Genomic DNA, 72,089 nt, shown 5'->3' on the forward strand with positions numbered 1-72,089 from the left:
CATTCCGAGACTCCAGCTGAAAGGAAGCTTATGCAAAATGAACATGTGCACCATTAGCCCAAACGTGAGCGCAGGTGTGTACATTTACAGCCATTAGCAGGTTCACAGAACGACTCTGGAGAGCTGAGGGAGTAGCAAGTCACCAAAGAGCTTCCTAGAAAATTGAACCTTGCAAGCTGAGAAATGTTATTGACCATTTGCAATAAACATAACAGCCTTAATTAGGAATGGGGACTGACTGTAAAAAGAAAAAGAAAGGAAAATGGCAGTTTTATTCTTCTCTGAGTGAACTAAAGAGTTTTAAAAAGTGCAAAACCACTGGGAAAATCTCAAATGCAAAGTGCAAGACAACCATGGGATTACAACTGATGTTCCACTCAGCAGTTTGGCATGTCTGGTTCACCTGATTGTTTCGAAGGGGCTTTCTAAGGGGCCCTGGTGCAGAGCCGTGCGGGGACACGCATTCCGGAGAACACTCGGCCCGAAGCCCAAAGCCCCCGCGGCACAAGCGGGGGACACGGCGTGCCCCAAAGCGCCGACACGAGCGCCAGCTAGAGGCGGCTGGGGGAAAATAGCACACGGCTCGCACATTCCCCAACGGGACTTGCTGATCCTGTTCATCCTGCAGTAGAAGATGTTGATTGCCCAGACAAAGCCAGTCACCTGGAAGATGTTTAGTTGAATAATCTGCCCAAATGGGTTTAGGCTGGCTGTCAGACTCATTTACATGTATACAGGGCAAATTCAACAAGGACACGGATAGTTCTACTCAGGTACAACTGGTGTCTTTGTTTCTTCTCAGGATTGTTTTATGAGCCAAAAGAGCTACAGATTAGTTTTCCAATTGTTGTCCTTTATCTTCCCCATCTTTAATAAATCCAGGATCCAGAATTACATTATTGACCTCTAGCGTACTGTACTATGAAAGATCCCGGCTAGAAAAAGACTTGAAGGCCATCAATCCTTCCCTGGTTTTGATCAAGTTCTAAACCCCATTGCTTCTTCTGCCTTTTCCTCTTTGTTTTCTGAATAAAAGTAAAAGCTAATATAGAGTAACTTTTCACAACAGTATTTGAACTTATAATCACAAAGGCTCATGACAGCTACCAATACTGTCACAAACAGTCCAACAATCTCTCATTGCTAAAGCACAAAGCATGAAATGTCAGCAGTCAGGCTGTAATCACCAGAAATACATTTTCCATCTTTGCTTTCTTTTCACTCCAGAGCATATTTACTGATAGCCTTTAGATGGTTTAAGAGCTGAGGAAAGGGATGTTTCCTCATTTAAGTAGTCATTAAAGGAAAAAAGCTTGCCTATAATATTTTTTTTTAGCACTTTGTCCTCTTTTACGCAGATTACCAGGCTTAAATTTGCTCTAGCATCAATTTTTCTGATATTAGGTAAATTGAAGTTCCTGTGTTAAGCATCCTTTTAAAAAGGAGGAATGGGACAGAGGTGGGGGCAGAGCAAAAACATGTTTTACAACATTTAATTCTCTTACACTATTTATTCCATCCAAATTAGGAACATCATTACCACAACATCACACAACTATGTTTAGTACTATTCTGTTTGGACTTGAAAGAAATTTTTGCTTTATATTTCTGAAGTTCTTTTACTAGTAAGATCTGGAATGGAAGGAGTAGCAGGTAACACACCTGATACGAGTTCTTAGATTTTCTTGAGTCTTCTCAAAATCAAAGCCACAGAAAACACTTTTGGTCAGCCCTGCAATGGTCAGGCAGTTGAACTTAATGGTCATTACAGGTCCTGTTTTCCACTGAAATATTCTATTACATCAGAGCGCCAAACCCAAAGTTATCCTATTTAAATAAGTATATTGAATTTCTGGTTGAACATTGCTTTTCCTACAATTGAAAGAGAAGTTAGAATATACTTGAGTGTTTATCCCCACCAAAGTAAAGACATAGGGGAAAAAAAAAAGAAAAAAAAAATTAAACCTACTCCGGAGTTTCTGATTTGCCTACTTGAAATAGTTTGGGTTTGAAGAACAAAGATTATATTCTTCCATTTTCTACAATATGACAATATTAACCATAAAAATACAGCATTCTATTCTTGATATTCTGACTGATGTTGAATATGTATTTATGATATAATTCCATAATTCTACAGGGTTAGAGCATGTGAAATCATAACTCTAAACACATGTACTGAGTAACTAAAGGCTAGAATGATCCCAGTTCTAATTTATTTTGAATATACACATCACCTGACTTTTTGTTCTTTCAACTTGACAGCTAACTAGGGGTTTTACTGTTAATATTTCATTATAAAGATATTAATAATTCATTATACCGTGGAAAATGAAGCTATTTTATTCCAATACAAAACCATGATTCTCATGCAAGCTTTACTGCAAATTTAATTAAATTTGTCAGTTAACAGAATTCAATATATTTCATCGTACTGAATAAGGCAGTGTGACTTAACCCTTAGTGGTGTGCCAACACAGGCTCCATTCAGAAGTGCACAGAAGCATTTTGAGATTTTCTTTACCTATCTGGACCTGCTTCCACAATTTAGTCTGTACTTCATATTCCCTTATGCTGTATCACAAAGGAGTCTCACAGGAGTGCTACTTCTCAGCCAGTGAGCTGATATTGACACTCAGAGCAGCAGAAGAAAATAAATGTGTGGTGCCAAAAGATTGTTTGCTCAGCTCCCTTACCTCAGACCACCTGCACACACCTGCAGGGTCTTTGCTCCAGCTGCCACAGCCCAGCCTGGAAGATCACATCCTTCAGGAGAGATTTGTTTAACTGCACACCTCAGTAATGGCAAGATTAGTTTAAAACAATTATTGTTGGAACAAATGCACTATTTCCAGCATGGCAGGCCATCACCCTCACATCCCCTTCACAGAAAATATTTTCCCCATAGAAGGGCATTTCTCAATGACCAGACACCCTTGTTTTGCCATCTAACAGCAAACCAAATTACCAGTATCTGCAGAGCTCATTCTACCTGCAATCTGAGCAACTGAAGAGTTTGCAGAATAGCAGTGCCAGGAATGTAATGGCTAGTCAAGAAATTTGGAAGCATCAAATGCTTATATTAAGCATAGAGAGAGCTAAAGGCTCAAACATACTCATTTTATGTAATTTGAAATCTTTCTTTTCTGGAGCTGCAAGAAAGTCTTTATGATTTAGCATTTAGAAATCCCAAGGAGACAGTGGAAATTAATATTTTATTTGCTGTGTTTAAATAAGGAATAGTATTTTAAAATGACAGAGAATATTGTTTGTTCTAGCAACTTTCACAGTGCCAAACAGAATTAATAAGACACTGGATCTGAAATCTTGAAGGGGTTTTATTTTTAGTTTACTTTTCTATTAGTTTTAGTAGTATTTACCATAGAGTTTTTCAGTTTTCAGCCAAAGGACTATTTGCAAACTGTTTATTCTAAACAGAGCTGTGATTACGATGCTGAACTAGTATCACCAGAAACATTTAGAAATATTTTATATCAACCTACCTTTTGGAACTGAACTAAGAATGACAAATGGAGTGAAGAGTGAACTTTTTGGCACTGGTAAACCCAAACATAATAATTAGGCCAATTTTTTGCAATTACACGTGCAAAGAATCTGAAGTATTTTTTGTGTCTCTATGGAGCTGTTCAATGAACATACAAGATAGAGTAAGCAAACAGTTAATATACAATGTTCAGTTTGTTAGCTGAGAGATTACATCAATGAAGAAATCCTTCTTTCTTGCCCGTTTTGAGAAGTTCCTACCTACTTGCACCCTTTGTCTTCCAAAAAATCATATTCCTTGAAGGAAACTCAGTAAGTTTTTAGTTTAGCAAAGAGGCAGGAAAAGCCAACACAGCTGCGTGCAGTGAGATCACATTTATCTCACTGGGTCTGAATTCTCTTACTAGAGTCACCTCCCTTCTGTGCAATGTTTCCCAGATTTCAACAACCAAGTCAAACACAGAATTATTTGTGAAAAATATGAAATCTTTAGTTAGGGATGAAAACTAGAGATGAAACTAAATACAACCTGAAGAGAATTAACTCAAGTCCTCCTGATCTCACTGTAATGAAGATAACAAAATCACTTTGGAAAACTCACCAACATGTAGATTGTCAGGGTTTCACCCTTTGAATTCAAAGCTGGACAATTGTTCAAGGAGTACCTTTTTATATTGCAAATTTAGAACCCTTAAACTGGAACATTCCACATATTTCTTCAGTCATTTTAACATCGGCTAATAGAATGACTTCAAAGTCCATGAAGTGTGTTTGACTTTTTCACATCTCCCTTTTTAATATCAGCAATGCAAACTGACTTTTCCTTTAAAATTGCTGTTGACTAGATCTGGGAAATTTTCCAAATAGTAGTAGTGATAACAATAACAAATTATTTAGAAGACTAAATAAAATATAGAAAATACAGCAATATAAAAAGCAAAACCTAAAATGCCATTAATTAATAGAAGCTCATTATATAGCAAATACAATATAATATTTCACATATTGCAAATATAGCAAAGCCTGGAGCCTAACAAACATTAAAGTAAGATTGGTCAGAAACAAACAACGTAACATTTTAAATTAGTCTTCAAGCTATTCAGATAGCTCAAATATTGCACCAGACAGTCTCAATGAAAAATGATTTTTAAAAATTTCTTCATCACCTGTTGCTAAACATTTTCACTTGTTTTAGTGGGAAAGATTTTGTACTCTAAGAAAATATGGATTTAACTGCAAGAGAGACCACTCTCCTGGAAGCTGTGCACATAATATTCCAAGCAATGTTGGAAGACAGTTTGGCACATTTCAGAATGATTTACATACTAAAAGAGTTGGGAAGGTATGGAATTACCTTCATGGGAAGGTAATTATTTACCAGGTTTTACCAGAAGCTACAATAATTTTTAATTTTGAACTTTTGCTCCACAAATGAGAGAAATAAGAGTAATGACTTATTAATTTTGTTAAGTTTCCAAAGCTCCTGCAACCAAGGACTTCTTACATCTCTGTGTGTGTGTGTATACACACATACATTCTCCCAAGATATGACAGTGACTCAAAGTGTGGAAGTTACTCCATTCTCAATCTTTGAGACCTCAAGTATTTAACAAGTCCAAGTTGCTGTTATTGTCTAACACCCCCTTGTGGCTACAAACACACACCCCAGGTACATTTTTTCCCCCCCAGCAAAAGTAGTTGATTAGAAGCAATAAAAACATTGGTATGAATCCTCTACAGAAATGGAGCCACATAACAGATGGGAACTGGAACAACTAATTTTATAAATAACAGCCTATGTTTAGGAGGAAGAATGAAGAAAAACAAGCATATAAAAATAAGGAAATACAGAAAATGATTGACAGAAGAATCGAAGAGCTATAATTTCAGTATTGCAACACAATTCAGTTTTGCAACACAAAAATCTGATATTCTTCAAAGTTATTTTCAAAAATCTGGAAGTGTAACACGTTATATGGAAAGCTCAAAAAGTTGGATACCAAAGAAATAAAAATGTGAGCAACCCCATCTCTGTGGAAGGTAAATGACATCCATCTCTCTTACTACATGAAGTGCAACTACAATGGTACTCCATCTCCACTTACTTTTCTTTCTGATAATAAAATTTAACACTATATGTTACAGTTTTCATTATCTGGATATATGGTACACTGCCCTCCCTCATTCTTGGCTTTAGAAAAAATTGATTACAGTTGTCTGAAGATTTTTGACAGTAAGTAGGCTAGAGTGACTTTTTTCCTCAATTATTCTTTATAAAAAAAGGGAATCAAAGTCATTATTCCAATAATATCATGATAGTTTAGAGAAGAGGAAGAACATTTTGTCATGATATCAAATAACACATTCTAATCAAACAGGTCTTGTAGGTTTAGAAATGATACTCTCTAGTAATATTTCAATTTGTTTTAGTCTCAAGACTAAAACATAGAAAATACAGCAATATAAAAACCAAACCCAAATCACATATACTAGTTTTCAATGAACATTATTCTGGAGCTTTTAAAGACAAACAAGCTACAGAAATCCCTAACACTCCCCCAATACCACACCGTATATTTACCTGGTACTCAGTTCCCTCCACATAACACAGCTTCACATTGACTACAGGCTACAAATAAAATCAAGTAACTACTTGACCCCACCTCAGCCGATTATGTCAGCACTCACATCTCAAATAGTGGACTTTTTTGGAAGGTGAGGGATGACCTCACTAAGCTTGAGCTTTGTTAGTTGAACTCAAGCTAGTTTTAATACCTGCAGTTCTGCTTTTACCTGCAACAAGTGCCATTGGCAGGAGCAGAAAACATGGAAATCCTCCAAATACTTCAGAAAACTATGTGATTTGGGCTGATGCTCAGGATCACTTACCTATTGATACCTTTCCTAGGTGTTACTGCTACCCCACTGTCCTTATTTTCCTTCTCCCCAATGAAAAAGCACACTGGAAAGCCCATCAACTTAATGAATTTAACAAGGGAGGACAGGACTTGGTCTCAACAGGTGGATCCTGAAGGGATGATTGGGTCAAAACCAGCCTGCAAAACAAACAAATCTGTCAGCTTGGAGTAGTCCCTCCCCCAGAATCCATTCCAACTGACTGAATTATCCCTGTATCAGTGTTGAAAATGCAGCAGTAATTCTGAAGTTACTGGTCACTACTCTTGAATCACACAGCAGTTCACATGGCTGTGCCTACCAGCCAAGGTACAAATACTGCATACACTGTCTCACACATACACACACATAGAGGACAAGTTTATAGCACAACTGGAGACATTCCCCCTCTCCCTGTGCCCTTCCTAAGGAATGGAAGGGAAAGTATGAGAATCCTTATAGGAAGGGATGCATTGAGCAGTGGCACATACCAGTGCACATGACTTGCAATTCACATCTTCTGTCATCATAACCACTGTGAACACTGAGGGTGACCACACAGGTGGTATCTTTATTTCACAAGATTAAAGATACAGTACAAAATGAATCTGTACATCTTTCTATTAACAGAATTTGTTTACACAATTATATTACATTTGACCAGCCTTTATACTGATTTTAAATACAAAATAAATTTACAAAACTCCTACAAGACCCTTTTAAAGAACTGTAGCTGATAAAAACAAAGGGTTCCCCCCAAATAGTCCCTATTTGCCATATGCATTTGCAGTAGTTCAAATCAAACTAAATCTTTTCAGTTTAATATTCTCTGAAACAAAAAAATAGAATTTCAGTTCACTGTTGCCTATCTAAAAGGAAAGCAACTTACAAAGGTGAGTCTAATCCCCTTTTATAGGCCAAAACTAGCATATAATAGGTGGAAATTAGATAATGCATAGTCTTAAAGAGTCCTTTCACAAGCTGTATCCTAATGTTTTCCCCCCAAATTAAAACTTTTTTTTTTAGTAAGAGTAGCTGACTTACGGAAGATAACTAAAAAGTGAGTAAAACTATCTTGCAAGAGTCTCATGAGGACGTTTGTATCAAAGGCCTTACTTTCTATTACACTGTCCCATTATGGACAATATAAAGCAAGAAAATTATTTCAACAGATAGCTCTGGGACAAGTTTCACCAGTGATGAACTAAAATCCTGTTTTCTCAACAGTTCAGTGTTTCTTTTAACTAGCAAGAACAGCTAATGTCTTTGATTAATAATTTGAGATGCAGAATAATGCGTTTCTTCATATTTTCCCACAGTCTTCCTACATATAAAAATCCCACCAATAACACTTACTGCTCTGTAGTTCCATTTTCTGTGCAAGGAAAGAAGAGCATGTGTCTATGAAGGTCAAATAGGCAGGCTCTGGCCTATGTTACTACACACAAAGAATACAACTTTTCATTCAAACCATGCTGAACACACAGAGAAAGGTTTCTCTTAAATCAAGTTTCCCTTCTAAAATACTCCTGCATCTAAGATAACCTGTGTGCTACCAAAAGGGAAAAGTACTTCACTTCAGTAAACTGAGCAACTCAGCTTCTTTAAGAAAAAGATGCTTGATTAACTGAGTACACAACAAGGAACATATTGCTAGTAAGAGTTAAATATACTTTCCTCAAAATGCAAGTTTCAGAACAGAGTAGTAAGGGATTGTCACAAAAACTTAAGTCATGGTGTAGATAACTGATTTAGAAAACTTATTCATATCTTTAATCCCTGAGTTAACTTGCCATTATTTATGGTAAGTACCTTTTTCTTCTACCACCACATTCAAATGAATGTCATCTGAAAAGTTAGTGGTAGTAATTTGGTGGAAGGGAAAAAAGCAGGAGAAAGACTTCCTTATTGCTCCTTCAAAAAAGCATTTTTTAAAAATGAAGTAACTTGCTCATCTTCAATTGTTTTCTTCTGCTGATTTCTTGGATGTAAAAATGCATCAGATTCACTGAAAGTCATCTACAAGACTCACATAGCAGCAGTGATGAGAGATTCTCATGCAAGTAAAAGAGAGCTTTTAGAATTTAGTTCTAATAGATCAACAACCAAAACATTTTAATAAAGCAGTAACAAAATTGTTAAATTGCCTAACAGACCAATACCAATGAATGAATGGTATTTAACCGAAAAATGTTTTCCATATAATCTTTAATTTACTCATGCCAAGCTAAAACGAGTTATTAAGTGAGAGTGGCAAAATATGTCAGAGGGAGTGTTCAGAAGTCACAGATATCTTAGAAATGCAGCTGGGGAATGCTGTACATATAAGACACTACATGTAAGTTCAATACTGTTTCATCTGCTAATGATGATTGAGACTGAACAAGGCATTCCTCTACCACATGCTGCAACCCTCCACACTGCAATGAAAAAGATTTGTCTTCATATGACCAGCATAAGCATTGTGAAGTACTGACAAGTTCTACCTATAATACTAGTACCTTTAATACTAGTCATCCATGACATTTCCATTTACAAATGAATGGATTGTTTATCTTCCATCCCAAGCTAGAGGCCTCTTGTGCAATGATCTCCTTGCACATGTACTAAGTATGAAACCATACCAAACTCTCAATTCTAAATAAAGTGTATTGATATGTTGTTGCCAATACACTGGAAAAACATTTGCATGAAAAGAAGCCCTTAACCCCTTAAACACAACAGCTTCTGTCAGAAAGCAGCTAAAGCCTCCTCATTTGTATTCATTCAGCTTTATGATAGCATATTCAGAGGGTTTAATGCTAGTACAGAAACCAATATTTCACTACCATTGGAAAATAAGAACAGACACTTATGCATTTCATGCTCCTAGACTATTCTGCCACTGCTTCCCATACCCAGCCCCAGAAATTATAGTTCAATGAAAATTGTCACAAAGTGAAGTAACCTCTTGCAGTCTTAAATCATCAGTCCACAGGTCACAGTCTTTACACCCATTAAAAGGCCTTTACACTGTCCTGGTGGCATCAAAAAGCCACTAGTCTTCTTTCTCTTTGGATTTTCTTGTTACAAAGGGCCCTTGAGATGGCCCAGCCAGAGACATGACTTGTGACTTTCCTCTATGCCAGGTACAAGAGAGGCTGGACACAGCCAGAGCACCCCCGTGGCTCTGGAGTAGCATCACAGGCATAAGCCCATGCCCTTTTGTAGAGAGCATGCATTTTTGTGGCTCTTTTTTGTAGATGCATTAAGCAGATGCATGCATGAGGTACACACATTTCTTTCTTGCAGTGCAAATCACTAACAGGTTTGTTGAAAATCAAGCACAGAACTTCCAACTCCAAAAGCAAGTCAGCTAACTCACTGAGATTTCTAGCTCTCTCCTTTCTTCAGTGTGTGCAGTAATACTGGTGATTTTTGCTATCTAGACTCAGCCTCTTAGTCAAGACAAATTTAAATTTAGGAACTCTACCAATATGTTTTCATGTCATGAAGGACTGCAAAGTACACAGGGTCCTGAAAAGCTTTAGGAGTATGTAAGATCTGGGTGCTGTGTGGACAGTTTTCAACTGACAAACTTTACAGACCCCATCTGTCCCACTCCACCTTATGGGCTACATACTGACTGCTGAGAACTGTCTAAGGGGAATGGAGAAAAACACCCAAACCAAAAAAGCACAAATGGAGAGTAGCATGTTTGCTGGCTTAGTTTTACAGGGTTTATCCATAATCTATGCTGAACCATCCAAGACAGCCTAAAGGACCAAAGTGTTAAGAAATACTAAAAAAATGAAATAAGGACTATAGAAATACTTGGGATGTAGATCAGAATTTAAGTTCCCAACAGCCCTGGTCTTTTCAGAATTTGAATATAGGTCAGCTTCTTGGACTTAAATTTGCCATAAATTTATAATTATTACTTTTATAAAGGGCAACTGCTTTCAAGCAGGTAAAAACCTTCCACTGCTAGCCTTCTGTCTCTCTGGGAGATGAAAAAGACTGAATAAAGAGGAACTAGATACAGCAGGCAACATTTTTGTAGTAGCACTCTTGTGTTTCCATGAAAAAAGCCATAGTGTTATTCCATTGGCACTGAAATAACATTCAAATCAGTTTCAAAATAATTTTCTTATCCCTGAAAAAAGGCATCATTCTAAGCAGCTTTCAAACTTTTTTCAAACTTCTTTGTGCCTCTTTTGGGGGAGGGACTGTTGATCCAAAGTCCTAATTCACAATGAAAATTGTTCCTTTTGGAAAAATCCAGTTCTTTGACTGAGGCTCTTGTTGCTATTGTGGTGGTTGGTGCTCTGGGGGCGGTTCCTGTTGAGGCACAGCTGGCCGCAGTCCTGCTGCTCTGGGAACTGCCTGGTGCTGCCTTTGTCTGTAAGCTATAATTGTTCCCAGGAGCAAGGCGATGATGGTCATCAGGTAGAGGTCCCACTCAGGCCCCAGCAGCTGGTCCATATCAATGTGTGAGAATACCTCTCTTATCTAAGAAAGAAAAAGTCCACATCATGTCAAAGAACACAAATGGGAAATTACTTTGATTTTAAATTTGACTTGTAACACTTTTCATGTACAAGTATCAGTTTTAAAACTTAGCGGCTCTTTTCCTCTCTGAAAAAATAGTATCACATCAGCAACATTCTTATTTTCCAGGAACTAAAACACCATTGAGACTAAGAGCCATCCTATATAGAATGAGGTACTCTACTTTCTATTTTAGAGATGAAAGTTTCACTATGGAGTTTTGTGGCTTTCCCATGAATGACAGAGCATTAAGCCTCAGGACACTTGTGGGGTACAATGCTGAGATTTGTGCAGGTAATGGACAGGGACTTTTGATTGAAGAGCCTTTTTGTAAGATCCCATTTGCATAAGGATTAGCTAACACACACTTCAATGCTTCACCACTGTATCTGACCATACTACACAGTCACTGCCAATTTAAAACTGCAGCAGCAGACTTTTAACTAGGAAAATCTGCGCTCTGCATACCAGCTTCTGTGAGTGCTACGTGGGTATTTGCCCAAGTGATTTAAGTATTTTGACTGTCCTCAGCCTCAATACTATTATAATTTGTCAAACTGCTGAATTGTCTGAAACTGCACTTGCTCTAAGTAGTAATAACTTCCATACCATTTTCATTTATTAAAATCCAAAAAGGCAGTAAGATGTCACAACACTGAGAAATATTGGAAAGACTTCACTTTAATTCCAGACAGGTTTTTTTTAAGGTCCACCACTCAGGAAAAACAATACAAAATACCTAAACTATCTAATACAAATACATTTTTCCCCCACAGAGATCAAACACAAGTATAATGGGGCTGTTACAGCTGAATATAAAATAGCATGAGAATCAGGGATAATTTTTTTTCCCCTAAGCAGGTATGTCAGTTAAATCTGCTTCATTTTGATAGCAGATGGTCATGGATAAGAACAGTTAAACAGTTTTGAGAAATTCTCTTCAAGGAAAGAACAGTGCAGAAGAGCACTGCCTGTGCACATTTCAGATTCACAGAGTTGCACAAATAGGAAATAGGAACGAAAGCTTCACTGACTTTCTTAATATGCAACAGTAGAAAACAAATCTATCCTAAGTTTGCAGAAGGTTCAAGCAATACTTCTACTTAAGTAAAATTACAAATTAAGTTACTTTTAAAAATGGAAAACACATTTGCTCTTCTCTTTTAACTCTGCATTACTTACATTGATTTCTCGTATGTACTGCAAGGAATAAATCACTCCAAGCTTGCAAAGTGCTAGGAAGACTGGAACCTGAGCATCTGGGCTTGCTTCAGCTGCCATGTCATAAAATCGCTTTGCGAGATGAATATCCTAAAGTTAAGAAAATTCAAAGCACAGTTTTGAAGAACTTGAATAATTAACCATAGTTCGTTTTTTTTCCCCTAAGATATGTTTACCTTTGGTGTCTATGCATCATTACTTCACATAGTTAAGTCAATATACTTGTCCATCGCCTATTGGTGAATGTATTGGGAGACATGCTCATTCCACTAGTTGTGGACTTAACTGAGTATCAGCAAATGTACTCTAACAAAGCAGACTCTCAGTGTACAGCTCACTCACCTGCTTGATGCCCAGCCCCTTTTCATGCATGTAGCCCAGATTAAACATTGCTTGAGCACTGTGCTGCTGTTCTGATGCCAGTCGATAGTGAATAAATGCAGTTTCGTAGTCAACATCAGTACCAAACCCATAAAAATGGTAATCTCCAAGTTTAATTCTTGCAACAGTATATCCTATAAATCAAACATCAAAAAAAAAAAAGATAAAATAACTAGGCAAATAAACCTTTTGGCTTCCCATGAAGATGCAGTAGGAGCATTAGTATTACTTTTGACAGTGTGTACAAACTGTTTATCTTTCACCACCCCCTCACATACACAGCTTTTATTTTAACAATGTGGTTAAGCTAACCAAAACACAGCATATTTCTATCTGCAGGTAAGACCTCTTCCTAGTAATCCTACCAACATTTTTATTGATATATAGTGGTATCAGCTGAAAATCTGCAACATGTTCATGATCAGTCCCTTACTACAGAAAAGCTTTTCATTTGCTATATGGCCTTTAAAGGATTCAACTTTTTTTTTTAAGCAGCAACACTGGAAATTTAAAAATAGTGTCTCATCATTCATGCCATCATCTCAATTTCTTAATTTTAAACTAAAAGCCCTGACAGTCTTAATTTTCATGGTAGTCTTGCTCTAAAGTTAAAAACTAGTAGACAGACATTAGTGTAGATGCATCCCTTTAGAAGTTAGATATCTCAAGATATTTCATCATTAAGTTCACATTGGTTATTTTAGGGTAGGTAAACAAGTACCAGAGTTTAAATTTGTGTTGTTTGGTCATCAAGGATGCCTTCTTCATCAGTGCTTACTTTGAATAGGAAATTGCATTTCTTAATAAATGATGAAAAGTAACAAATCACTCTGAAGGATTTTCGATTTATTTTTCCAAGCATATACACTTTTAGAAAAGTCAGTGCAAACATTGCTAATGTTGTTTAACCCTGCTCTATAATTCCTTATGGAACAACAAAAGAAACACAAAGTACATTTGTATTTTAGTCCTTTTAGTCTTTATAATCACAGAAAGGCTCAGAGGACATTGTAATGACACTATAGCTAAAAATAGACCAAAGAACACCAACTATCCTATCTGGGATACAACTTCTCTTAACAGGAGGAAGTAAACTTTCCCTCATTACATATTTCATAGCAAAACAGATGAAATCAGACATTATTGGCTCTACTAAACATTAAGGAAACCTTCCTGTCTGATCATTTGGGAGGCACTGTGGCCATCACACTCGCACCAATACAGACTGACACTGCAGGGACTGAAGCTCCTTCCCCCTTCGCAGTGCTTGGCTGCAAGGGCTGATGGGTGCTTGACTCCCCATCTGTGCCACTCTCACAGTCAGACAAGCTTTCCTTCATGGTTTGACCCTGGGGTTCCAAGAGCAGAGTCTCAGATGCCTGAATCTTTTAAACAATTTAATAATGGCACAGTAGCACAAAAAACAGCTTGAGCTTGTATTTCCGAGGAGGAACTCCAACCAAAAGAATCTCTGGGCTTTTATACCCTCACAGTCTGTTCATACTTAAATCTGGGGCCCTTGGCTCCTGCTGTGTCTTGTCACCTGCCTGGGCCACAGGTCCCCGGGCCCCTTGCTATGAAAAAGGTTGGCAGAGTATGGCTCCTTGCCTTGGGCTCCACTCACCCAGAGCTCAACCTGCAGCTCACACTGCAGCTGCAAACGTACACTGAATGTACTCCTCAACATAAAGAGACTGGAATTGTGAGGTACAGACATACCTTGAGAAGCTGCTCTATTCCAGTGAAGCAAAGCTCGAGGATAGGTTTCATTTTCTCCTACTATGCTAGCTTCTTCTAAAGAAGAAAATAATCCAGTTAAAAAGAACCATGGCCTATGCATACACGACCACAAAAAACGCCCTGCTTATCTTCAGTTGCTGAAATATGTTAAAAACTTGAAGCAATCCATATTATAGAACAAACAAGATTCAATTCATCTGAAACTTATAAAAATCCATTTCATTTATACAACCTTTCCATTTATCTGCCCACATAAGAGCTAGGAACAAACTATAGAATTTCATACTGAACTATGGCTTACTAAGCATCTTTCCCATCCCAGCTGTAGGAGATTCTGATGCATACTTGAGAAATGACAGAAAATGCAAGTTTTAAGAGCACATAATTTGAACTTTGAAAAATACATGGTTGAAGTATAACCTGCTGTAGTTTTGGCCATCTGAAACCCAGGACTAGTCAGGTAAAACAAAGGCTTAAACTCCTTAACCAGCCAGACTGCAGTCCCTTACATGGCAGTGCTTCAGCTACTTCAGAAGTTGTCATGTCACACTTTGAAGGTTCATGAACTATCAGACAATTCAAAGGATTTATAACTTGAATTTCAAGTGTAACTATGGTTTCAGCTGTACTGTCCCACAGCTGACAGATTTTGTATAAAACATATCAAGTAATTTTAAATCAATCTCCAAGTAAAGACAATCAGAGTTTTAACTCAGGGAAAAAAGCTGTTTCTTTGCACTTCCATCTTATCTAAAGATGATTCACTCAGACACCTTTAAAAAAACATGAACTTGAATGAAGAAATGAAGATGTTAGATCAGCCCATCAGCCACCAATAGGTGATTTCAACACTAAGATATAAAGCTGGCAAGGAGACCCAGATTTGGTTAAGAGAAAGTTTAAAATACTGGGTTTTGCAGTTTGTAGAAAGATTTACCATTGTACTTCCACTGTCTACCAATGACTTGAAACTCTAATAAATCCAAGTTCAAGACACATGGGACAAGTTTTTTTTCAAATCTAAGAGAATCAGCTGCCCAGTTCCTCACCCCTGCTTCACGAGTAACATCAGTAAAGTCACACAAAGAAGAAAGTGCTGAGAAAATGCATTACAAGAGAAAGAACAATGGACACAGACTTCTAGGCATAGTACAGGTCAAAAGTAAACCTGATACAATCCCTGCTTTTACAATCGTGCTTCGGAAATCCAGAGAATTTTTAGCACTGTGCAATATTCTAAAGACTCTCTGCTTACGCCATTTTAAAATCCCCAAGTCAGAAATTAAATGTATTTTAACTTTTAGTCTACGAAGTCATCCTTAGAAGTGAAAATGAAAACTGATTGCTTTCCAGTGTGAAGAGGAGGAAAAAGGACAAGAGCTCCATTAAAGTTCTAACATGCCACCTCCAGAAAAATCCTTTTTAGTATATATTCAGATTCTTACTCTGATCAAGTATGAAAGCAGCATTGCTTTGTGCAACTTCATAGCCTTGTTCTGCCAGAAGAAGATACTGAACCACAGCAGAGTTTGAATCACCATCTTTATAGCTGTTGTAGGCAGTCATCAGTCTTTCAGACCAACGCCCTCGTTCACAGACATTCTTAAACAACTGCAGAGGAAAAAGGAAGGGGGAGGATACTGGTTGTCAGGAGCTTCAAAAATTTAGGTTTTGCAAGAAGTAACACTTTAACATTCTGATGCCTGTTCAAAATATTTCTATTTCACATGAAAACATGACAAGCAAACTCCACTGCTCAAGACAGTGAGCAGACACAAGTTGCTAAGCAGATAGATGCTTAGCAACTTGTAAGATTCTTAGTAAGTAAAGATAGCAACTCGTAAAATTCAGATGCTTACTCAGAATTATTTAGTATCTTAGTTTAAGTGTAACTAAACTAAGTATAAAAGAAGACTTTGGTACTTATAAGTTACTGTTGCTTTGCATTGCATTCTTTTGATTTTCTTTGAAGTTAGTAACGGAATACAAACCTGACATAACAAAAAGGCCAAAGATTTCTCTCATGAAATACAAACAAGTTTGCTAATATATCACTTTCCTTTCTGACAGCCTTGACTCTGCAGTCACTGAAATGGAAACATCCTATACAGGCTGATGTGGTTACAGCCAATCTCTTGCCAGTCAGTGTTATTGATGTTGATGAACAGCTGACCTTACCTCAACAGCAGTATGACAGGACCGCATCACTCCAGTGCCAGTAGCATGCATCTGAGCCAGATTATAAAAAGCCAGAATGTGGCCACCCTGGGAGGCCAAGTTAAAATACTTCAAAGCTTGTTTATAGTCCTTCTTGACTCCAATGCCATCTAAAAGAAAGATTAAATCACTGCTATTCATTCCTCTTGAAAAGCAGCATTATATGAAACAGCTATTACTCTTCAAAATTACTCTAGAAAAGCTTTGGGAAAAAGTCAGCAAAAACCAGAATGAAATACAAGTTCAATGTAGCAAGCCCATTCTACATGCAGAGTATGCACACACTTCTAATGCCACCTAGTGAGCAGTGATTGAAAGGGCAGGTGCTCAGACCTGCAAATGGTTTTGATGCCACTTACTGTAATACATGGAACCCAGTTGAAGCTGTCCATCAACCCATCCCTGCTCTGCAGCCTTCTGGAAATACTTCAGTGCTAGCTCATAGTTCTGCAGGAAGATTTGGTCCAGTCATTAGAGCCTTACACCAAAGTTTAAGAGAGATAATATGCATGTGCATATGTGAAAGGACATATCTGTTTTACAGAAAAAAATCACAGCAAGATTTTCCAATGAAAATATTCCCCTGTTCAAAATCTGGAAGCAAAAAATGAAATAGACTACAATGATATTTAGCCTGTTGTAACTCTGCAGCTACCTCAAAGCTGGCATCCACACACAGCATTGCTATGAACAGTAAAGCTTAACAGAATAGAAGCTCTGTTCTGGTTCTGGAACACTTATTTCCTCAACTTTGGGCCACTTCAAATTTTGACTATCTGTCTGCATAGCTAAATATAAAATGTTTGACAAGAAACCTTCCTGTGGGAAAAGCAATAAAGCAAATTAACTAATTAAAAGTTTCTGTGTTCCTCCACTCCCACAAGAGTCACAAAATGGGAACAGTTAGGATTTGTTTTATTTCACAAGAAAATTAGAGACAAGCTCAAATCTCCTGTTAAAATGCACAATTCTATTCATTTCTAATAGCTTAAGCAACATTTTCAAGCTTCTGAGAGCAAAGTCAGGATGTTTCTTTAATGGCTGCTAATTCCATAGTGCATTTTTTTACATTAGAGATTTTCTCAAGGAATTTTCAGCGTAACAGAAATCTTCACAATTAAGCTTTCCACAGTACTTCCCTCCAGAAAAAAAAAAAAATCTGTTGACAACAAAAAGTCACACAATCACCTATGAATAGAAAGACGACTGTCAAAAGCTTACCACTGGAACACCTCTTCCATAGAGGTAAGCCATTCCTAATCCACTCTGTCCAACTGGATTACCCTGAAAACACAGAAAAAGACTTCTGAAAAGAAAGGCAAAACCTACATCTATGTTTTTCAAATCTGGTATGTCTTGAACATCATAAAAACATACAGTACTCAACAGAATTTAATTTTTTGCTCCTAGTAATACTTATTTAGGGAGGAAATAGCATTTACAGTAACTTTTATTCAGTAACTACACAGCTGATGAACAGGGAAAAGCTTTCAATATTATTTATGGAAGTTTACTGTGCACTTTTACAGTGTCATACAAGATGACCCATAACCTTAGAAAGATGGACATTAATAGTTTACTTATCTTTAGTTTTTCCAACTTCAAAATGTTTTGGGTGCTACAGAAGTTCCCAAAACAACTCCAGGAACTCTAAGAACCCATGTTAAGGGTGAAATGGTGGCTGTCCTGTGGGCTACATTGCTAACCACTGCCCATGCAAAAGCAGGCACTATGGCACTACTTCAGTGCCAGGACTGGCAAGGGGACCCATCAGAAAGTTTCAGTCAATGCAGGGTGAGCATATTGAGAGATCCTCACTTTAGCACAGAGTTGTGGAACAGCATTCAGAGTGTGGAATATAAGAACCATGAAGGCAGTTATCCTCCAACAGTTTCTTCAGAACTTAATCTATTGTGTTTCACATGCTGAACACCTTTCCTGGAATGCTTTAATTGTACAAACACTACCGTAAGGGATATATCAAAGACAGATACAAGGGATTAACATGATCAAAAAACATCATCCCAAAGAGGAAAGAGTCCAATGAGATGAGAGGTATAAAACTATTATATATTCACTTAACAGAAGCACTGTAAATTCCTGTGACAAGACAACTTCAAATTAACAAACACTAGCACTTCACAGAATTGCAGACTATTTAGGTGGACAGTATTTCATAATTATGAAATAGAGTCAGACTCTATTCATGAGAGCTAGACTCCTTATACTGAACAGAGCTTTATGAAGCACCATGGCCAGAGTTGTTTTTGACATCTTAGGCAAGCAAGACTATGGGCTAATTCATCTGGGACAGAAGCTCGGAATAGGTGTCTGCACATGGAAGAGCACATGAAGCATCTTCAGCATTTCAGAGCTTATCAACTTAGTGCACATGTTGTAGTTTCACCTTACAGGTAATCATACCATATCAGCAGCTTTCTTGAAATACTGAAGGGCTGTTTCATTGCTCTGAGGTACAACATCACTTCCTTCTGAATACATCTGAAAGAGAAAGCCATTATTGAAGAACAGCCAAAGTAGTCAGTTTAGCATGAAGACCATGAAGCATCCTCACATTACATATTGAGAGGGAGTTACTGTACTTAAATTATTCTATCACACTACTGAATAATCATTAAAACTTGTCCAGAAGCAGAAAATACATCTCTACATCTCTCTGCTGTAAAACTCGGTTTAACTTGCGGATGGAAATTAACTGCCCATAAAATTAAGTTTTTTCAGGACAATAGCCTTCATTTTTAATTTCTCCTAATGTGCAGTGAAAAACACACAATCAAGCAAAAATCTTGAGACCAGTGGAAATCAAACTGTATTGGCAGTCAAAATACTTTGCAAAAACAAAGCAAAAATTGGTTACTAAACACAGTTAACTTCAACAATAACTAGTGATAGAACAACCAATAGAGAAAGCAGGAACTGCAATCTCTTCTGTCAGGTGCCTTGTACAGCATATTATGCTATTTTTTTAGGCTTTAAGGATATTAATTTTGAATCCTCTACTACAATGACAGCCTGAAAAAGATGACCTAGAGCTGGTGCTTACTGTAGCCTAACCTTAGAAAGTACTCAAATGGAGTAATAAGGATTTAGCTCCTCACAGGCTGAAGGTAGTCTCCAACCCAGATCTCAGACAAGTGACCCAAATACCCTTCAAAGCAGTAGTGCACTATAATCACTGCCAGCAGTCTGCAAATTGTGTTTTAAATTAAAAATCATAGAACAGACTGGGTTAAAGATCATCTAGATCCAACTACCATGCCATCGGCAGGGATGCTAGCCACTAGACTACGTTGCTGAGGGCCCAAACCACTCTGACCTTGAACACTTCGAGGGATGGGACACCCACAACTTCTCTGGGCAACCCATGCCACTGCCTCACCACCCTCTGAATAAAGAGCTTTGGCTCTGAATGTTAACTCAGCCTAAATCTCTCCTCATTTAGTTTAAAACTATTCCCCCTTGTCCTGTAACTACCTGTTGTGCAAAATGTTGCTCTCCCTCTTTTTTGTAAGACCCCTTTAGGTACTGGAAGGTTGCAGTGAGGTCTCCCTGGAGCCTTCTCTTCTCCAGGCTGAATACCCCCAGCTGTCTCAGCCTGTCTGCACTGGAAAGTGCTCCATCCCTCTAATCATCTTGATCCTCTGTACTCACTCCAACAGGTCCATGTCTTTCCTGTGCTGAGGATCACATACCTGGACCAAGTACTCCAGGTGGGGTCTCACAAGGGCAGAGTAGAGGGGGAGAATTGCCTCCCTCAGCCTGTTGCCCACTCCTCTTTTGATGCAGGCCAGGATGATGTTTGCCTTTTGGGCTGCAAGTGCACACTGCTGGGTCATGTCCAGCTTTTCGCCCATGAGATCCCCCAAGTCCTTCTTCATAAGGCTGCTCTCAGTAAGTTCATCTCCCAGTCTGCACCAGTATTTGTACAGGTGCAGCCCTCCTATTTGCACTTATTGAGCCTCACAAGGTTCTCATGGACCCACATCTCAGGTTTGTCCAGGTCCCTTTGTGTGGCCTCCCATCCTTCTGTTGTGTCACTGCACTGCTCAGCTTGGTGGCATCTGCAAACTTGCTGAGGCTGTTCTTGATCTCACTGTGTGTGGCACTGGTGAAGATATTAGAGAGCACTGGTCCCAGGACAGAGCCCTGAGGGACCCCACTTGTCACTGGCCTCCACCTGGACGTAGAGCCAATAATCACAACTCTCTGGCTGTATCCATCCAGCCAATTCCTTATTTCCCAGATATTCCACCCTTCCAATACATGTCTCTCCAATTTGAAGACCAGGATGTTGTACAGGACGATGCCAAAGGCCTTACAGAAATCTAGATAGCTGGTATCAGACATTCTTCCCTTGCTGACCATTGTTTTCACTCCATCACAGAAGGCAACCAGACTGGTCAGGTAAGATCTGCCCTTAGACAAAAAAACCCTTAAATCTGATATAACTGAAACAAAGGCCCACCCTGCAGGGAAATTCAAGCTTTACTGCAAAGTACGTACAGCCCTATTGTCATTTCTGACTCAGATGCCTCAATTCTCTACACAGAATGAAACTGGAAGAATTTCCTTCCCAACTTAGCATTTCCTGATGGGCTAAGTTTTCCCCTACACATTGTGTGGAAAAGAATAGTTTCCTATTTAGAGTTTTGAATTCCACCACAGAAAAAGGACATTCAAATATTTAATTATTTGATTAAAAAAAAAAAAAAAAAACAAAACAAAACACACCAAAACCCTGGTTCAGGCACTATTAAAAAAACCTCCAAAATCCTAAAGTAAAGGAGAACTTAGACAAGACATAAGACACTACAACACTCAAATCTTGCAGAAAAATTCAAAATAGGAGCTAAACTGCAATACTTAAATTGCAGAATTCAGGTTTTAGATTGACTGATAGTAGAAAGTAGGAAACATTTTCTATTTTTCACTGCAAGGCAGTTTTCTTAATTTTGAGAGTATTTGTACCTTACCTTTCCTAGAAAAGCCATAGCATGGGAATTGCCAGCATTGGCTGCTTGATTGAAGTATTCAAATGCTCGCTGTAGAAAAGAAAGCAAGTGTTTTAATCACCATCACTATGATTTGAGCAACTTTTCTTGCAAATGGAGTAGAGGCAGGTAGATTTGTTTGCCAGGTTACCACATTCTTCTGGGAGTAAAGTTACCAATCCCACTTAATTTAATATATGTGACAGGGTTCTTCACTTATATAATTGCAATATTAAGCAGCAATCCCTCTAACCAGTGTATTCCAAAAAACAGAAGAAGAAAAACCCAACAAACTGTAACTGTTACTATGCTATGTTACTAGCTACACAGGTAAATCTTACTTTCTTATGGTACCCTCAAATCCTGTTTAGAATAAGTGAGATTGGCCAATTCCTATTCTACTTTTACACAGAAATTGGTTATACTCCTTCTGACCACTCACTATCATCTCTGAACCCTCCTGAAACAGTCATCTGGAAGTATTTTAAATATGATGACTAATACATAATTCCTGTATTCAGGACTACACATCCTTAGCTCTCAATTTTTCAATATATACTTCAAGATGAGGTTAGCTATTTTAACTTCCATAAGCAAGGTAGCTAGCTTGCCTTACATCTGCAGAAGTTCTATTTTCTATGCACACTCAATATCTTTAGTATTTAAAGTTACAGTGTTTTGTCTACAGAAGCAAAATGTTCTTGCAAGCCACAAACTACACTATCATCACTAATGCAGGCCCAGTGCATCATGAAGTTTGTACCACATTTACAACAGCTCAGCCAGCTCCAGTACTACTTGATAAGAAGTTTTTATTTTTGACATTCTCATTTTTAAGGTGGTTAATCTTAAACTAGTTATGTAAAAAAATCAGTTCCATCTTCTAGTCACAAAGATTAAGTTTAATTGAATAAGACTACTGAAATTGTTACATACCATACAATGGTACTTACACACTTTTGTACCACTTTCTCAGTTGTATTTTCTCCCCCTCTGCCTAGCATAATATGCATCAGAGATATAGAGAAAAGGTACCTGATGATTTTGTTCTACTCCTCTTCCCCCATGCAAGTGCAACTGTCCAAGGCCAACCTAAAAAAAATTTTACATCAAAAGTAAGTCACTTTTCCCTTGGGACTTGTTCTAGCAATACAGATACAGGTGAGCTAATTACATGCACAAAGATAGACAATATCAGAGTTAAGATGCCACAAAGTTTGAAAGCACAGACTTGATTCAATAACTACAGTACAGTCCTACTTTTTCACACTAGCCTAAATGGAAATTTATCCTAGATAGAAGCAACATACTGTCCTAGATGTAAAGTAACAAATGCTCATTTGAATCCTGTCTACCTAAGTCTTAAATTACATAAGACCAAGTTGGCTTGCGACAATTTGCCTCTGTTAGCATCCTCCCCTCCTAGACTGTGTGTAGAAGAGATCCAGACTGCAGCATACAGAAGTCATGCAAGAGCAGGACCAGTGAGAAATTGAAATCCCTTGTCAAGGCCAGTATTTTTATCCAGCCTTCCTGCACAACATCTGAAGCTATCCTTGAAAGACTCTTGCTGGTTTCTAGTGAAAGCCAAGATCTCATTCCTAAGATGCTAAAGTTGTTTTCAAAAAGTTTGCATTTTCTGTCCAAGTTCTACCTTAAACACACTAAAACATAAGTCTCTTCACATAAAAACTAAGGGGGAAATAGGAAACAGCTTGATTCTGGATGAATAGAACACAAACTCCAATGTCTTTTCATATTTCATAAAGCTGTTCCTGTAATTCTTGAAAATGTCTGAATGTCATCAGGTGAACTTAATCTTACCTGTGCTTGTACATCTCCCTTCTCTGCTAAAAACTGGTAATACTGGATCAAGTCTTCTTCTAGCATACCACTTGCCATTCCTGGATTTTCTACTTCATCTGCTAAGCGAATTCGCTGAACCACTGTGCCACCAGTCAAGGAAATGTCACTAGCAACTGGAAAAGAGATGAGATAAATTTTCAGACAGTTTTTTTCAATACAAAAGTTACACCATAACTTAATTAAACCAGATGTCTACAGAGCTTCAAGCTGTTACTCAAGAAAGAATTAATTACTTTGGTACCCTCCAAGACATTTCAATACAGATAAAAATAGCATATCATAATGCAGAATCATAACTTGTTTAATATCAGAAATTCTCTATTTATACTATTAGCTCTGGAAGTACTTTAGTATCTTCTAGTTGAATGATGAAGAAGGACACAGAAGGTCAAGAATGTTACCCCAGTAAAAAGTTGTTACCGTGGTTAGCTACAAGTCGGTAGTGAGTGAGAGCAGATTCACAGCTCTGAAGGACTCCAATCCCAGCCCAGTACCGGTAACCCTAGAAAGGAAATGACAAATATGGGACTATCAATTACTTGAGAATACACTGCCTGCAATGTTACAAACTTCTTTCACATTACTTGATCAAGATTTGACAAGACAATAGGCTGGACAAAGGCCATGAGTCCTTTGTAGTTACATAAAAAACCCAATGACTGACACTATTAAAAGTTAAACATGGCCAGTATAGTTCAGATATCACTCAAGAAAAAGCAAATAAGTGGAATGATGCTTAAGAGTGAACCTGTAAAGCCTTTTATTTACATACTGCACTTTGTCTTAAATACCATAATACTGACTAAAACAGCATTTTCTATAATGATCTCTTTCATAGCTCTCATTTGATTACAAAAATTTTAAGTCTGATAATTCTTACTTTAGTCAAGAGATTTAAACATCCAAATTCCATCTAAATTCATAGTGGTGCATAGCTTAAAATGAGCAGACTCATCCTTGAATTAAAAATGAATAATGGGGAAGATACTACTGCCCACTCAATGCATGCAAAATGATGTAGTATTTGGACAGGGTATTCATATGAAAGAAAATCATAACACTGAAAACGTAGAAGTACAAAAACACTCTAGCATGTTTAAAGTTATTAACCATGTTACTTACCAAGATCATATGAGCAATCAGATTTCCTCCTAGAGCTCCAAAAGTGTAATACACCAGGGCCTTAAAACAAAAATCATTGGTTATTTAACATCAGCCCCTAAGAGAAAACACAAGACCACACACTGAAAATTTCTAAATTACCTTAGCTTGACTCGAATTGACTCCTAGGCCAGATGCATATAGAAATCCAAGTGCCTAGAAATACAAAAGCACACATTTCAAAAAACCACAGATCAATTCTCCTGGAATACATGGGCACAGAGATTCAAAGCTGCAAAGAGTAGGCCAAGCTCTACCTTCAGTTTGGTGCTGCCTATATGTATGCTCTTCCCTGCCCCTTTCCAAGTATGAAGTTTCAAAATCATTCAGTTGCTTAGGATGCTAACATAAATTAAGTGTTCCACCAGAATTCAGACAAGTGAATCAAATGCAAGGAGCAAACTACTACTTCTCAGAATATCAAGTGTAGATCCAAAGGTCCTAAACAGTCAAAGTATCCCAGTCTAAAGACCCTCTAGTGAAGCTAAGCAGTATCTGTCAGGTCATTCACGTACCCAGCTTGCCTCAGACACCAGTGTAAACATCTGTGAACCACAGCCTTGCACAGAAGACCCGTACTGTTGGATTCACAGTTCTTATTAATCCACAGTTTTGCATCTGCTCTGCCACTGGTTACTTGCAACTATAAATATAAACAATCAGAATGCTCTGAGCTATTTATCTGATGTTCTTTCAGAAGTTATTTTTGTTCTTAAGATTTACATAGTTATTGCTCTACCTATCACACCTGTTACAGCTGGTAGCTCAGAACAGAAACTAGTAGCACAGAACTAGTGTATAAGTAAAGATGTCTATGTTTCTAGGCAATCTGAAAGCATACACCAAAATTCTCATGCAGACAGTATTGAATTTTAGATCAGTAAAAGTCAAGTTCATCACTGAGAGATAAAGTCTGTAGAGAAAACATGCTCCTACTTTCTATAGTAAATAGGTACTCCACCATTAAACAGGGAACAGCTGTAGATTTGGCAGCCAAAGAGAAGAGAAAGTTAATAGCTCCTTAAGAAGCTAACATTTCCAAAACAAGTGATAACTAAACAATAAGTATATGCAGGTATGGGATATTAAAATCATTAACACTCATTTTATGACATTTTGTAACAGTAAGCATGAATAATTCTGTGTTTAAAGCCACAGGGACAAAGCAAGTCCCAATCTACTAAACACATGTCAAGGTTCCTAGGAGTTTTTGTTTCCTAGATTATAAACTGGTGTCACCTCAGATAAAACTGCAAATAAAAAGTCACAACACTGCGCAAAAAACCACATAAAAAGTACAGTTTCAGAAAGTTTGTTGGCTGGAGTCACCTACATATACTTGTTTTTTTGACTTATACATCCAATGTTGTCAGCCATGTAACGGGAAAAAAATTTTAAAGACCAGCACCATCTCATATTACTGGTAGTTACGCATTTTAAAACTCCAACAGAAGATGTGTTTGTGCTTACTTTGAGGGTACAGGTGCCATCTATAAAAGCACCCTAGAGGAAGTACAATCTAAAACACTGTATTTATAGATTATATTATTTCATTTATAAACCTATAGAAGCATCTGTAGGATCTAAGGATATACATACCATTTGTCCTTTAGGAGAACCCTCTTCCGTTAGCTTTTCAAATAGTTCTTTTGATGACTGGATGTTCTGCTTCAGGTAATCCCCAAACAACAAAGCATAAGACACTTTCTCCATGGCCTTGGTATGATTCATGTCAGCTGCTTTCAGAAGATACTGATATGCTCTTAAGAGAAAACAATTTGTCAACTAGGAGCAACGTAGCAAATTCCATTTATAAACCTGAAGATTCTGGAGAGGGTTTTGTTCCTCTGTTTTAGCCTTTATTTTCCAAAAATGCATCTACCTACAATCATTTGTTCTAGGTACAAATCATCAACATAAGCAACAACACATGATTTAGTTAATGGACAAGATGAATTTTAATGTTTGCTCTACTCCACAGGCACAGCAGTATTTCCTCTCCTCTAAGACAAACAAGAAATGTAAGCTCAAATGATATTTTTGTAGCAACAATTTTTAGTTCTGTACTAGGTGTCCAGTAGAACCACTCCTGTAACAGTCTTGTGTATCACAGTAAAGAGAAGCAGCCTGAAAAAGATGATGTATTCTCTACAATCTGAGTACAAAACCACTCCAGTGAAAACACCAAGCCTTGGGCCCAAGAGAACAGAATATGTGATCAATTTTGTGCTGAAAAAGTCATGCTAACAAACAGGGGTTTTCTGGATACTCCTCTTTCTATTCCACTCTCAGAACTGGTAGCTCTTCCAAGTAATTTCACAGCAATTAAAAACCTCCTAACCTTACACAGGGTTACACAGCAGCAGCAAGCTGCTTCAGCTTAGCCTCAGGGACCCTTGAGAGCATTCCAAGATTTTCATTTACCTCTCCTCCTTTCAATTCTCAGGCATGTTCTTGTTCTTTAGGACAGACTGAGGCATACCTGGTTCCTCACAGAAGTTCATCTTCTAAGAAAGTGTAAGGTGCACAAGAGAACTAACACCTAATATTGTTTTAGAATTCTTACACTATTTTATACTAAAAAATATAACTCAGAATCCAACAGGTATTGCCTCTCTGTCTTTGCCAAGGTGCAGACAACTTTAGATGTTCCTCACTTTCCCTGACAAAGTAGAAATACACTCCCTCATTTCCACAAATGAATCTAAAATAGTTATAGTCCTCACATATTAATAAGCAGAAGTCACCACTTACTGAGGAACTTGTCAACATGAATAGGAGGAAGATCTAAATTAACATAGCAACTCTAAATTACAGTGATAAGTCCACAGCTATTTAATCAGTAATTGGATGCCTTCAGAAAATGAAGTAGAATGAACAGAACACTAATTTCTAATTGTTTTATTTGTCTACAAGCATTACCCTCTTCTTTCTATGAAAATTAATTATTAGAATTATAATGATTTGTTAATTTTAAATTTAATACTATTTTTATGGTGACCAAAAGCATCAGAAAGCAGGAGAAAAAACAGAGCAGGACAAGAGATGCCAATTTTTTCCACTTCATCTTTGAAGCAGAATGAGAACCAGACTGCAAGAAGCATGTGAAAAGGGCAATTATCTCATAACACATTCTCAGTTTTTTTCCTGGCCAGTTGCCATGTATAAACTGGAGCTAGAGAACTGAATCATCACCTTGCATTAAGTCAATGTTTTGATGACACCCACTCTTCAGAAATTCATCTTACACAATTTTTACTGCATTCAAAGGAATGCAGGCATAATTTTTTTTCTAAATACCCTGTATTTACTATCTATCTTCTATCACTGCATGGTTTGATGTTGAGTCCAGTAAAGCTCAAAATCTCAGGACATCTCATTCAAGTTCTTTTTCAGTTAGGCAAAAGTGACCAGCCATATCATCCTTCTCCTGTGGTGGCAGATGAGGTATACTTACACTTTCTTCTGAGCCTTTTTACTACTTTCGTTAAGGATTTTCATTCCAATCTGATATACATCCTCAGCTTCTTGCATCTGCCTTCTCTTATTAGATTGCTCTTCAGCTAAAAAAAAAAATAAGTGCACATTAAGAGCTCAAATTATACCACTGAAGACTATCCTCTCAAAATTCCTTTTTATTCTAAGGGGTAAGTACAGCCAGAAACTTGCTTTTGAAGACAAACAAAGTGATTACAAAAGGCTGTCTAATGGATGTGTTTGATATATTAGCAGATGATTTCTTCTTGTGTGATGTCTCATGCATAAGCTTGCTGATAAAATGTTCTTTTTATTCCTTGCTCAAAAGCAAGCTGTGCAGGTTGCTCCTTCAGAAGGACATTTCCTAGAGAAGGGCTGCCTTTGTGCAACAAATCAGGAAGTATAATGGGCAACACTGTCAAACCCCCATCCTCCTACAGCCTCAGAAATAGTTTTATAGATGCCTTCATTGCACAATTTCCAAATCAGGTCTGGGAACTGGCATTTTTTAAAACTTCTTCCACCATGAAAACTTTGCCTTTATAACTACTTGTTTATTATGGTATGAAGTGGCCAGAGACTTCTACATGCTGAAATCAAGAGCATTAAGAGGACTGGAAACACGAGCCTAAAAAAGCATTCCTTGAACAAGAACAAGCCAAAAGGTTGCTTACATTCACAGAAGCCCCACTTCTGATCTTTCTTGTAATCATAGGTTGTTGCACACCACAGCCTGCCATCTTCCCTCCCATCAGCAGTGCACTCTGCATATTCCTTCTCCATAAACAAAAATGGAAAGTGGCAAGGTTCACCGTCTGCAGTGCCTCCAATAGCTGTCAAAACTGAAAATACACACCCAGCAATTACTCTCCCTTATTTCTAAATTTAAATCATATATTACAAACAGAAAAGTGCTCCTATGTTGGTTTTAGGCACAATCACGACACAACACCACACATGACAAAATGCTATATTGAAAGTACTGGAGTACCAGCAGGGAGTACACTTGAACACACAACTATATGAAAATATTTAAGTGAAATCACTATGATGTAGATGAAAGGATTCTCATCTCTATGAGTTTGGTAATTTTCTACTCTTGAAAATACTAAGATTAAAATCATTATTTCATTTTGCCAATATATTTAGTTGCATTCAAAACGGCTTTGAACAGCACAATTTATCATTTCTCTAAAACTTCAAATGTTACTGCACTAAAACTTCAAATGTTACTGATTCCAGTACCACAATATTTTAAAATAAAATCAATCTTCTATGAAGACTAAGAATTCTCTCTCTAGGTTTTGAAGATGGAATTATTTCAGTTAGACTTTTATAAAAGCTTTCCTCTTTCACTAAGCTAATTCCAACAGTTGGGTTCAGCTTAATTTGAAAACATTTGCAAAATCATGCAATTGACAATGTCAATTATAGAGTTTTTTCAAATTAACTCTAATTTTTGTAGTTACAGAGAAAATTAGTTCTTTGAGGGTTTATAATTGAAAGATCTAAAGACTATACTAATTCAAATATTTCATGTTGATTTTTTGTAGCAAAAGAAAGTCTTCAGGTATAGCTGGACCTGTTCAAACTGCTCTTCCTAACTTGACACAGATTCCACCACATCACTCCAAGTTAATTACATCAGAAGAGAGAAACTGTTATTTTCAGTAACTGTACTCAAAAATCATGTGTTAATATGCAACTAGCCCAGAATAATTTCAGACATTTGTTCCCTACAAAGTAATATACAAGCTCCTGCTAAGGGCTCATGTAACTACAACTTATGCGACCTCTCACCACTGTCATTTGAACAAGCTCCAAGTCCAGGAGCACTCCTTGAGAACTCTTGGTTTTATTTGTACTGTTTTGTACCTTGTCTCCTGTGTGGAAAGCAGTTTTACAGAGGCTCTGCATGAGATGTAGCTGCATACTACAGTTATGAAATTACTCCACGCCAATGCTCCCCTCTTTGCATTTTTTTTTAATTCTAAATTCAACCATAATGCTGTTTTTGTTCCCAAATAATAATAGAGACTAATCCCAAGAGCAACACAGCAATGCAATCACAGGTTAATGTTCACAACAGTTATTTATGTGCTTAGACATTGATAAATACTAAGTGAGGCAAACAGTTTACCCAGAGGATAAATTAGTTTTTGTCAATCCAAATGCTCCAGAAGCAATTTTCCTCTTTACTATCTCTGAATAAAATACATGGTATTTAATTATATTTATCCTAATTTACATATGTCTTGTTTCATACTTTAAGCTGCAGGAAACGAATTATAGATTACTTATAAGTACTGGCAATATTACTGTAAGATTCTTCCAAATAAGGAAAGTAAGTGCAATAGGAATTGCCAGCTCTTTATAAACTTGTGAGCAATTTTCAGCAACAACTGTTAGTATGGAACTTGGGTGTTATAAAACCCTAAAACACAAAATAGCAATAACTAAAGAAAAATAATTTTCTTTACACACGATCTCATCACTCATCAGAAGAGAGCAAGATAGCCTTCTTAGAAACTTCAAACCTTTACTAGTACTAATTCTAAATAAGTGATTTTTTTGTTCTATATCCTATAAAACATATATGGAACTTTTCAGGATATACTTTTGTTCCATGCAATGTTGTGACCACAGAAAAAAGCTAAACTGTTTTTAGAAAAGCTTTTATGTCCCTTAATGCAGTCCTGTCACCAGTAGCTCATCTGGAGGTGTAACATCTGTACCTCAGATAGATGCTCAGTTAAAGCGTTTGTAAAGTTGTCCTTTAGCACTCCTCTCTCCTAACAGAAAACATATACTTTTCTTTTAGAATTCCTTTTTTAAATGCAAATTCCTCAATTCACACTGCTTATTTAATTCCTAACAAGTTCCAAGAACTGTGCAAGACTTAAACTTATGGTTGTTGAAAGTCACTTGTAGTATGTTTGATAGGTAGTTAAAAACCTTCGTTCTGAGGAGCCAGTCAGTTGGATATATTTTTGTATGAGACTAAAAGTATCTTAAAGTTCACTTTTGAAATAGACTGCACTGACTAAAGCTGGTGCTTAGCTCACTGTTTTGTGGCAGAAAGATATTTAGTGGATTTTACATACTTTTTTTCCTGTTCAACACAGCATCAAACAACACAGCAATGGTTAAGCCTATTACTGAGTTTCCACAAACTGATATTAGTTTTGCTCTAATAAGGAAACAGCTTAGAAAACACTCAGTCATTACATGATAGAGCTCATTTCATAGCTTCTGCTTTGACATTTCAATAGAGTTGAGAAGATAAGTATCATTAGTACAACACAACTGTATTTTTCAGTAATGTTGAAGATTTACTTTTTATGGACAAGCAAAAAGGAAAAGTCTGCTGCATAGGTTAAGGTACTCAACTGCGCCATCTTGTTATAATCAACTACCAAATGCAAATAAAAAAATCATAAAATTATGTAATAAAAGTCATATTAGAATTTCCTGGAAATTTTAGCCCAATACAATACCTATATTTAAAAACTTCCTGAAGTTAACATGCAGGTCAGATGCTGCCCTAAGGCTCTCAATGCTGTTCCAGGAAGCTTGTCTTTACATTACTATTTGTTCCTTTTCTGTCAACTGACTCACCAGGCAAACAGCCATGGGACTGAAAAAGACTGATGCAAATTCCTCTTTGTATTGCTGGTGTACATACAGAGCACAGAATCTGTAATTGACTTCTATTTGAAGAAATCAGGGCCTTCTCTATTTGATAGTTAAAGCTTTCCAGCAAGACAGAAACAGTAAGAAGAACAGAAAAGTCTTTCAAATGCATCTGAAAATAACTATTCATTTCAATTACAGTACCTTTCAAACATTTTGATGCTATTTCTAATGCAAAAGGTAGCAATTACCACTCCATTGCAGAAAGGTTAAGACACTTGTTATTTCATATGTTCAAAATTACTGTTTATGTTCACCCACATGCTGGAGTTACTCAGACTCATCTATGCTGCCACTTGTTCAAAAGTCAGTGAGCAGTTACCTGGACTCTGTACTTCTGCTTCCTCCAAATCCTTATTTAATAGATTTGACATTTCTAGAGAGTTCAACTCTTCCAGTGAATTCTCTTTTTCCTCTTCTTGACTGTGAAAGCTCTCTTCATTCTCTGATTGAGAGTCTGATTTCCCAGATTCAAGGAAGATCTGACCTGCGACCACTCGAGTTCCTGTGGAATGATCCTTTACCTGGTCCTCCGCAGACAAAGTCTGAAGGAAAGCAGCCACATCATTCAGAAGATTAGAGAGAAGCAGCAGCTGGCTTAAAATACATTTAAAAACTTCTTAAAAGATACAGTTAATTAATTAAACAGTCAAACCAAAACTAAGCTGAGCTACCTCTATCAGCTCTCATTGCCTGTAGCCCTTTCAGGTCTTTTTAAAAAAAAAAAAAAGTTTCCAACTTGTAACCCAGTATTAATTTCTCTGATGCACAGAAAAATTAATGAGACAGCAAGAACTACAGAAAAACTTAAAATCTAAAATCAAATTATTGTTCTGAATTTCAGACCTTTGCTCTTACTCCACAGGTAAATCAGAATGACTAGAAACTTATCTCCTCACCTTTGACTCCAGTGATTCATCTTGATTTCCTTCTTCATCTAGAAGAGACATTATAAGTCAGTAAAATGCTTTTCCATGAGTAACTACCTCAAAAATAAAAGCTTTATTTACAATGCTGTACCATAGTTCTGAAATATTCTAGTGTACTAAGTTGACTAATACACTTCAGAAAAGCCTTATAACTGTGACGAGGAGGAATCAAATGTTTCAGAAGTGATTCTCTTCCTTAAATTATGCCAACACAACAGTGTGTTCCATAGTGAAAAAAGTGTGGTTTTTCTAAACCCAAGTCATAGTCTGAATGGCTCAAGTCCAAGTAAACTACTTAAAAAGGTGCTCATCAAGTGAAAAAGGACTGTGGAACATAAGGGGTTTAGTCACCAAATCAGCCTTAGCACCAACAGCTTCAGTAGTGACCAGAAAGTTGTGTTCATACCCCCATGCTTATAATTAAACATTGTCCTTTTTAGAATGCCAATTCATTCTGCCTGACCAGCATATTCAAACTTTTATACAGAGGTTTCTCTTCAAAACTGTGTGGAATTAGTTTGTCTTTAAGATACTCCTCAAGAAATGCAAGTCTTGTTTAAACTGTCATCTCTCTTGTCTAAAAGCTATATGATATTTGATTAGAAGACTGGAAGGGGAAGAAATGATAAACAAGAAAGGCTATTAGGCAGACATTAAAGGAATACATGCAAAAAGGTGAAGATAATTAGAAAAGCTTATTTATGACAGCTTTATCATTGTTTTCCTGATTTTTTTCTGCAGCAATTGGTTCTGTTCCATTAACTAAAATGGACTTCAAACAACTTGGTCTGTGCTACCATTTTGATGGGAATAAAATTAACATCACTGAGATGTGACTGTTCAGAATCATCAGTATCTGATACCACCTCATTTCAGCAAACAGACCTCCCTACATTTGAAACAAGATGCCACAGGCCTCCCTCTCTCTGGTACCCAACTCACATTAAAATAAAAGCTCAAAACAAAGAGACCACTTAGCAAAGCTGCCACTAACTCCTCCTAGGCTTAGAAATCCTCCTTTTTGAGGCTCTGGGGTGCACAATGCCCTGTAGCAGTGGCAAAGCAAAGATGAACTGGAGACCTGCACTGTGACTGGAAAAGGTGTCTAAACTGATAGACACGAATGCCCCGTACATGAGATACATTCAGTATGTGACAGTTAGCCATGAAAGGCTACCTGCACAAACACTTCCAACAGTTTACAGAACTCTGCTGACTCCTGCAAGCACTTAGCAGCAAACAGAACTTGCACAATTTTCATTCTCATGCAAGTAAAGTGACTTACCAGAGATAAACCATCTCTGAAGCAACAAATTCCAAACATGACAGGTCATCGGGTCATGTTTCAAAGCCTACTACTATAACCTTTGCAATGAAAGGGTTAATCTTGGAAATTGCTTTCTGGAATCTGGATTCCATATTGTTACTAGAAGTACAACCTTTGGTTCGGACAAGTGAAAAGATGAGGGAGAATTCAACTTTAGGCAGCAACAGCTTAACAGAAATTAAGAAAAAATGTGAAGACTTGTAAATGAAGCTGCAAAACTATGGTGATGAGATGAGTACAACTGAGACATATAAATAACAGCCTGTTGAGGATGGTGAAGAGGATGTAAAGCTCAAAGAGTTTGACTGCCAGCAGTCATGGAATTAAAAAGGATCTAGAACAGCTGATGTGGGCAAGCAGCTGTACTCTACAGGTCTGAAAATGAAAATGTGTAGAACACTTCAGAAAAACTTGGGGAGACAGCAGAGCACTCCAGATGAAACACACCCTGCAAGGAGAAATCAAGACAGCATAAGAACAAACACCAATTTGGAAAAAAAAAACCACTATGAGGCATAAGGACAAACAAGGCTAGCTGCATTTTTGGTAGAGACCTCAGGGCTTAGCAGCTTGAGGAACCAAACAGATAAGGGTGATTGTGATAAATCATAAGTAGCTCTGCCACTGAACTTTGACACTCCAGATCATGATATGACAATTGGTCTTTAAATTCAGTAAAAGTACACATACATTTAGGATACTTGGTGATGTTTCTATTTTGAAATTATGAATGAAGTTGTCATTTACCATGTTTCCCACATACTACATTCTATTATCCTAAGTAACTTTGATCTAGACCAAAGGCTACCTACAAACTTCAGAGCTTGTCAAGATATCCAGACGTGCTTCTGGAGAGTAGGAAAACTAAGGGTAACCTACCCAGTAGCCTGTGTGCTCCTTATAATATATACAAAGCACTTATAAAGTACCTGTTATTGCAGTAGGTAATACATTTGGGTTTTTTTGAACAGCTATACAGCTAGATTGATTGTTTTTGTCTGTACTAAACCAGCCTATACGCCTGACAGCACTAGAGCTTTCTAACATTTCAGAAAAGGCTTCACTAACTGATTTCAATCTGCAGTGGTAGGTTTACTTTATGTCAAAAGACGACACAAAAATAAATATTAATATGTTATATTGTCTATGCACACATATAAAAGAACAATTTTATTGTAGCTTCATATGCAAAAGGTTTACTAAACTGAAAGTCAAGAGACACCTAAGCAACATCAGCTAGAGCTCAGTAAGTGTTTGCTCTTTCTTCTTTGAAAGTAAATAAACCTATTTCCATTCTATTGCATCATTTAAATTTTCTCTGAAGAAACCAGCTTTGTTACTGAGAAGTTGTGGTTGAACGATTGTTTTCACACAGTGGTTCCAAAAGGCACTTAAGCAAAACCAAAATATTAATTTTTCTTAGCTTTGAGACTTTTTCTAAGGTAGGCAGATGAGGTTGCAGAGATAATGAAGAGTATGACTAAAGGAGGGATCACTTACAGTCTTGTTGTTTCACAGAAGTGCTGACTAACACACACCCACTTACAGAAGTGTGTTTACTCCTATGAAACTGTTCAAACTATTCTGAAAGTGTTAATGAAAGGTCCATGAAAGGTCACAGCTGGGCCTAAGAACAGTTTATTAGTCAAGGCTGAGCTATTGAACAAAGTCACAGATGTTATGTTTATGCACCTGTTTCAGAGATTAAAGCTGATAGTTTAGCTTGTTTTTCCACCCTTCAATTAATAAAAGTAACTAAGTTTTTTTTTTTATTATTATCATTTGGATCTGTTACCAAGGCTGTCTAATTCCATAAACCTCCTCTAAAAAGGCCAAGTGGAAATTAATCTCACAATTTGTAAAACAAGTTTGGGAGTAAAATAATCTATTAAAAGGAAAAGGTAGGCAAAAATACCTGCGGGTCAAGTGTGCAGCTGACAATGTTGTACAGAATGCTTCCCTTATAAACAGTGATGAGCTGTAGACATTGCTGGGTGCTCTCACACTCAGCTAGGACTTTAAAGCACTTCACTGAACCAAAATCTTTTTTCAACCATCCACCAGCTCATATATAACTAAAATCAGCTTTAAGAAGTATTAATTTTTCCTCAGTTAGAAAGGCCAGTGTTCAAGCATGCTATGTAAATATAGGAAAAGTGCTCTGGCAGCCTATGCTGAAGAAAAAGATCCTACCATACACTGGATAAAGCTCCTACCATTTTGTGGGAATTACTGCTTTCAAGAGAGCACTAAGGGGAGAAGGGCAGAAACCAGCAGAGCTATGCAGTGTTACTCAGCAATAACGTCATTAGCTTCAGGGAGTGCAACAGTTCCAAAGTTTTGCTGTGCTAGAAGAACAGATAACGGACATCCCACAAACCTAAAGGGCTGCTAGTACCAGACAAGAAACACCACTAATTTCAATGTTAAACCGGTCACCCACACTCAGGAAGCAGCCAACAATTCAGTAATGAAGCAGTCTCCCCCAGCTCTGAGCAATCCCTAACTGATTACCGCTGTCAGTTTCCCTCTAGCTTTTGCCGAGCTCTTCAAGCCTCAAACACCGTGACAACAAAGCAACCAGTGGGCTTCTGCTGAGAGCAGGGATCTCCCCAGTGGTGTGCTCACCTCAGGGAGTATGCCAGCCAACCCACCGGGGCTGCAGGACTAACATACCTTTCAGACTGTTCATACATAAAACTTCTCATACAGCCGTCATTCCACCTTTATTTCATTCTTCTCCCATCTGTGTTTTTGTGCCTGTCTTCTGAGGCACACAGCATGTTAGGACAAGAGTATATGAATGTTTAACTTACAAAAAAATACCTGTAAAATGCATGCTCAAAAATCTTTCTCTGGAGAGAGGGGTGCATGAACAGAAATGGTTTGGCAGTGACTGCTTTAGAGCACCCCTGAGAGATTTTCTGTAGCATTTCTGGCAATTTCTTTCAATGTTGTTTTTGTGCAAGTGACTAGATAGACATTGAAAGAGAAAGCAAATTCTGTTTATCCAGTTCTTGCAGGAAAGAAGGAAATCTAAAGGAAAAAATTACCTCAAACTGCCTCTCATCAATTTTTTCGACTGATATATTCAGCACAGAAACAGACTCAATAGCATAGATGCTATTCCCATTAAAACGCGCAGCGAGTTAAGTAAAATCCTTAAGTGGCACCTATTCAGCAAGAATAGTTCCAAAGTATCCTTGGCAGCAAGTAAATTGTTCCCAGTCACAATCTGTGCAACATATTCATTTTAGTTCAACTACAAGATTGAGATATAGGTCAGCCCTCACCCTGAATAAAAATCTTTTTTCCAGTGTCCTTGCAATTGCTGGTTAACTGGTTACAGAGCTTACTCTCCAGGAGTTCCTCAGTAGGAACTGAGATTCCCAACCAGGCAACAAAGCAAAGAGTTTAGGGAATATTTTTCTATCAGGTAAGTAAAAACAGAAAGGTGAGGGAAAACCACTGAGCTCTGTGTTATGGAAGAACAGGTACTGAAGTTCCCTACAGGTATATGAGTGCACTCTTTTGTCCCACCAGTCAATGGGACAGCATAAAAACATCTGCCTATTGCTGAAGTTAGCCACGGAACACGTAGGAGTCAGAGGAAGCACCACTTCCTCTCCTCAGGCAGAATGAGAACATTTTTACCCCTTAGTGAACAAGAGGAAATAATCCCACTAATCAAATAACATCAGCAATCACAAAAAAGAGGATTTTTTCAATGTCCTTAATGAGTGATCAGCAGGGGAAGGCCATCACTCCTGCAGTGACCAGAAGACAGCCAGTTTCATCTGGAGAACACACACATGCTTAACATTTTTTAGCTACTTTTGCCAGTGCTTCTTAACGTCTTTCCTCAGTCCCCATTTTAAATGCCTTCATAATCTGCAGCAATATCATGTTTAAAAAAATACAGTGCCCCTTCCCTTAGGCTTGAATTTTCTTGCATTCAACTCAAGTTCTCAATAAATTGATTTAAATGAAGTTTATTACAATAGAGTTATATTTAAAATACGCAAGTTAAATTTAAAATATTCACTACTAAAAAAAAAGTCCTCATTAAAAACTCTTCCTAAAGTTAGGAAATGCCATAGACCAATTTTACTCATTCTTCTTAAAATTCCTCCCATCATACATCCCAGATGACTCTTTGCAGACCAGGCATTAGAAACAATTAAACATTCAAGGAAGCATTTAATACACAGTCCCAAGACTTATACCAGTCTCAAAGACAAAGTCACACTGCTACTCTGGGAAATCAAAGCATGAAATGAGGACAACTTTCAGCACGATTCTTGTCAAAAACTGGGCAAGAAATGTATTCCTCTCACAGCTTTCTGCCAAATTATGGACTCCCAACATCCTATCCTAATTAACTGTGGACATCAGTAAACAGTCTGACATCACAGTAGCAATTTTAGTTTGTAAACAGCTCTTAACCCTACATCTGCGTACTGTGCTTTCTATGGCTTATTAAGTGTATTAGTTCAACTGAATCTAAATATTTTGCTTATACAAGCTGAATTAAACCATCAGAACTTCACGCCCACCAAACAACTTTGTGACAGTGGACTAACAGTCAAGGGAGGAGAGCTGCATGGAAGTACAGCCACTGATGGACACTTGACTAGCCCTTATCACATAACTTCCACGTACTCAACAGATGGTTCATCTGACACTCACAGCCCCATCTCACTTTAGGTTTTTTCGTCATATACATTATAAATGAGAGCATATAGTTCAAAATTTTGGCTGCATCTCTCTGGTTTCACAGAACTTGTGTGAATTCTTTCCATAACTTCAAAAGTGCCCTGCTGGCTTAAAGAGCGACCTACAAAGCTCATATAATACACTAATATTACTTTAAAGTTCAACTTCCTACTGCACACGTGTGAAAATGAACCCAAAAGTACTGAACTTACCTCTAGCGAAAAGGTTAAGTTACTCTCCTGAAACAGTGTAAAAGCAAATCCCCAGCAGCACCGCATACGGCTGTCGCTAAGGTAGTGGCTTCTGGCTTTATAAATAAATGCACTGCACATCCCCCCACCAGCCCATGGTGGAAAGCAGGGTGTGGGAGGTAGAAACCCCAGGAAAGGAAGTAGATGACAACACATGAGAATCAGACAAAAGACAAAACCCGAGCTGCATAACAACAAAACAGGGACGGGAAAAAAATATTATGGGGACCTAAAACAGGACGCATAAATGTTTTCTACGTATCGAGGCGAGAAAACCGTTCTAATAAGGGTGAAATCAGCACTACCAGCGCCTCAGGGAGAAAATGCGTTCTAGGGAGAAAAAACGCCTCATTTCGGTCCTAAGCAGTACAAGCACTACGAAGTGGGCTCCCAACGAGCTGCTAAAAGGCAGGCAGCGCACTGAGCAATGCGTCCACCCCTACCAGGCCTACGGAGCAGCGCCGGTGAGGCCGAGCCCGAGCCCGCCCGGTCCCGCCACCCGCGGCCCCGCAGGTGACAGGAGCGCCGCTCCCCCCGCTCGGCTCCGCTCCGCCGCCTCAGCGCCCCGGCGAGGTCGGCGCTGCCCCCACGCACCCCAAAGCCCCGGCGAGGGCACCGGGTCACCTCCCCCGCTGCCGCCGCCCCCGCGCCCCGCTGCAGGCGTCAGGACCCGCACAGACACCTCTGCGCCCCCGTCCCCCGCCGCAGGCCCGGGGGGCAATGCCGCCGCAGCGCTCGGGCCCAGGGGGGCGTAGGGAGGCGGGCCGCGGTACTCACCGGCCGCGGGAAGCGCTCCGACCGCGGGCAGCGCTCCGGCAGACAGCGCGGCCAGGCACAGCAGCAGGGCCACCCAGCGCGCCCGCCGCCCCATCCCGCTGGGCTCTGAGGGGCCGCGCCGAGCGCCCCCGACTCCGGCTCTCTCGCCCCGCCCAGCGCGCCGCCGCCACCAATCAGCGGCCGCGCTGAAGGCCGACTACGGGCCGCTGGCAGCAGCACACGCAACCCCGGGGAACGGCCGGCTCTACATGGCCCGCTCCGATTGGCTCGGCGGGGGCCCGGCTCACCCGCCACGCCCTCCCGTTAGCAAATAGCGCCGCACGTGTCTCCGCGAGGGCCGTTGCGCCAGCGGTTCCTTCCGAAACGGCGCCTTCCATTGGCTCGTGCGCCGTTCCTACAGCACCCACAGTTCCTTGCGAGGGCCGCGGCGCCGCCTGGGAGCGTCTGCGCCCGGGGCCCGCGGCGGGGCAGGGACTACGTCACCCACAACTCCCCGCGCCGACCGGCGCAGGGCACGAGCGCGGCGTCGCTGCCCTGAACCCTGCCCATTCCAGAACGCAGAATTCCGGGGTGTGGGGTACGCCTCGTTCTCTAGGAGTATGGAAACAGCAGTAAATTGCCTTCCTAAACCAGTGTAGATGGAGTATGTGAAACATAAAGAGTTTTAGTGCAGCTGTGGGACGCAAGTGTTCGCTTCTCATAGGGATTGCATCTCTCTGTGGGCCAAAAAAAGCAAACGAACGAGGGAACTAGGAACCCAGTCTTTAATGGAGTGAAGTATGGCTGGGTGGTAAATGTCACCGCGTCACAGGACTGACCTGTCACACAGTAAATGTCACCGCGTCACCGGACTGTCCTGTCACACAGTGCTGTGCTGAATTATAAAGTGCGTTTTTCCCACTCTGTCTCAGTAGTGTCAAGCCGCCTCAGCCTTACAGCGCTGCACTTGGGAGCTCTGCAGGGAGAGTGGCCGCCAGCCGCTGTTTATCCCATGGCACACAGTGGCAGCAGCTGTGGCGAGTGCAGTCCCACCCTGCGCTGGCTGAGGGATTCTCTGCCTGCCACAGCAGGGTCCGCAGGCAACGGAACGCCTGCAGACAGGAGGTGTCTAGAGAGCGTGTAAGCGCCTTGGATAGAGCTAAGGAGTGGTTGTGTTTCTAAGTAGCAGAATACTGAAATACCAGTCACTTTTTTTCTAGCTGCAGTACAGCGCACACGGCTAAAGAGTTCGGCAGAACGAAGCCGCACAGGTGTGGGAGTGCCATTTTGAAATGGGTCTGAAGGGGTTTCAGCAGGGCGCTTGTCTGTGCTCAGACCAGCCCCAAGTTTGACATGTGGAGGAGTTTGTGGAGGACTGTCTCCCATGTGACGGAGCCCATGCTGTAGCTGCAGTCGTGTGAAGGGTCCTTCCCGTGAGGAGCAAGGAACAGCAGAAAGTGATGAATTCACTGTAACCCCCTTTCCCTGTCCCGCTGCACCACTAGGAGGCAGAGGTAGAGAATTTGTGAATAAAGCCCGGGAAGAAGAATGGCATGGGGGAAAACATGTCCTTAAGATTTGGTTTTACTTCACATTTCCTTACTCTGATTAGATTCATAATTAATTTTCCCAAGTCAAGTCTGTTTTGCTCAGACAGTCTAACAGTAATCAGTGAGTGATCTCTCTGTGTCCTCATCTTGACCCTCAGCCCTTTCCTTATATTTTCTCTCCTCTGTCCAGCTGAGGACAGGAGTGATAGAGTGGCTTTGGTGGTCACCTGGTGATGAGCAAGGGTCAACCCATCACAGCTGCCCAGAGCCCTTATGGACTCCCAGCGCATGAGCTGTTCAAGACTTCATTGAACAAATCTCTCCTCAACTTGACCCAGTCAGCCTTCCTGCAAGCAGGGATTGAACTAGATGACCTCTGGAGGTCACTTCTAACCAAATTTATTCTGCATCTAAAGCTCTGTGTGTGGGGTTAAGTGAACTGGAGGAACAAGAGGAAAAATTCAATGGGGGAAACAGATTTTTTTTTTTCTGAATTAATGAATAACCTTCCAAACAACAAAAATTAGATAATATTGCAGACTGAGTTGGTTCTGATTAATTTAGTATATTCTGTACTCTAAGGGTCTGGTAAATTTATTGCTGCCTTTCCATTTATGTGTGCAGCAGCCATAAAATTCCCATTAATTTTCTTAATCCATTTTGCATTTTCTTCTCTGAAGCTTTGAATGGAGTCTTAGGTATTTTTGCAGTGTTCTTCCTCTCTATTCTGTGCCAAAATGTTGTGGTCTTTTATGCAGCAGTCCAAGTGACCACACAAATGATAAGGGCCCAAATTACATCCTTTGCATTTCAGGTACTCTTAGGTATGTTTTCTCAAACTATTAGCTGGTATAAATTTTCAAGAGATTTTAAAATTTGACCTGTTAAGTACTGCCGAGCTTGTGTGGCATGATGTAATACTGGATGTTCTCTAGTTAGGAGAATGGAAGTGCAGGAATAAAGTTAGGAATACTTTAGTGATATGTATTCTTTATGATTATTTCTCATATTCTCTCCCTTGTCTTCTCTCTATGCAGTTTGATCATACAACTATCTGTGTTGTACCAACATTCCTTTTTATTTTGATTGCAGAAACTTTCTTGTGTTTTTTTTTAATGAAAAATGGCACAAGTGGGAGAGGTATGAAGCTTGGTAAATTTTGAACAGCAATTTCCCAAGAGTTCTCTTTGCAGAATGTTCTCATAAAGTTTTTCAGCTTGCTTCAGAAAAACTAAAAGGAGAAAGCTTCAGACACCTCTCAGGGAAAATTTCTGTCCTAAAATACATTGGCATTGTGACAGATGTTTCTGGCAAAAAAAATGTTTTCTACATGAGTGTACAAAATTTATAGTTTTAGGTAGATAAATTTTCATAGCTTTTTAATGATATAAAAAATACTATGCCTTTTTTAAAGCTTTTGCACACTAGTTTCTGAGAAAACAATTACAAGGAGCACAATACTTCTGTATCTCCAGTGTTCATGGCAGTTGGAGGGTTGTGATTCCAGCAAGGCCTATATGCAAAGTAAGAGACACAACACGGGTGTTATTTAAGGAACCTAAGGGAGAAGAGGTGAACATTTACATGGCTCCTATCACCTGGTCTGTAAAATCAAGTGCCCAGTCACAGGGAATGAGGGAGAGAGAAGCAGTGATGAAGAGAGGAAAGAAGACTCTTCCAGTATATGTTAGAAAAGAGGTTGTTGCCAAGGCTTTTGTGAAGACACCAGTCAAGAGGAACAAGAAGGATGTAGCTTGAAGAGCTGTCACCCAGTCTGGACCAGTAACAAATTGCAGGGTTTAGGCAACACTGTGAACTACCTGCATTCACATAGAAATGCAAATAGCTCAGGCCTGTTTCTCCTCTCCAAATGGTAAGGGTTGAAGCTCATCAATGAAAACATCAGCCCTTGCTTTCTAGCTTCCCAAATATACCAGCATTCACAGATCTCTGTAATATCAGTGTGGGCTGTAACATCCATGCCTAGGCTCATGGTCCTCACCCATTATTTGGGGCCTCCCCTACTTTTCAAGAGAGTCTGGCTTGATCTTCAGTACAGAACAGATGCACACACTCATGCACTGTTCTCACAAGAACAAACACTTGCTCAGATATTAGATCTCTCTCTGGATGGTGATCCAATGTCCATGCATGCACACTCTGTCCCTCACATAGCTGCTGACTCAGAGCTGGAGTCTTTCCAGGTCTTCTATTTCATGGCCACTCCAGCTTAAGATTGGCTAGCAAAGTGTATGTGTGTGTACACATGGACATGCATACACACAGGTGTATGCACAGTTAAATTCCCTAGGGAAATACAAACAGTCTGGTGGCTCCAACTGCTGGCACTTAAACATATGGGCCCTGTGAGCCACAGTCCCTGCTCCAGTTGCTGACATTTAGACCCCACCAATACACACCCTATTCCCAGTGGGGAATGATCCCTTCCCCTGTTGCTGACACTCAGATCTCAATTGTATTCTAGTCTTTCTGTTGTCACCTGGATCTAAAACCTGGTGAGCTGTGGTGTGTTGTCCAGCTGCTGGCAATTGGACATCGTAGCACTCAGGTAGGATAGAGCAAGGTTATAAAGGCAGAGTCAGTAATATAATTTATTAAGAAGAAAGAATACACTGTGTTGATCACGTGCTAATCACATGTTGATTATATGGCTCAGACAAGCATCCAGCGTTTGTTTCTCTGCTATCCATCCATATCTCTAACTTTCCTTACATTTTTCACTTCTCATAATGAATCTATAATTTTTGCATAAGCCCCACAAGTTGTTTTTACTTTTCCATGGTTTTGGTACACTCTCACAAAGACTTTCAAATATACCATCATAGTCTTGAAGTCTTGATTTCTTCTCTGTTCCCTCCTCTGCTCTCCCTTCCCTCTTGCCCCTGCCTGTGTCTAGGTAGTTGCTTCTAACAGCCCATCAATCAGCGACTGAAACGTCCTGCTCTTTGTCTACCTAATTACCTGCTCATTAAGGTTTGTGTATTCATTTCCTTTATTGCTTTATTGTTTTCCTTGTTACTCCTTACTTCTATTACACTGAATGGTCCTTAACTAGAGAGCTTAATGAACCAGATGCTCTCACGGTCTATGTACTCTTACATTTGCATAGAGGCAAAATACTCTTGTTTATTTAAGGTCCTGGAATCATGCTGCTTTTGTATTGGTTCTGGTTTTACCTCTGTTATTGAATTACTGCTATCACTTGCTTTTTTTCCTGTTCATTTTCTCAAGGGAAGAGCTCCAGTTATCTTCAATGAGATTTCCTATAGGATTTAACAAAACCTGAGCTTACATTACATTACATTACATTGATGCTCACCACAATTGTAATGTTAGAGTCCCAAAGGCATGACTGAGTTGTTTATATAGATTTCTTCTGTGTACAAATTGTGCTGAGAGCTTCAGCTTGGTGCCTAGTGTGGGAATCCTCCAGCAAGAACAGTTGGTGTGCTTGCACTAAAAATAATGTTATCCAGTTGTCTGTGTGCTCGAGCTCCTGTCTTTAGCTGACAGTGAATAGCAAGCACAAATGAGTTTGCAGGTGTTACAGCAAAACAAATGCTAGCCCATTCTGGAGATATAGTGACAACAGACTGACTTGTGTTCAAGTCTGGTGAAAAAACAGTATTTATAATTAAAAAAAAAAAAGTTTAGATTATTGTTTTAAGGCTGTGTAAAATCTTTAGAATTATATTCTAGCCCCTAATTTTCAGAAATGGAACAAAATGAAGAAAAGAAGAAAGCCTCACTGTTAAGTGTCTATAATTGGAAATTGCAAATGATGGTCTGTTCCCTTTCTGTACTACTGAACAGAATCACAGAATTGTTAGTGTAGGAAGGGACCTCTGGGGATCATCTAGCCCACCCCATCTGCCAAAGCAGGGTCATGTAAAACAGGTGACACAGGAACTTGTCCAGGTGGGTTTGAGGTATCTCCAGAGAGGGACACCTGACAACCTCCCTGGGCTGTGCCGTTGCTCTGCCACCCTCATTGTAAAGTTCTTCCTCACGCTGAGATGGAACTTCTCGTGGTTTAGTTTATGGCCATTGTTCCTTGTCCTGTCACTGGGCAGCACTGAAGAGTCTGGCACCATCCTCTTGACACCCATGTTAGAGATATTAATATGCATTGATGATGCATTGCCCCTCCCCAGCTGCTCCTCCCAGTTTTAAATCATCAGCAAACTTGTATCCCTTTGTCCAGGCTAGTGATAAACAAGTTAAAATATGCACATATACGTGATTTTTTGTGTATGAGTGTGTTTATCACATGATTTCCAGAGAAGTGTTGTACGAGTTGCAGTGCAGATGAAAATTAAACCTAATGCTGCCTGCAAGCTACAATTTTCATATATGTTGCACTTCAGTTGCAGTTATGGATTTAGCTGTGTCAGTTATTTTAGTGGCAATTTCTAGAGTAGCCTGAATTACTTAAAAGGAAGAAAACCTCAACGGGACTGAAAGCTTTCAAGGGAAAATAGGACAAGATAACAAGTACAGCATGGAAATGGTTCAAGGGTAAGTGGGACCTGATTTTGATGTTTTTCTTCCCAGCTTGTGAGCCCTTTTTTTTGAAAATTTTTGTGCAAACTGCAGGCCCAAGACCAAAGCCAGAGCTCTGCTTAGTGATCAGGAAAGGAACAGGATATTTATTATGGTAATAGGGCTGGGTATTAACTGGGAAACATGTCCAGAGCTGGGAGATGTAATTCTGGGAGGTACACAATGCCAGATGAAGAAAAGTGCATCTCTGAAAACATAATATTTTGCCATATTAAGTATCCCCTAGCTTTCTGTCAACTCTCAGGTATCTAATTTGTGTTTATGGTATGCCAACACTGTTATTTCTTGGGCTTTTTCAGAGTTAGCTCTTAAATGTGAATAGTTAGGACTTGTAATGGTTTGCTTAGAAAATGTAAGTCATTCAGGTAGAAAAAACAAAACAATCACAAGGTTTAAACTATCAGTCATAAATAAATAATCTTGGCATTCATGCAGAGTGTAATTTATTCAGAAAAATGGTTCAACAAATACTTTCAAATAACGAACATGTTTAGGGGATTTTTTTTAGATTAGATTATTTGGGAACAGAGAATGGTAATGATTATTACTTGTGTGCATTTAGAAACATGTATGTAGAAATAATTTATGTGTAAAATAATGTAATATTTGATATTAGAATATTCAGATATTCTAATAGATGTCAGCAAGATTCTTTGAAGCACATAATCAGAGAACTAACTTGGGATATAAAAAATGGGACTAGTAGAAAGCCAGGACTGAAATGCATGAGTTGGGCTCTGCTCCTCAGGAATGGAACAGCACCTTGCCACCAAATGATATTGTCACACTGATTCCCATGAAGTTTCCACTGCTGTCAGTTTCATTGTGTTTCTCATGTCCAGCCCCTGATGCTCTAACAATGGTTAAGTGATGAGATGTCTAGAGAGAGAATAATGGAAAAGTATCCAACCTATTTTATTTTGCAAATATTTGCTTTGGTGAAAAGGCTGTTTCCTCTAATGCTTTAGCTGCTTCTGTTTATGGTTTAACTGTAATTAAAAGTGCAAGCTACAAAGTGAGATGGCTGTAAGAATGTCTGTAGGAATGTAAGACAATTCTGTAAGAATGGCTGGGAAATAAATTGGAATTAATTTTTCTTATTGCTATGTGTCTCATAAATTTTGTACCTTGTTAAAGGACACACAGGTGTCACAGATGGCTTCAGAGTTATGGTGCTCAGGTTAAGGTTTTGCCAGTCAGATGTGATTTAAGGCAGGTTATTCATCTACTGCTCCAGGAGTCTGAGCTTTCCAATGGATTGCTCAGGGCAAGCATCCATCAGTTCACACCATGGAAGGACAGATGATTCTCACATTGGAAAGGAGTACTAACTGCACTTCAGATTTCTTTTCCTCTAGTGTGATTGTGAGTTTTAAATGTTTAGCATATTAGTGGTTTTTGACTCCTTAACGTTCCCTGAGGAATGGTGACCAGCTGGTGACCACTGGTGACCAGCTTACTTCTGTTGTGATCTTGTTTTTTTTCTGCTTAGCTGATCTGTAAGCCACAGCATACAAACAGGTCTGATGGAGCTCAGTGTTCATGTTGCAAACTGCAGCATCCTTGCCTATAAACTGACTAGATTAGAGATCCAAATATCCATTTGTTGTGCAGGAGGAGTTCAGGCTTAAGAATAATTTTGACTTGAGCATAAAGCTGTCTGTGCTACTGCTGCTGCCATACATGCCACATTTGGTTTAGCAACTGGGTGCTGTTCTCAGCAGTGCCTGTTCTAAACACTGAAGTAAAATAACAGTTTAAAGAAATGTGCTTGCAATGTAGACTAGATTTGTCCTGAATTATCTGGGGGTCCTCTCTGCTGTAATTTCCTGCTGAGTACTAACTTAGGTACCTCGAAGCTTCTGGAAGCTGTGACAGTTGGACGCTGCAGAAAGTGTTTTAAGGTTGTTGTTAACATATTATTGGCAAATTTTAGATGTATGCATATCTATATGTTCCACAGATACGCGTGCCTGCCCTGTGTACCCTTGTTTGGGTACATTTATTTGTGCACGTTCGCGACCTCGGCCCGTGGCGGGGGCTCCCCGCCCGCCGCCCGCGGTGCCAGCGGGGGCCGCCAGGTGTCGCTGCGGCGCCAGGCTGGGCCCGGTGCGGCTGCTCGGGGCGCGGTGCGGGCGGCGCGGGGTCGGGGAAGGCAGGCGGGAAGGAAGGAAAGAAGGCTGGAAAGCTGGCTGTATTTGGTGTCCGAGGGTTTTCCTGCCGATTACACTTACCCAGAGGTCTCCTTCTGAGTGTTTGAAAACACCCTGAACACTGCTGGAACTCCAGGTTCCAAGGAGCTACTGCTGCTGACTGTCCCGGGGGACCGTGTGTCCAGCGCCCGGGCGAGCGCAACAAGCGCCAGCTGAAACACCGAAGCTCCGTCCTTTGGAGGAAAAGTTCCTTTGATGGGAGGGTGGCTGAGCTCTGGAGCAGGCAAGCCAGGGCGGCTGCGGAACCTCCTGTTCAAAAGCCGCCTGCATGCGATCCTGGCAGCCTGCTTGGGTGAACCTCCTTTAGCAAAGGGGTTGGACGGCGTGGTTCCCAAAGATCCCTTTCAACCCCATTCTGTCACTCTGTAAAAATAACAGCCAAAGCTTTTCTGGTTCAAAGTCCACTTTTTCAGAAGTCTTGCCTTAATCTCTCAAGACTTACATAGCTCAACTGTGAAATGGCATTAGTAATGCACCACTTCTCTACTGAACAAGAACTTGCTTGTGGAGTGATATCGTGGTATTGTAATAATAAAGCTGTTTAAATCTCTGGGTGAACACCACAAAGAAAGCCAGTGCAGGGCAAAATTGACTTCATTACAGTAAAGAGCATATGGCATCATTGTGCATAATCTGCCTCACCAAGTTGTAAAATAATAGCTGATTTCCTCATCATAAAAACAAGTGTTCAGAGACAGACATTTTAATCTCTAAACATGTTTGACATATGTTTATCCAAAAACATGAGGAACAGTTTAGGTTTCTATCCTTTTCTTTTTTATGTTTACTTTTACTTTGGTGTTTTTTAGCTTGTGAGTTTTTGGTGGGTTTTGTTCTTTTTTTAGTTTTTAGGATTTTGTTTGTTTATTTTCTCTGAAGGGGATGCACTAGGTAACTTTGTTTTCACATTTGAATTTTAAGCAGTTTATAACTCAAAACAATTTAATTTTGAAATAGCACACTTTTCTGATTTGAGATTGAAGCATGAATGATATAGTTTTTATGTAACACATTCCAGCTAACTGTTGCTAAGTTTTGCTGTCTGATTTAAAACTGGTCTTTCAGTATTGCTGGAGATGTAGCTGAATCTTGACATTCCAACTGCATCCAGTTCCAGTTTTGTAACACTTAATGGACTTTTTTATCCCAAATTTTATGTCTTTGTTTCTTTTTGTTTATTGACTGCTGAAGTGAACCAGTGTATTGTGAGGGCAGAAATAGATCAGTATTTAATGTATACTGTACTTGCTGATGAAAACTTACTAGTGCAGAGGACTGGCAGAAGACACTGAGACTTTAAAGAGAATAAATAAAATTAATATCAAGACAGCAGTGTTATTTGATATGTATCGTCTAGGATATTTTATTGTGTGAAACAGTAAGGTAGCGATACCAATATCTTCTTAGTGACTCAGGAGGAGGAGCAGTTCAAAGGTCAGAGTTTCTTTGTGTATCAGTATTACTGTCACATATTTCAAATAAAGCAAAATGGGATTGGAGACAGCCCTAGATATTTGAGGCTGTGTGGTTAAGTGGGTGTAACTGCTGCTTTGCAAACATGTCCTACACCTTTCTGGATGTAATGGACTAGAGCCATTTGAGTTTGTTTCCTCTACCATGCTGGAAGTTTGTGACTGAAAAGCACTGTAGCCTGCTGATTCCTTGCTTTAAACTCAGATTTACCCAAAGTTCACAGAGAAACAATTAGGCTCCAGGATTTGTTACTGAACTGGGCCTTGACTTCACGCTTGGTCCAAGAGTGGCTTTTGTACTTTGGTGTGACTAACTACCCATATGCACAGCAACGATGTTCCAGGGCTCGGTATTATGAGCTAATGAGAAACTTGTTTAGATCAGAAACTTCTAGCCCTCCTCTCAGTTGAACCTGCAGACCACAAAGCTATTAGCTTTATAGTCAGACACTAGTCAAACTACTATTTGTTATTAATATCTTCATAGATGTTAATTTCTTCCTAATGATATCCATGGTCTCATGATATTGACCACAATTACCAAAAATTAACTGTCATAATTCTTAGCTTAGTCAATGCATAGGTTCCAAAAAAATTGTCTTGACATTCAAAGATCCTTGCATTCCTTCAGTTCTTCATGTGACTATAGTAATTTGAATATAGGAGACTTAATTTGAAAATGTCAGTAATGTCAATTACCCCATCTGTAAAATTAGAAATATTTATTAGGTTAAGATTAGTATATATGAAAGAGCTTTGTAATCCTTGAGTAATCTCTTGGAAATATAATTATTCTAAAACCTCTAATGCATTAAAAATCTCTTTATAGCTTTGTAAAAGTAGGTGCTGCAGTCAAACATTTTTCTGTCTTCTTGCAAATGTGTTTATTTGTACTTTTGAATAAGAAAAAATAAGAGATTTTGATTTTTTTAATGTGAATTAAAAGTAATTATATAATTTCTATTAGGACTGCAAAAAAACTTAGATTAAGATTAAATTAATGAGACAGGTTTTCCAGGACAGAAGGCATCATGTTAGAAAGCACCATGATGATTAGCACTGTGCCAGTGAAATCATGTGCCTTAGAGGTTTAGTAATGGGTTTAATCATTAAAGAACTTAATTATTTTGATGTTCTGAAGCAAACTTTGAAATCTGTGAATTGTTATGTGGTGTGAATAGTGTCCTAGAAATGCACGGTATCACTTGTACCTAAAACCAAAGTGTGGTGAATGCTTTACTGGGTCAGATTTTATGAAAAGAAACTCATTATGAGGAAAAATTTATTAGACCAGAAGCAAGTACAGAGTACAGTGCTCTCTGATTTTCTTTTTCTCTAGGTCAGGGGATACATGGTGTCTAATGACTGATAATATTCTAATTCTGAGGTAGCACAATCCTTCCTGAGCGCTTCCAGATGTTTTCTTTTAATCTTCTACTACTTTTATCTCATCTGTTCTCCAGTGCCAAATTACAGCAAATTTTTTTTTCTGTTTCAGCACCTAAGATTTGAACAATCTTTAAACCTTATTTTCTATTTTGTGCCTTTACTTTTGTATGTCTTACAGAAAGCAGAGAAGTATGATACTATGAAGCAGTATGTCCAATTTTATTAGGGAACATTGTGCCTAACAGTGACTTGTAATGTAGGTAGAATTGTACTATCCCAAAGAATCACAGTCTTCATGGAAAGTGGTTGTATTTCCATTGAGATTCATTGTGGGGAAAAATCCATTTCTTTTCCATCAGGTTCCTAAAATCCCAGAGCATAACCCCAGATGGTTTTATTTTTTGATACATAAGTACTTCAACAGCTGCAGCTTATTATGAATAAACAGAGTATGAATGTGAACTACAGTGAATGTATATAAAATTACCTGCCTGATATGTGATATCACCATGCCATAATTTTGGGAGCTGTATGAGGTCTGTAATCAAGTTACATTTAGAAAAGTAGCTGTATGATTCTCTTGCACTTACACCTGCCTTCTGAAAAGATAAATCTCAGATTTACAGAAGAAATGTTTTATGTGTATTCTGGTTAAGCTTTTACGAGATGCTAAATCAGCAAACAAGAAATTGAATTTCAAAGGATATAGGAAAGGGACAGAGCACATATAACAAAAAGGACTAATTCTACCTGTCTTGTCTCTCAGACTGTCTACTAAATTCTCTTTTTCTCTGTGTGCTTTAAAGCAGAGCTGCAGAAATAAGTAAAAAATGGCTAACCCTGCAATAAAATGCTATGGCGACATGTTCTTCACATCCGTTTTGAAGTGTACAGAAAGAACAGGGGTTTTTATAATAAATTTTGGGACAAATGACCCCAGACATTTAGATGTTGAGATGTAACTTTCAGAAGTTTTAGTTCTGTATAAAGGAATTTAGCATATGCAGCTAAACTGGAGCAGTAGCAATGCCAGCTGACTTGCTGAGCAGTCACAGTGCTGTCATTGTGAGTGCTGAATCCTTTACTTACCAGGACCTGTGTTTTTGGTATGGACTAGAAGGAAATACTTGTCTGGATAAGTAGAAACAGCAAACATCTATAAAATAGCTCGGTCTTTGTGGACAGTTTGAATAGTAAAAGAGCTACATTTGGAGACTAAATTGTTTATTGTGAGTTGCTCTCCCAGCTTCTCTAGTAAATGATCTCATACATCACTGTTCAGTGCTTTCTCAAATAAAACAAACCAGCCTGGCACTGTGCCACTGCCTCACTTCCATTCACATGCCATTATGTTTATCACCAGCATGCATCTTTCCACAAAAAATATACAAATGGGTAGTGCTTGACATTCCTTTGCTTTCCTTTTCCTTCTCTTACTTTGTGTCAAGCTACTCATGCACTACAGAGATCATACTTTACTTTTTTCTTTTTAGTTTAATTGAAAATGTCTTTTTCCTTTCTGAAAGAGTTGCATCAAGAAAATCACTTTTGCTACCCTCATTTATTTTCTTTAATAATCCTGGTCAAGGCAGTCATTTATTTTGTTTTTTGCTTTTTATATGAATAGACAATTTACCAGGTATTCATGAGAATGTGGGTAGAAATGTTTAAAGTAGCGTCTGATTTCCAAAAATGTAAGTGACATTTCTGAGGTCACCTGAAGCAATCACTCAGCACTACCATTGTCAAATCATGGATTTATTATGGTTTCACAGAGATGGAAAGCTGAACAGTCAGAAGACAAGACTGTTTACAGATTGTGGTCATATCATAGATCTAATATCCAAGCAAAGATTGTGATCATATCATGGATCCAATAGCCCATAGTGCTCATGGGCTGCAGGGAGTAAGGGTTTATGTAGATAGCAATGGCTACATGGACACTTACACTCCTCAGTTTGAACAGGTGATGGCAATAATGTAAAACTTGTATTAATTCTTCATGTAATCTGCTTAGTCTAGTCAATCAGCAGGTGTCTGAGGGGTTTGGGCAGAGAGGTTGGGCTCATACTACATTGAAATAGTTCAGTTATGTGTAATACTCTTGTCTGTATGTTGGATTGAATGGAAAACATGAAGCATGCTTTATTTCATTGGGACTTTGGGGCATATAGTTGGGGAAGAATGTACTTGTAAGTGCTTTGCAAGGTAGGGGCCAATGAAAAATATTTTTAAGGACTAGGAAGTGACTTACAAAAGTAGCTCTGTTAATGTAAATCTTGTCATATATGCTTCTTATTCTGTCTTTCAAAATGGTAACACACTAGTGAAAGTCTCAGAAATTAAGTGGTTAACTTCTCAGAGAAGGATACAGGAAAATTCGTTAAGGTTACATGGACTGTAATTTGTTAGGAGAATTAGACACTTTTTCCTTGATCTGTTCAGAATTTGTGACCTGTGGAGTACTGAATCCCAAGTGGATGGTGAAATGTATTGGGCTAGGGAATAGCCTCCCAAGGAGGGATGGAGAAGTTTGTCCATTGGGCTATTTACAGCTGTGTAGTGGAAACACTGGGGAGCTACGCTTATTATTGTTCTTAAAGGATTGATTAGTCTGTGGGTTAGACACAATGAATCTGGCCCTAGGGGGGCACAGAAGGGGGTGAAGGGGAAATAATACAGATTTTCTTTAATTTGATTGAAAATATGATATATATATGGTTGAGTCATTTATAAAAGCCTTCCCATTCTTCTTTTTAAGGCAGACCCTTGCTCACTGAAGAGTGGACTTTGTTGAGGCAATCTAATTTCATTTTTCATTGGTGTTTGATGACACCCTTGTGTGAGTTGTTTGCATGGTTATCAGAAAAATTACTTGTTAGAAGCCTGGCATGTTCATATCATCAGCTAGGGAACAAGAATGCTCTGCTCTGCCTCTGGTTGGGGGGAAGAGGATGCTCAATGTGGAACATCAGTTTTCAAGTTTGAGACACTTGAAGGGCAATTCTTCTGGGATCTCTTGGGTCTTATTTTGTAAAGTATTTTTATGAGGGATCACAAAGTGTGCTACTCTTTCCCTTCTAATTTGTAAGTGAGGATGTAGAAGTTTTAGGGTGATACAGGTGTTGAGATCAACTAAAACAGATCATGATACTTGGTGAAAGTGTCCAGCCTTTGTAACAAGAACTAAAACAAGAAAATAGAAATTAAGTCAGTTTTGGGTATTCTTCTGCCTTTGAGCTCACTGACTAGGAGCTGGTTGGCTTTGATGCTTTGACTTTCTAGTTTTGTCATGTGATTTGGTATAGGGCATTGATATTGTGCAGCAGCGTTTTTTTTCTCCCATCCAGCCATTACTCCACTGTCTGGTGTGTCCTCTACAAAGGCAAAAATGAATAATTCCTATCAGGATTATTTTGTCCATTATCTTGATGGATATGCCAAACACTGGAAGCCCCATGGGGAAGGGATTGTCAAATACACAAACCCAAAGTGGGAATTGACTGTCCATAAAACAATTCAGGCAAAGCTTGTAAATGGCCCACAGGATTAAATAATGTTCACCATTTGAATAATTTGGTAAATCCTTACATTACCAACATGCAAGATTAATTTACATTGGATTTCCAAATAGATACTTGCTCTTTTGTTTTTTTTTGTAAGCTGTGTGAGTCTTCCTCTATACCTGCTGGCATGGCAGCCCTGCACAAATTACAGGTGTTTTCATCCTTGGCTGCTTTGGAGTAATGCCACAAGGGGAAGAGTGCTTGCCTCTGAAGATTGATTCCTGTCTCTGATTCCTTGGTCCAAAAAAAACAAAGCAGCATAACTACTTTAGGAAGATTTAGGTTTTCCTGTGGCACCTGGTATAGTCAGCTTGCAGTCAATCTATCTGCTAGGTGCAGACTTAATTTGAGAAAGTAGTAAAATCTTATTTTGTAGTTGCTGGATATGGAAAGCTACACAACTTTTCTAAAGGGACTTACTAGTATTTCAGCTAAGGTGAATAACTCTCTATCAACTAGAGAGAGAATTGTCTGTTAAAAAGCAGTCAACCAGTCCCCCAAAAGATTTTTATGGCAGAATGTATTGAAGACATCTGCTGAACGGGACAGTGCCAGCCCCTGGGCCATATGCTTCATGTCCCTGGCATATGCGCAGCCAAGCACAACAGCACCAAACATATTGGGAGAGGTATGGAAGCCTCTCCACCATCTCCTCCCACTCCTCAGGGAAACAGAATGGAATAAAATTTTGCTGCATAAAAAAATGTATTAGAAATTCACCAAACCTTAGGCAATGATCTAATCAAGAGAAGGAGTCAGAACTCCTCTGTGTCTGTCCAGCTCTGACAGTCACTTTTTAACTACAGCTCGGAATCCACCTTTGTTTTCTGTTTGTGTTGGGAAACATTAGGGCTGCAAGGTTTTCTGTCTCTCAACTCCCTGTGCACTGCTTCAAAAACATGAGATGGAGAGTGTGTGCCAGGCGTGTTGGTGTCCAAGGTGAAGCATTTTCTGGTTCCCTTAAAAGTGATTTCTTTCAGCCGTGCTTCTCACATGTGACAGTTCCATTTTTACATTGTACAGCAATTAAGAGTCTTCTAGGTTTATGTATTTCCCTGTATCCTATAAAAATAATAAAAAGTAATTGCCAACATTCAAAGTCAAGTGAAAAGCATTGAAGTAGCAGTTGTCTAAATTTTGCTTGCAGTTTCATCTGATTCTTTTCCATTAAGTATGTTTTCTTCCATGTACATTGTTACTTAGACAATCTTATTGTACTGGTTTTTTTCCCAGTTCTTTCAGTGTAAAACTGATATAAGGACATTTTTGTCTAACTTGATGTGTACTTTGTCCCTATGTTAAAGCAACTCATGGGAGATAAAGTGAATACCAAAATCTAACAATAGTAAGGTGGCATTTTAAGGTAGATTATGAAAATATATTATGAATAAGATATATTATGAATCAGCCTCCAGTTGATAGCTGTAAATTGGGTCGAGTTATCTGTTGCTAAACTGAAAATAAAATTATAAATAGTGATGCAGAAGAGATAGAAATATTCAGCAGCTGTTTCTGTTCTGTTTTGAAACCCTCATATGATAGATAGTATACGTTTATTCATTATAGTCAAAGTGCAAGATGGAGAGCACTGGATAAAAGCAAGTGTGTTATGACCAGCAGTTCTGAAATCCTACTAGATAAATAAATCTAGCATTCGTGTTCTGAGCCGTTAAGTAAATATTAAAGAGTGTTGGAGAGTGGAGAAGCTCTGTCACAATGCAGGAGTGCCATGGTAATACAAATACTTAGGAGAATATGAGGAGCTATCCACCACTCAACAGAATAGCGACTTTCACAGAAGCCTTGGCAGCAGAACAGAACAGTTTGGATGCCATCTACAAAAGGTTAGAGACGAAGAGCATATTATTGTCAGTCAAGATGGTTTTATGGAAACGTGTTCTGTCAAACAAAACTGTCATCACTTGACAAGATCGTAGATCTGGCTGATGAAGACAGCATAATGAATGTAGTATTCTTGAATTTCTCAAAGGCATTTGTCTTATCACTCTAACATCTTGATGGGGGAAACCAGTGAAACTTGGCTCTAAGAGTTTATATATTAGATGGATTAAAATCTGGCTTCATGGCTGATCTAAAAAGTGGCTATTGGGGAGAAAACGGGGTGTCTGTTTTCTGACAAGGTACCTCAGGAATCCTGTTTGCTTTATATTATTCAGCATTTTAGCAGTGTTCTGAAATGTTATTTAAATTATTTAATAGCCAATAATGCTGTAATTATAATAGTGCATTATTACAGTGTAATCTAAATTATTAAAGCTATTGCATTCTTTACAGATAAATAAAACAGAGTGTGTGTAGGAGTAGAAAATACTGACCATACCTATTCGAAGAAACTCCCAAAAGGGAGTAACTTAGAGCAGTAATTATGAAAGTGAGTACCTATCATGATACAGGTTTTTACTGAAGTGATGTTCAAAATGTTTCTGCTATGAGCACTGGGACTCTTCTGAAAATTGGAATAGCAGGTAAACAAACCGATGTAGTTTCACCTCTGCATGAAATACTGGTAAGAGTGCTACATTCTTATGTTCATTTTAGAACTTTCTATCCTAAACCAACATAGCAACATTGGTGGAACTTCAGAGAAGGGCACAAAAATGATCCTCAGCTGGAGATGGATTTGAATACATAGGTATATTTCTCTTCTGTTTCTGGAGTCTCAAAGTTGACTTAAAATATACTATTAACTCCAGATGAGAACATGGTATCCTAGTAGGGAAAATTTTCAGTCTTCATTGCAATAACACAATGAAATAGATGAGTTTACTTTAAAAAAGATGCAGTATTTAAGTGAAGGTTGTTTCAAGCAGTGCACTAGGGAATGTGGTGGACTTGCCCTCACTTCTGATGTTTTAAATGTTAAGATTTTCTTTTTATAAAAAGCATATTAAATATAATTCATAGAAATCTGTATTAAAATGGAAAGAAGTCATGCTAGATAAAGTCTGCAGGCATTAAAATCTGTGGAAATCTATGGTTTGCTTGGGCATGCTGCTTTGACTGAGTTTGTCAAGACTTTGTCTAATGAACATCCTAAATATGTCTAAGGAAGAGTGTGGGGTAAAATGTAAAGCCATGATTTAGGGGGAGGAAGATGAAACTAAAGTAACAAGGAGAGAAGTATTAGTGAGGTAGGAGGAAAACACTAAACCTCAAACTGGAGAAAAGGCCAAGAAGAAAAGAAATGTTAGAGAATGAAACACTCCAAACAGATGCTCCAGTCTTAGCATGAACATATTTCATGCCTGTTAGTCATACCTTACTTATTAGTTTGACCTATTACTTTTCATTATGGGGAAGAATAAAATGCTTCATTTGGGAGCAAGACCCCGCTATGATTGCCACAGGTGATGTATTGGTCATTTCAGTAACTTCTCTTTTAAGTTGGTTCGCATGGGCTATGGGAGTTCTTTTCAATTTTGTAGCAGATCATAAGAATTCAGAACTCTGAATTTTAGCCCACTCCATTTTGGACTACAGAATAAATCTTTTGGAGATTTATCAGTTTCTGAGTGCTCTTTTTACAGTATCTGACAGCTAGCTTGAGTTAAAGATTTTCCACTTTTTCAGTCACAGCAAGAGCTGTATTTATTATAAATTCTCTTTTCTACTATTGAAATGAGAAGGATATCAGGTGTTAAAAAATTGAGCAAAAATTTTGCACTCGAAGGCTAGGCCGACCCATAGCTTTTTTATTTTTTTTTCCCCAAGATTCTTTGTAAGGTCTTGCAGCCAAAACTTAAATAAAAGGAAAAAAAATATTATTTGTCTTGAGGAGTGCACCACCTCATTAAAACTATGCTTACCCTGGAGAGCAAATCATGCCAGTGACTACAAAAAAGTTTGAGATGCAAGTACATTTACTGGCATCTACAGAAGTGTCCAATGCACACAATTTTTAAGTGATGTGAAAAATGATGTTTTGTACCAGTGAGGGTGAAGGGTGTAACTAGACACAAGAAAGGGTTGTCAGTTTTTATATTTCATTTACCCTCGAGTCCTTCCAGTTACTATTTTTTCCTAACAAGTCTTTGTAACAGTGAAATTGAGAGACAAGCTGAAAATCACATTCATATGCATGAAAGGCTTTTGAAGCAGAGAATTTTTTTCAGAGTTAAACCATGAAGACTGTTACAGCAAAAGAGAGCATTTTTCCTCTACTGAACTCCCATTGCTATGCTAAGGTTCTTTGTGCATTTATAACCAGCTACATGCCAGCCCCAGCTGTTCTGAAGGGAACCTGGTGTGCCAGACTTCCCTTCTAACTTGAACATGTGGAACATCTTCATGTTTCAGCAAAGGCATGTCTGATAGGCAAAACAGTGTGTCTCAGGGAAAAGATGAGTATGTGGCTGCTGTACTTCTGTCATTCAGCTGAAATATTTTCTGATAGGTGGAAGGCAGTGCCAAAATCAGTGTCTTGAAAAAAACCTGCAGTTGCTGACAAAAGCATCTGCACAAGATCTCCTGTGAGCTTTTACCTGAGAGTTGCCCAGGTGTGTATGGCCTTACTGCTGTACTAGGGGCTCCTGCAACCATTTCCTGCTGCAGTAAATTTTTGGCTTGGTCTGCGTCTGCTCACAAGATCACAGAATCTTGGAAAAGTTGTTTGGATGGGATCTCAGAGCATATTCTCACCCAACACCACTCTGAAAGTAGGACTGTTATTGATAGATCAGATCAGCTGTGGTTTTGTCTGAAAGTAGCTTGGAGATTCCATCATCTTTCTGGATTATGTCTTCTAATGCTACATTACCCTACTAGTGAAGATGCTTCATGTTCAGCATGATCTTCTCAAGCTACTAACAGCTGTGGCTTTTGTTCCTTGCCAAGTTTCTGAAGTTAATAAAATGTGCTAATTGGTGTCTTTTCTGCAGCAAAACTTCCTTCCAGTGCAATATCAGGGCTTCACCTTTTAAGATGACACTTCATGAGCATTAATGAGCAGTTTAAGTCTCCGTGATCCATTCCTTGTGCTGGGAAGACTTCTGAGAATGCGACAGTATGGCCTCTTTTCATTGTTAGACAATTCTGTAATATCTATGGGCATCAATTTGACAGGAGATTATGACTAAAAGAAATGGCTGTAATACTCTTGCCATAATCGGAGCTTTTGCACTTCCACTGTAAATTTCGCTCACTTTGCATTAGATGTTCACTGAATTGGCTAAGATAACTTTAGACACCTAATCACTGTAGTGTTATTAAATAGTTGCATACAAATGTGTTCAGATGACTTGTAAGCCTCATGTAATCAGAGGCCAGTTGAGCCATCACAGCTGGTTAAAAGGAAAAGACAATTCTGTCTTTCTAGCTTTAGCTATTTTATATTAAAGTAAATGAAGCATGTTTTAATCATGGTGGGGTATTACTAGATTATCAGCTCTGGGACTGATGCCCTTTTTTTTGGCCATAGTACCACAATATGAAATGAGCCCAACTATGTTTCTGATGTGTTTGTTTATTTTTTTTTAATCTGTTTGGGGTGGGGGTTCTTTAGCTGTAAAATCTAGTTGCATCCAAGATGACAGGAGTTTCAAAGAGACAGCTTATGTAGAATTTCCAGTCTAGTGTTTCTGGTCTGGTGAGAATACAAGGATAATTTTCAAAGAAAACAGGATTAAATTTCTGTTTTAATTCTGTTTACCTCCAGTTATAATTTTTTATTTATATTATGATACTTTCCAAGTGTAACATTTGATCTGTACTTGAGAAATACCACATGCTTGGTGGCTTTCAGCGATGAGAGTGAGTGATGGGTGGTGGAAAAGCTGAGCAGAAGGATTTAGGAGTGTTTGTATGTGCTACATTACAAGAGGTCCATGTGTTCCTTTGGGATAGGACTAACAGTATTCCATCTTGCTTTGTATGACAGAAACTTTCACTTACTGTGCATATTAATAAAAAGGGAAGGAAGTGAAACGCTCAATCTCCTTCTTTACTGCTGCTAATTAATAAGCAGAATTGCTATAGGAAAGATACTTATCTTTGAGTTGCACAGTCTTGTCAAATCAGTCTAATTTTCTTCAGAAATCTGTTGTACTGCTACAGTTTCATTCATCATACTGCACCTTTGTCTTTAATACTGTGCTAAGAGAAATCAGACTAGAATGACATTATCAGTCAGATGTATGGTCCATATGTCAGCCCATGCTTGAATACATGCAGTGTGGAACAGAACTAGCAGGCAGCTTCATGCTCCCAATAAATCCATTTCCAGGGCAAGTACTGCCTGTGCATTTTTCAAACCTTTTTAAGAGCTGCTATTAAGAGCACTCCCATACAGTGTTTGGGCTTCTCCCTTTCAATCACTGAAGAACTGCCTCCCCAGCTTGTTTGAGAGCAGTGCTGGCAGGGGTTAGGGGATGAGGTGCAGTCTAATTTCTCCTTTTGACGTGCAAGAAGTCTTGACCATTTCAGTTTGTTACATATTCAATGGCACTTTTCCAGGGAGTGGTTTGTAGGTCTGGTGCTTTCTCCAAATGTCTTGTGAAACTTCCCTTGTGATTTCAAATTAACATAGCAAATTTTTTTTTCTTACATAATGAAATGTTATTCATGCTGTCTTTTTCAGTTGTGCTCAGAGATGGCTGGATTTCAATATTAAGTGAACTGCACACTGCTGCTTATATAAATTAAAAAGCATGCTGAGATCTCTAGGGAAGGAGAATAATTAAAAAGAGGGACTATTGTTGCTATTACTGTTGTTACTAGAAATAATTGTTACCTATTTATTTTTGGAAATTCTATACAGCATTTTTTCTATAGGAGCTCTCCTTGTCTTGAGGCTTTTCTTGTGGTTTTAAGCTTTAATTTTCAGCCTTAGGAAACCTTTTACATACAGGCTGAGACAGATTTTGTTACCAAAGAAAGCCCTCCTGCTGATGGAGCTCTGTTTAATTCTTGGCAGAGCTGAGGAAGCACTTAGCTTGGCTTGCCTGCTGTTGATCTTTTTCATATAGCCTTATGTGAGATCTTCATAATTCTGAATTGCAGCTCAAAGGAAAGAGGACCGCAGTGTATTTCAAGAATACTGCAAAGAGATTATTCTATTTGCTTTGAAAACTTGGTTTGATAAGCTTTTTAGACATGTATAAACAATGCAGTTCCATTTAACAGCAGGACTAAAATGGTGGTAATGTAGTTGGGCATTCAGTGAGGTCAGTGAGGTGCACGTCTATCCTGTTAAAATGCATTTTGAAAGAAATGAAGGAAAAATTATACCAACAAATGTATCACTGAATTATCTCGGAGGCTTTTTTCTTGCATTTATGTGTGGGCACACAGTTTGTGGTGATTGGGATGGGGCTGGGCTGAGCCTCATCCCCAGTGGGCACAGCTGTGAGCAGCAGGGGAGCAGCACTGACAGCAATGAGCCATGGAGGGCCCAGGGGCACTGACCAACCACAAAGGGAACAGAGGCACACAGGTGCCGTGCATCAGCATGAGGGATAAAAGGTTGGGCTGAAGAACAAGAAATGGCAGATGCTTGCAGCCTTCTGAAGTGATGTTACTCTGTATGGGCAGATGCTCGAAGCCCTCTGATGTGGTATGATGTTACTGTGTATGGGTTGAAGCTTTCTGAAATTGTGTTGTGGCTGTCTCAACTGTGATATATGCTGTGACATTCGTGTGTAAAAGCTTTTAATTACTGATTGAGTATACTTTATTGTGATACTGCCTGCCTGTTTGTAACAGGAAGGGAATACAGCAGCAAACTAGTTGTGTTTTGGTTTTTTGACAGTCTGGAACTAGTGAGCTCTACTGATAAAAATGGATTTATGTTAACTTACAGATATCGCTATTTCTGTTTGAGTTTGGTGGGGCCTCCTGTGCATTATAATCTTACAAACAGTTATTTAAATCAAGTTAGTCTGTGTTAAACACTGGACATCTAAATGTGGGTATTTATCTTAGACTGTTTTCCCCCAGTGGTAGCAGTGGGTTCTTTCAGGAGGCAGCTAAGGACAATATTGCTTGAACTGTAGCTATAAATTGTATTTTGAATGCTTGTATTTTTGTCTCTGGATGATCTGAGGTGATTAGCTTTCTAATTTAGGCACCCAAAATCAGATGATATGAAATCTGTTTGCTTTTGGCATTTCTCCCCATACACTGCAGTATCTGGATACATATCAGATGTTAATGATATGCTGCAGCCCAGAGATGATTTGCCTTTATGACAGAAATGTGCAACAATGGCTCAAGCAACAATGGCTCAGGAGTGTCCCTTTATGGTATCACAGTGTTGTGTGACAGCATCAGTTGTATTCTTCTGGCATGGTCACCTAGCAGGTTCTTGTGACATGATACAGCCACACTATCAGATGCTCTTTTGCAACAGACTCATGATGGGAGAATGCAGCTGTGCAGCCACTGGCCCATACCAATGTAGTTTGACACTAACTGATGACGCTTTTTATATTGTGAGGCTTGCTTCTAATATTACACTGCTCTGAATCCTTATTTATTCATCTTGCTTGCCATGTGCAACAAGGCTGTTATTCCCAAATGAAGTCTGTGTAACAAGGAGCAAGAAAGAAATACAGTACCTGTTGTTTATACCTTCCTTTCATTTGAAGTAACTGAATTTTTGCAGAGGAAGGTTTAAAAGACTGCTGAAATAGCTCTGAATTTGTGACATGACAACACAAGAATAAAATATTACTACAGAAAGCTCCCTGAAATTAATTTGGTTCCATTTCAAAAGCACTGCTCATGCCCAGGTGGGTGGGAGAGAAAGCTGGTATGCACAAACATAATAGGTTTTTGATAGGGGACAGCTTATAATGTCCAGAAGATGCATACTGGATCAAGTGGTGGGAAGAGAAGTGCTTTCTGCTTTGTATGCATTTTTAAGGATAATAACCATCTGATGGGTGGAAAACTGGAGGAAACTTGACTTCGTGATTCCTTGCCTTTAGTACCTTCTCTTTATAACAAATCTTAAAGTTGAAATATTTGAAGTTAAATGAGTAGCATAAAATAGCTGGAAATTGTTTCAACTTGGTTGTAAATGCCCAGTTAATTTCACAGTGGAATTATGGTTCATTTTCCAGTGCTTTTTATCACTAGCATACATTCCTGTATTAAAAGTGAGGAACACAAGGCTTTACCTTGTTATTACCTTTGGTCCCCGACTGAAGGATCGTGGAGTCTGAAGCCTGTCCAGGTGTCTAAGGGGGAGTGCCCTGCTCAAAGGATCACCAACACCAGAGACTGCAAATTGTTTAGGGACAGGGGCACCCAAGTCCTGAGAACCTGGAGGTTTGTCCATGTGTTAGTTCATTCATTTTGCTCGGAGGCGGAAGCAGCTTTCATTTACTGGCTGGGGGCTGACCTGCTGGAAAGAAGCTCTGCAGAGAAGGGTTGGGGGTGCTGGTGGACAAGTTATCCCTGAGCCAGCAGTGTGCCCTTCCTTGTGGCCAGGAAGGCAGTGGTGTCCTGGGTGCATCAGGAAGAGCATTGCCAGCAGGTCAGGGCAGGTGATCCTGCCCCTCTGCTCAGCCCTGGTGAGGCCACAGCTGGAGTGCTGTGTCCAGCTCTGGCTCCTCAGGCCAAGAGACTTGGAGCTGCTGACACAGGTCCAGTGGAGAGCAACAAAGATGATTAGGGGACTGGAGCATCTCTCTCACGAGGAAAGACTCAAGGAGCTGGGCCTGTTCAGCCTTGAGAAGAGACAACTGAGAGGGGACCTTGTCAATGTCTGTTGGTATTTGTCAGGATGGTGCCAAGAAGAAGGATCCAGACTCTGCTCAGTGGTGCCCAGCAATAGGATAAGAGGCAACAGGCAGAACCTGATGCATGGGAAGTTCCACCTGAACCTGATGAGAAATTTTACTCTGCAGGTGACTGAGCACTGGAACAGATTTGGCTGTGGAGTCTCCCACACTGGAGATATCCAAGACCTGTCTGGATGCAATCCTGTGCAATGCGCTCTAGGATGACCCTGCTTGAGCAGGGAGGTTGGACCAGATGACCCAACTGTGGTCTTTTCCAACTTTACCCATTCTGTGATTGTGGTTCTGTGAATTCTATTCAGTTGGAAATTCTTGGAAGAAGAGGTGATATTTCCAAGATTATTTCTGTTTAGATCCAGATCTGGATTTTGGATTGTCTGCTCTCTAAACACAAACTTTAAGTTTATTTTATTTAAGTTGTTAAACATAGAACCTTGCTGAAAAATTCAAGAGCGAGCTGATTTGGTACAAGTCTGAATAGTAATACAAGGTCTGGATCTTGGTTAACACCGGGCGTTTTTAATCTGGCCAGTTTTTGCTTCCAAATCTCTAAAGTTCCCAAGCAATGGACTATCACTGCTGTTTTGGGGTTTGTTCCATTGTCACGAATTCATTCCCATTAAGTCATGGTGTCCACCCTTTTCAAACTTCCCAAACATTTGCAGTTAAGAGGCAAGAGAATTCCTTGTGTTTTTCTGGCGCTGGGACTGGAAATACTTAAACATCCATCACATCCCCAGTGGAACTGAAGGGTAAAGTTATCTGTTGATTCATCTGCCTACCCCTTCTGTGAGGAACTTTTTTATATAAGCTATAATGGAGCAAATATGGTTACCACAAAAAGTAAGTTTACTAATTTTTTTTCCCTCTTTTGGTATCAGCAGTATCCCACAGGAGGAGATACATGTTTGACTTCAGTAAACTTATTCTTTTGTCTGTCTCCCTGTAGTTTCTGAAGTACCATTTAATCATATTTTGGTCTTTTCTGTTCCAGTGGTGCATCTGCTTCCATTTTTCCTTTCTGTGCCTTTATGCTTCCTCCTGAAGTGTCTGTTGATGTGACATTTGCTCAGTTTTACCGTTCTAGATGTAGGCATTTTAGCTGCTTCTAGTTAAAGACACAGGCAAGGAGCAGAAGATACTAATGATAACAGCATGGTTATCTTGTCATCACTGGTCTGTTTCTACACCTCCCTCTTACTCAAGCAGTTCTTACTGGCCTTTTTTCTCAGCTTATCTAATGTTATCTGGTCAAGCAGACAGACTGTGTGATGTTCCTGAAGAGTTAATTGCCATTTTCTGAAAATTCCCCATTTCCCTTACCTACTGTAGTGTGAATTTTTGCCTGTCAGCAATCTCTTCTGTTAAATGAAAAGATGCCCTTCTGGGAGAGTCTGTGGATTTCAGTGACTACAGAATCACATTTTTGGGAGGAAAACAAAGAAAAGATTTTATCTCTGAGGTACCTGGAACCAAACTCACGCTGAATTAGCTTTGACTCTAAACGGACACAATTAATGGAACAAATAATGATGGGGAAAAGTCCTGACTATGTATATTAGTTTACTGACTCATTTAATATAAATTAGCCAATTAGGTTGGGCCCTTCTATTTTAAGTGCTTTGTACTCTATCAAAGCAAGGATGTTATTCAAAATCTGTGCCATATTCTTGGTTTTCTGTATAATTTTCTTTGTATTATCTAAAGTACTGAGCCTGAGAAGGTCATCCCTTTTTCCTCCAAATAGCAATAGAGATGCACACCCCCTGGTCTGTTACTTGTTAATTTCCTAGACTCATAAAAAATTATTCAGGATAAGACCTCACAGTAACTCACTGTGTTCTTGTACTCAGAGCAGGGTGATGAAGAGTGAATCAGTCCCTTGCTCTTTGAAATCTGTGGTCAAGCACTGCCCAGAACCTGTGGGAGGATAGAATGTAAGAGAATAATGCAGAAGGCAATCTCACCTCTCAGGAGTTGCAGCTGTACTAATCACCTCAGATTAGGAACAGGCCTGCCCTAATAGGCTACAGGTGTGTCCAATAAGGATGAGTGCTAAAAAAGGGTGGGTTAGCTGGGTGAGAAGGGACCTGGAGTTTGTTGGCTGTGCTGAGAAGGAGTCAGTGCTGTGAGGAGGTTCCCATAAGAAATCACCAAGAAGGTATGGAACTTTTGCAATAAGATAACAATATCCTGCCCAGAGAACCTGGTTATTGCCATGGCAGTAGATCCTGAGATACCGGATGTCAACTTTGATGTGACCCAGAGAGGAAGAATGCTTTGATTGCTATTGGCAACTTGCTATGTGTGAGATGAATTGTGCCCTTTTGCAATAGCAAATTTGTATTTATGGAAGCACTGACCTCTTAAAGTCTACCATGCTATCCTGGGATGTAGGCAGGGATTTGCTGTGGAGTTAGTGCCTGTTGCTGAGAATGGCAGCCCTCAGCTGCACTTCTCCCAGTTTCTGCTTTTGCACACTGTCTACAGTCTGCTGCTAAATGCAAGTATGTTCCTTTGTGCCTGAGAGTTAATGGAAGCACACTCAGAAACATACAAAACACATTTAGCCTCATAAAACATAAATACTAATACCATTTGGTGGTGACATGCTGTATTAATGGATAGATCAGTCACATTTCCATGCCATTATCTCAAGTCCTGGCTTGAAACTCAGTGGCTAAAGGCAACTGATGGGATACATTTTGTCTTAAAACCACCTCAAAAGACCTTCTTGTCATCTTTCAAAATGGGCTGTCTCTGAAGTGAGAGGACACCTTTGTCTACCCTGAAATATCCCTTCTGCTTCCTCTTCAGAGCCAGACAGAGCTGTTTGCACCATCTCTATTAGGGCTGGACACTGCAGAGGAAAGAACTCAGCAGCACTTCCAGTTTACCTTTGACTCTTCTAAAAAGGGGCAGATGGTCCTTTCTGGACCCTACTTGACCAGCCCCACCAAGGAAATATGGGGTAAATAGAACCTTTTACAGGTTCTAAGTTAGAATTGGCACTGCATTCCCAAGTTGGTTAAAACCAGTGGCACAAGGTAAGGCACTAATTTGTTTAATTGGCTAAAACAGGCCATAGTTTGCCCTTTAGTTAAGTGCATTTGACTGTAAAACTAGACCAACTCAAAGAAGGGATGCATCCATAGAGCTATGTGTGCCCTTTGAGCACAGTGCACTTTGGAGTAATTTTCATAATAGTTCCCAGTTAGGGACTTACTTGCTGAATGTAAATTTCCTTCCCCTAGAAAATGTTCCTGTTCATGTGGGCCTTCAGATAATTCATATTGCAATGTCAGTATCTATTCATGTGGCTTGATTTGCGGTCTGGTCACAGTCTTTGGTGTCTGTGGCATCTGTCTCACTGATGCTCAGCCCAAGTCTCTTGGTCTTGTTTATTTACTGTGTAGAAGCTATATAGCAGTTTTCCATGTATCTGCATGTTACTTTGGAACTGGATCCTAAACTACAACTGATATTCCAATATTCCCATTGGAATAGGGAATTCAGAATTCCCTTACTCTCACTCACTGCAGTGCCTCTGGTTATATACCTTCATGACAATCCTTATTCCTATGAGTGTTTCCCACCAGATGGCAGTACAACAACGCTTACAGAAATAGGGAGTGCAGAAAAGCTTGAAGGCTGGCACCTCAGCTGTGGTGAAAATGCATCATTTATGCTAACTGCTTACTTAAACTACCATGTGCCTTGTTTAAACTGACTACATCTGTGTAAGTTCTCCCTACAAGGCCCCAGCTGTGAGATTTTAGTAATGTGTATGTCCTCCTTAAGTTGGTCTTCCAGAAACGAGCATTTTAGCTGCTTGTTTGTAGTAATATTACCTTTATACAACAGGTGAGAGTTTTTAACAATTAGGATGATTCCCCAGTGTTCTCTAATTTGTAAAAGCAGTGCATGTAAAACAGCACTTATAGTTCAGGAAAAGCTAGAACCTAATCTCTAAGAACAGAGAGAAAATGCAGTAATTAAGAGACCCATATCACTGACTGCAGCAGCTCACTTCTGGCTCTGTCTGCCAAGTCTTTGTGGTACAGACCCAGTTGTCAACTCAGTGTAGTAGGATCTGAGGTACCTTGAAAACAGTCTTGTTCTGATGCTTTGATCTTTTGTGCTTAATTGATGCTGGCAAGTGCTGGAGAATATCTAAGTGCACTGACCTCTTTTTCCCATTTAATTTTCTCATTTTAGTTTGAAACTGGCCCTATATAGGATATAAATAGTGATGTATTTACATATCACGGTCTGCTCCAGAGGGGATCACCAGGCAGTTTTCAACTTCATATACTTGGCATTACTAAAAAAAAGGCTACTTCTGGCACAGATGTTAGGGCTGCTTTGGCTGTGGTTATAAACAGCAATCTGGACTCTGTGAAAAAGCGCCAGGGAGATTTTTTTATGTTTCAAGAAAGGCTTTGTCTTCTTTCTATTAAAGCTTTTTTTTTTTTTTTTTCCAGAAATGGTTCTTGCTGCAAAGCCTGCTGTATAGTACTGCCTGCAGCTGCCTTAGAAGGATGAAAGGTTGGGGCAGCCCTGGGAGCATTTGACACCGGGTCTGGGAGTCTAATTATGCCAAGCCTGATGATGAGACTCTTAAATCAACCCTTCTAGCATTTTAATTAATGCAATCATGCATGAGACTGGCAGCAGAACCACTTATGGAGAGCATTTACATCAAAGGCTGAAAATTAAAGGAAAAAAGATAGTGCTGAGCATGGGTGAACCAACTTTAACTTGCTTGAGCTCTTGGGATTGTAAGGAGTTGGGTTGAATGAGAAGTGATATTAAAGTGAGAGTTAAAGTGGAAGTGTTAAAATCTAAGAGAAATCTGCAAGAATGAGAGGTTGTCCTGCTTTTACTTCTTTCTTCTAATTTAGTGAAATCACACTAAACATTTTTTGTAGTACTTACTTGGCAGATAAGTACTCAAACCCAACGTTCTGTCCTTCTGCATTTTTGTTATATTAAGCTGTGGAAAGGTGGAGTTAAATGCATGAGGTGCACTCCTTGAAAACAAGAAATCCCAACTCTTTTTAGGGTGGAGTACCCTAGGCTGGGTTTATACCTCTCCGTGGTGTGTGTATTTGTACTGGTCCTGGCTGGGATGAAGTTATGTACTTGGCTTCATAGCAGCTCACAAGGAGCTTGTGCTTTGTTGGTAACACTGGTGTTTTGACTGCTGCTGTGTGTTGCTTGCACAGCGTGAGGGCTTCCCCCTGTGAATAGTCTAGCAGTGGGGATTGGGTGGGGACAAAGTTGGGACAGTGACCTGAATTAACCAAAGGGATACTCCATATTGTATGATGTGCTCAACAGTAAAAGTTCAGGGAAAAGTGGCATTTTTCTTTCCAAGCAACTGCTACATGTGGAGATGCGCTGTTTCCCAGAAAGTGGCTCAACATCTGCCTGCTTGCCAACAGCAAGGTGTGAATGCCTTCTTTTTGCTTTACTTACACAGCACTTGGTTTTCTTATTAAATTGTCAATATGTCTATCTATAAACTGTTTTCCTTCCTTTGATTTTTTTTAAAAAATGTCTCATAGGAAAGTTGAGTGAGCCAAGGAAGGATGGGTGTTTGGTTGCTGGCTAGGGTCAGCACACAATGCTATTGCATCCTTCTTAGGATTTTTGTCCAGGATTTGTTGGGAATTGTAATGATGCTGCCTTTTTCCTTCACTTTGCCTAGGCTTTCCCTCTGTCCTTCAGTCTCACACAGGCCTGCATGCAACACAGGATCAGTTGAAGTTGATGAAATAAAAAAAAGTTCCCTATGGACAGGGTGATGCAAAGGTGAATATTCAACTGTTCAAAGGGAGAAGGTGATGACACTCACTAATGCCTTCCAAAAATTTCAAAGTATGATGTTTGTATTCTTAAACAGATGATTTTGAAAAACAGCTGACTAAAAAGCATCCAAATCTAGAGTTTTTTTGTAAATACTGTTATTTCTGTAGCAGGCTCCACTGAAAAACTGGGTCTGAGCAATAGGGGGAAAAATGGATTTGAATTCAGATTTACAGCTTATATTGTTAAAAATGCCCACAATAGAATTTGGATTAAAATATGCCAGTGAATTTAGAGTAGGTTACAGAAGTTTGTTTATTGTCTCTGTTACATAAAACTTGATTGAATTTTTGGACCAAGTCAAACCCCAAGCCATTACTAGCTGCTTTGAGAATTTAAGAAGAGGATTTAGATTCTCTTACAGGAAATAAACACTTGAGAGCAAAAAAAATTATGAAACATTTGAGGTTTTTATTTCTCATCTTGTTTCCAGACATCTAATGTAACTGCGGTGAAGTCATCTCCTGCACTACTTGGACGAGAAACCTGTCCTTGGAAAGAAGACTTTGACATGTCCATTTTTCCACAGGAATCCATAATTGGCCAACCTTATTTAAAAAGAGATTAAAAAATAAGGAAAACTAATAAAGGAAAATAGGTAAAATAGGAGAGCAAAAAGACAGAAGTTGATATTACTGAAAATACTAGGCTTCAAGACCTGTTACTAAAGTAGCAGGACCTTGCTCAGCTGCATACTTGAACATTCCAAGGTTATTGGGGTGTTGGCATTGCTAAATTTCTTCTGGGGAGTCATGTTTGAACTTCTAGTTTTACAAATTTCCCATGGTGCTTCATTCCAACAGATAGAAGAAACTGTCAAACCACAAATAACAAATAACGTTGTTTTAATATTTTTATTTTCACTGTAGTGAGGTTAATAATATGCTTGCACGTGGCTCTTGCATCATTTTGGCTACTAAAGAATGAAACTGTGTACCTTGCAATTTTCTGTCCCTTGCTCTTCCCTTTGTTCTCTAACAGGGATTTTTTTTTTTAATGTCTTTTGTTCATCAATAGCTGATATTTTAGGATCACACTAGTGAGACTAGAGGTTTTTCCCTTCTTGGTAGTCACAGAATCACTTACTTCCCTCCTTATTCTTAATGTGGAGATGACTGGTCTGGGAAGGTTATGTAGGGCTCTCAAGGCTCAAAGGAGTAAGCAGCACAAAATTTTTAATAAAATGGATTGGGTTGGATGTGACCTTAAAGATAATCTGGTTTTCTACAGGCAGAGTACTTTACTCTTGACCAGGTTACCCAGAGCCCCCATCCAGTCTGGTCTCCAATACCTCCATGTAGTAACCCTTGTGGTATCAACACAGGTAAGCCCTCTTTGTGGTATCTTGTTCCTTTCTGTCAGCATGGTGCCTTCTGCCAGCCCAAAATATTACTGACCTCAGGGAGAACAGAATAAGGGTTGTAGAAGAACTTTGTATTTCTCAGTCCTTATAACTGCATCCTGTACATAGAACAGATTGTTTTAAATTAAAAGGAATTTGCCTTGATAGCAGGATTTGTGAAGCTAAGTTTCTCTTCAAAACTCAGGCAAATGGTCAGTTGATGTGTATTTTGTAGTTTCAGGATTAAGCAGTCTCAGATTGCCCAAGCAAAACATGTTCCAAATCAAAATTGCTTTGTTCTCTCAGGAAAGCAGAGTGAAGTCACTACCTTTGCATGATAAGAAAGCTGCAGTTCTTTGGAAACTGGTTCCAGGCCTGTGGCCCTCTTGATGAATGTGATCAGTTTTGAGTTTGAATAAAAAAACTCAAGCCATCAGTAAATTCTATGTAATTTAGTGTTTTGGAATATATTACATGTGGCATCTGTGAAGCAAGACAGGTAATTAATTCCAAGGAGTTATCTGAAGCAGATCTGCCAGTGCCTGTAAATTGTAACAGGTATTGCCCAGTCAACTGTGAATAGAGCTTTAGGCAAAATCCATCTTGGCTGTTAGGCCTGAAACCTGATTAATCCACAAAGCTAATCAGGATTTGGTGATGTTAAA

The 72,089-nt window shown here is 39.1% G+C and overlaps 1 protein-coding gene across 2 annotated transcripts; it reads right to left on the reverse strand.

Moving 5' to 3' along the window:
- Positions 1-6,959: 6,959 nt before the first annotated feature.
- On the reverse strand, positions 6,960-39,802 carry SEL1L (SEL1L adaptor subunit of SYVN1 ubiquitin ligase). Of its 2 annotated transcripts, XM_058806478.1 has the most exons (21): positions 39,698-39,802; positions 32,597-32,634; positions 32,020-32,242; positions 28,679-28,846; positions 27,985-28,090; positions 26,127-26,289; positions 24,630-24,683; positions 24,489-24,548; positions 23,787-23,868; positions 23,325-23,479; positions 22,536-22,592; positions 21,483-21,551; positions 18,913-18,990; positions 17,710-17,772; positions 16,848-16,935; positions 16,450-16,598; positions 15,717-15,882; positions 14,251-14,325; positions 12,493-12,665; positions 12,112-12,240; positions 6,960-10,890 (listed from the first exon to the last, which is right to left on the reverse strand). In XM_058806478.1, exons 1-21 carry the CDS (start codon positions 39,789-39,791, stop codon positions 10,687-10,689), a joined length of 2,394 nt encoding a protein of 797 aa, XP_058662461.1. In that variant the 5' UTR covers positions 39,792-39,802; the 3' UTR covers positions 6,960-10,686. The 2 variants fall into 2 exon arrangements, 1 of the variants encoding a protein (XP_058662461.1); XR_009274829.1 differs by lacking the exons at positions 6,960-10,890; positions 12,112-12,240; positions 12,493-12,665; positions 14,251-14,325; positions 15,717-15,882 and having other exon boundaries at positions 16,522-16,598; positions 17,677-17,772.
- Positions 39,803-72,089: the final 32,287 nt, after the last annotated feature.

The sequence above is a fragment of the Ammospiza caudacuta genome, chromosome 6, assembly GCF_027887145.1.
Source record: "Ammospiza caudacuta isolate bAmmCau1 chromosome 6, bAmmCau1.pri, whole genome shotgun sequence".
NCBI classification, from domain to species: domain Eukaryota; kingdom Metazoa; phylum Chordata; class Aves; order Passeriformes; family Passerellidae; genus Ammospiza; species Ammospiza caudacuta.

Coding starts and splice junctions, on each gene's coding strand:
- SEL1L (XM_058806478.1), bottom strand. CDS start 39,791: ATGGGGCGGCGGGCGCGCTGGGTGGCCCTGCTGCTGTGCCTGGCCGCG. Junction 16,599..16,847: donor ACTGGGTTCCATGTATTACA/GTAAGTGGCATC, acceptor TCTTTCTTTTAG/ATGGCATTGGAGTCAAGAAG. Junction 15,883..16,449: donor CCTGTCATACTGCTGTTGAG/GTAAGGTCAGCT, acceptor TTTCCTCTGCAG/TTGTTTAAGAATGTCTGTGA.